Here is a 71,492-nt window from a genome sequence, read left to right as displayed (position 1 = left end):
AGCTAGCTTTGTTGTCCAGGCTTTTTCATTTGGGTTAAGTCACTAGGGATAGAGCACCCACATGACTGGCCTTAACTACTCCATCTCCAGGTCCCCAAATATTAAACTAACGCATCATGGTCCATGGCCCAAGAGCTCAGAGGTCATCTTCCAAGAGCTGGTCAAGGGCTAGTCCTGAATATCTTTGAAATGTGCAGAGTCTGGGCAACCCAGACCCGCTGAGTTAACCCATGACTGCACAAATGTACTTTTGCATAATTCTCACAACTTTTGATCAAGTTCATTCAGAGACTCAAAAAAAATGTCAACTAAGTAAGTCAGATTTTGAAGCCACTTACAATCTTTCAAAAAAAAGAATCGCAAAGTGAGACTGGTTCACAATTTTTGCATTTTATTTTTATTGTTTTTTAAGCCCACAAACTCCTGACAGAACTCTTCTTTAGGCGAGTCAGTGCATTTCTGTATGAAACAGCAGAGAGTCATTTTGTTGTCCTATTTCTTCACATGAAGCTGGAAACACACAGGGCTGACAGGTTTGGGGTCTTTTTTGGTATTTTTGGTTTTTGTTTTTTTAAGTAGGCTCAATGCCCAGCATGGAGCCCAATGCAGGGCTCAAACTCGCAACCATGAGTTCAAGACCTGAGCCGAGATCAGACGCTCAACTGACTAAGCCACCCAGGTGCCGCATGGCTTGGGTTTTAGTTTATCATTTTGATCACATCATGTATCGTGGAATTCGGATCTTTACATATAATAGCTTCTGTGAATGAAAGAATGTGCTTCTCAAGTCTCAGGATTTGGGGGACAAATTTGTGAAGTCGAGGTTCTACATCCTGTTACTGCGGCCACCCCAGGAGACCACAATCCGAGGCACTCGTTTACACCTACTGCTCGCTCCTCACTGGGTTCTGAGAATTCTGCTCACTGCCGCTTCTAGCTGACCACCGTTACTGATGATTGGAGCTTCAGCATTCTGCAATGAAAGGTTTTTTGGACTTCTGAATTAGCTCTGGTTCCACATCCCCTGAGATGGTTTCAATGAATCCAGAGGATTGTTTGGAAGAGGCAATTTTTCTATACACTTCTTCTTCTTCTTCTTTTTTTTTTTGGAAAGTAAAAGAATTTTAAAAAGTACAATTTGAAGGAACCAATGTGACATTGGAATAAACTTGAATTGACAGGAGAAAAAAAATCCAAATAATCCTTTACCTACATCTTGATAAAAGGGCAGGGAAATTTATGATTATTCATGAGAAAAGATGTACCATGCACATTGAGCAAACATATGCCTAATGTATATTCCCATATTCACTTTGGGGTGGAGACTTAACATCAGAATGAGGTGAAATGTAGTCCCTGATGTCAGGAGATTATCTTAGGACAAGGAGAAGGGCCTATGGGCATGCTCTAAGAGCTGGTATAACATGGACAGGGTTTTAGGCTTGTTGTCTCAGGTAAGGAATGCAGGCCCTTGTTTGTTCATCGGCTGGAACCATATCAGTTGATCTTGAGCTCAAGCTTTTGCAGAGACAGCTGATGAGTGTGTGAGTGGGGTCTGGTAAGGCTGTTGGGAACTCCGTAAGCAAGGTATCAGGCCGACATTTCCAAGGGCCTTCCTTGGCTCCATAAAGTCAACCTTATTTCCTTAAAGTTGTCTGGTCATATCTGATTCAATGTGTGTTTCTCTCAAATATGTCATTCTAGTCAAAGCCTTGGCAATATAAACAACATTTCCAATGGTGTCCTCTGTGAGCACTGGTTCCTCCCCCAAAGCTGGGGGCTTCAGTGACCGAACCAAAACCTCTATTTGCTTCTTCAGCCCCAAATTCATTACTGATAGTTTTCATGTGGACTGGTGAGATGAGCGATTCTGCACATGGGTGAGATATTTTGACTTTGGCTATTAAGTGCAGGACCTTGCAACCAGTTTCTTGAGCTCTGCCTGAAAGTGTTGTAACAGAGCTTATTAAAGGACTTTGTTTCTTGCTTTGGAATGACAGACATTTACCAAAATCAATTATTTTCCTATAGTAGCTGAAAGGTTTGCAGTCAGGTGTAGGCAGGCATGGCCTGGCCACCTTGCATCACATGATGACTTTTCCAGGACATTAGACTTCTGGGCCAACAGATAAAACTGGAGGGTCCCAGAGTCCAAATGGGAGATTATCTTGGTGTATTTATTGACTGTTGAATGACAAACGTTTTCTGTACTACAGTGTTGAGTGATTCTGATGGCATCCCAGTTTTTTTTCAAAGATTCATCTATTTATTTTAGAGAGAGACAGAGCGTGAGAGCGGGGGTGGGGGGTGAGGAGGAGCAGAGGGGGAGGGAGAGGGAGAGAGAGAGTCTCAAGCAGACTCTCAGTGGAGACCTACGCGGGGGCTTGATCCCACAACCATGAGATCATGACCTGAGCCAAAACCAAGAGTCAGATGCTCAACCGACTGAGCCACCCAGGCGCTCCGATGACATCCCAGTTTTAATTAAAAGTTTTTCATTATAATGGGAAAATAATTATCTGTAAAAATTACACAATGAGATACCACTTCACACCCATCAGAATGGCTAAAATTAACAACTCAGGAAACAACAGGTGTTGGTGAGGATGTGGAGAAAGGGGAATCCTCTTATACTATTGGTAGGAATGCAAACTGGTGCAGCCACTCTGGAAAACAGTGTGGATGTTCCTCAAAATGTTGAAAATAGAGCTACCCTATGACCCAGTAATTGCACTACTAGGTATTTATCTGAAAGATACAAACATAGTGATTCGAAGGGGCACCTGCACCACAATGTTCATAGTAGCAATGTCCACAATAGCCAAACTATGGAAAGAGCCCAGATGTCCATCAACATGAATGGATAAAGAAGATGTGGTATTTATATACACAATGGAATATTACTCAGCCATCACAAAGAATGAAATCTTGTCATTTGCAACAATGTGGATGGAGCTAGAGGGTATTATGCTAAATGAAATAAGTCGGTCAGAGAAAGACAATTATCATATGATCTCACTCATGTGTGGAATTTAAGAAACAAAACAGATGAACATAGGGGAAGGGAAGGAAAAATAAAATAAGATGAAAACAGAGAGGGAAGCAAACCATAAGAGACTCATAACTCTAGGAAACAAACAAGGTTGCTGGAGGGGAGGTGGGTGGGGGAATGGGGTAATTGGGTAACGGGCATTAAGGAGGGCACTTGAAGTAATGAGCACTGGGTATTGTATGCAACTGATGAATCACTAAATTCTACTTCTGAAACTAATAATACAGTATATGTTAATTAAACTGAATTTAAATAATTTTTGAATTATATCTATTTAAATAAAAGGTAGTTAAGGTTACTATAGGCCTCTATACCTATATGTCTCCTGCATCTCTAAGAATGTTTAATACACATTGCATTAAATTTTTAAAAAAGAATTCAGCAGGCAAAATGGGAAATACTTAAGTGTTAATTTTCATTTAACTTAGTAATTAAATTTCTGGAAATTCATAACATAAAGATATTACTCCTATTCAAGTATAATGAAAATATTTCAAAAATCAATTTTCTGCTGCCATAAAGTCTTGGTCTCTTAAATAATTGATTTGATTATTTTCAATTACTTTCATTTCTAGACATAAAATTTTTATTGTTTCTTTTACATTATTTTTATTGAGCTACAATGCATAGAGTGAGGTGTGTGAAGTGTATGCACCTACAGGGTACATTTGGTGTATCTTTCCATTTCTGTGTGCCAGATCCAGATAGAGATAATTTCCATCCTCCCAGGAAGCAGCTTCCTCCCTTCCCAGGTAACCCCTGATCTGATTTCTATCACCGTAGATTACATTTGCCTGTTCAAGAACTTTATGTAAATGGAATCATACGGTGGGTGCTCTTTTATCTGGCTTTTTCACTCGGCATCATGTTTGAGAAATTCATCCTTGTTGTGTGGATATATCACAATTTCTTCATTCATCTGTTGATGAACATTTGGGTTGTTTCCAGTTTGCGGCTATTCTGAACACAGCTGCTATGAACATGCTTGAGCAGGTGTTTTCCTGGACGTGTGCTCTCCCTGCCATTGGATCAATCAATCCCAAGGACCAGAAGCTCAGGGGCCGAGCAGGTATGTTTAACTTTAGAAGCATTTTCTCGTCTTCGAAAGCTAACAACAATTCATTCTGAAATTCCACCAAGAATCAGACTGTGTTAAACATTAGCATTAAAAATCAATAGTCATTCACTCAGTCAAGAAATGACAAGTGAGAAAATTAACATGATATATTATTTTTTATACGGAAACACCATTACTACTAATAATATCCATGCTTCCACAGTAGCAAAATATGAAAAATAAGAAAATTAAAGATACGTCAATATTTTCTAGGTCCTCGTAAAATAATGTTGCAGATGCTAAGCAAACCAGGACTAGGGTGATAATCAGCTGATCTGAGATGATTTCGCTGTGCACCTCAGGGTAGGGGGGGGTGTGGCATAACGTGGCCCCGACAGAGCCTTGCTGGTAGCAGGTACCTGGCATAAAATCTTGGCCACAAAAATAATGATTGCTAATCCCAGAGGGAGCCATCTGATAGTGTTCAGATACATTTTCAGCTGCAGTCACCTTCTGAGGGGTCGAACAGATCGACATGCCCACAGCCCATCTGTGGCACACCAGTGGGAATGCTCTGTCCTAGCTAATAGCAAAAGGGATTCCAAGACTAAACATGTTCTGTAGTCAAATAATTTTGGAGGATTCTATGCTAACATTAAGCTGCAGATTTTATACTATGGGAATTCGCAGAACCTTTAAGATGCCAATGCCCAGCGTGAGTTTTTTGGGGTCCCCAAACGAAAGCAGGCAAAGCACAAAGTCATGCAGTTCATGTAAACATAAATATTCGGTAAACATAAAAAAACACTCAGCCCCACTCATAACTAAATAAATGCACAATAAAACAGGATAGGATTAGTCACATAGAAGATCAGCAAGCCTGAAAAAGCTTTACAACATCCACCATACTTGGGTGGGAACAGGTGATCTCCCAGAAGGTAGGAGGTGTAAGACTCACAAACTGTTTAGAGACAGTGTCACTTAGGGATGATGCTCATTATCCTCCCCCCAGAAAAGTTTGGAGATGGGCATCCCAGGCTGTGTAGCCACACTGCCACATCCCCAATAATTCAGACCCTGTCTGTCTTTCTGCTCTACCAGCCTTAGCGTGAAACTTTTATTATCATGTTCGCCTCATTATGACCTCATGGTTACCAGATGGCTGCTTGACCTCCAGTCTCAGGTTCACATTCCAGGTAAGAAGAAGGGAGCAGCAAGGTGGAAGAAGTGGTGCTTCCATCAGGAAATCAGTGCTTTCTCAGAAGCCTCCTGTAGGCTTCTACTTAGATCTGTGTCTCGAACTGGCCACCCTTAGATGCAAGAAAGGCTGGGAAGTATAGATTTTAAGCTTAGCACTTTGCCTCTTTGAACAAAATCAGATATTGGTTTACCTAATCTGGCTTTAGCCAACTCTTGGATCTCATTTCATAATTCTTCCCCTTGGCTTCTGTTCTTCAACCTCATTGATTACAACAGACAGTGTTAGTGCTCCGCTAATAATGTTCAATTATGTTAGATTGTTTCAGATACCCCCTTTTCCTTCATTGCTTGTGTTTTCCGGCTTTGGTATGCTTTTGCTTTCAACACCCAGTACCCATGGCTCTTTTTGGAGGGCAGGGCTGCCCTCAAGCTACTGGAGTCCACCTGCCTGCATGAAGTGTCTGAGCATTTACATCTCCCTGGTTTAGGGGTGGCCCTAAACCAAGGATTGATGGGAGTATGAAAGTCTTGGCAACCTTGCCTTAGGTGGGGACAAACTCTAAGGCATAACTCATGCACCAGAGCTCCCTGTAGGATCAGGCTGAGCCCGCCCTCTGCAACATTCTGCCTGAAGTCACATCTTTGCTTGGAATCATCTTCCCTGCCTTGCCTCCCCCATGCCCTTGCTGCTCACCCCTAAGGGAGCACTTAATAAGTCACTTGCACCTGAATCCTCATCCAAGAGTCTGCTCCTGGATTTCCCGACTTAAGACACTGGCCTTCTTGCTGTTCGTAGAATATGCCAAGCCTGCTCCTACCACAGGACCTTTGCATGCCATCAGGAATGCCTTCTCCCAGATATATGCATGGTTCAAAGCTTCACTTTGGTCAGGTCTTTGCTCAAATATCATCTCATCAGTGATGACTTTCCTTAACCACACTACCTAAAATAGACCCCCCCTCCATCAATTTCTATCTCTTACCCTACTTTTCTTTATAATACTTATCACTACTTAACAATATATAATACATTTTGTTTATTATCTTTCTCCTCCAGTAGAATGTAAGTTCCAGGGCTATGAACTTTGTCTTTATTCTCCTCTATATACCCTGCACTAGGATTAATGCCTGCCAGAAGGCATGCCTCCAATATATTTGCTGATTGAATTAATGAATGAATTATAAGGAAGGATCTATGCAGCCTTAGGAATTAGAAAGTGATTTTCAGCTTTGAAAGGGGGATTTGAGAGAGCATTGGAGCTGTGTGTGGGGGGGGGTAGAAAAACAGCCTTTCAGATTCCATAAACATTTATTGAGACTCTAAAGCTAAGTCAGGAGCCCCAAAGAAGCTCCTGGTCTCAAAGAGGGCCAAGGACCCCCCACAAACTGGTATTTATATGCACCATAGTGGCCTATGCACAGGGCTATATGAACAATCTCTTCTGTCTGGGGGCGTCCAGGACAGCTTCCTTCATGGAAGAGGCCACATTTGACATTAAAGAAAGAGTCCGTTTCTAGGAGGAGAAGGTGGGTTGCAGTCCCATTAGGAGGAATAGCATATGGGAAGGCATAAGACCCACGCCTGTCTGTGTGGATAAAACAGAGGGTTCCTGGGGAGAGCCATAGGGTACTGAGGGGCACGAGGTTGGAGAAGAGGGGCCAGGCAGCAAAGGACCTTGAACGTTTAGCTTTGTCCAGAAGGCAGTAGACAGCTGTGGGTAAGGTTTAACCTGGAGGAAGAACAAAAGGGAGAACAGTCAGAGCCAGGTTTCAGCAAGTTACCTCTGGTGGTGGCATGGACGGGGTGGAGAGGTAAACCCCATCCCTTCTGTCACCCGACCCCTCACAGCTCGAGGCGCAGAGCTGAGCTGTTGCCACCAGAGGGCGCTATGACCTAGGACACAGGCCTCCTGCGTTCCCTGATCCCTTGAGCCTTCAGACCCGTGACCCTTCCAGCCGGGTCACCATGGCTGTGTGGCTGTCTGCACACAAAATCTTGGGAAATCTTCTGTATTACATCTTGTTATCTGACGCGGAGGAGCTGCTGCAGGTGCCATGGTATAAACAGGTGAGATCCTTGAATCTCTGTTTTAAACAGCCTTTCATTCGGTTCTGATGCATGATCAAGGTTGAGAATCACTGGTCTGAGAAAGCACTGCACACTGTGGTGGGTGACCTCAGAGGAGTGAGCCCAGCGTGCTGCAGAAGGGCCACGAGAGGCTTCCTGGAGGAGGTGTCCTAGGAGGAGTCAGGCAGGCAGAGAAGGGGAGAGAAAGGCATTCCAAGCAGAGAGAACAATTGTACCAAGGCTCCTACAAGGGAAGGCCTAGGCTCTTATTAGACTCTGGCAGGAAGGGGATTTACACAAAGGGGTTCAATCTTTGTCCCCCCATGTATGCTCCTGATTTCTCTCCAGGGGTCTCATGTTTTGAAAGATGTTCTCTTCCAAAAAGCTGCTCTAAATAATTAATCATTCATTCATTTCCTACTATTTATTAATCAATATATATAGCTCCAATCAGAGTTTCTGATTAGCATGAGATGTCCAGACTTCCTACCCTGAATTAATAATGATAGTAACTACCATTTGCCGAGGGCTCACTCCGGGCCAGCCTCAGTGCCAAGTGCTTTACCTGTGCTAACTCATTCCACGGCCACCATTATCCTCTGAGTGGGGGACTGTTATCACTCCCATTTCAGTGAAGAGGAAACTAACATGTGAGAGAGGCTAACTTGGCCAAAGGCCCACCAGGATATGATCTAACCTGGGTCAGCCCTCCTGCAGAGCGGGCTGGATCCAAATGCTTTCCTGTTCCTTGGGAGGAATGCAGTTCCAGCCTCAAAGAAAGATACCTGGCCCATCAGCGCATACAGTCTTCTCCCGAGCAAAGGCACAATTCCTGTTATGCATTTAGAAGTGCTAAAATAGCTCATGGTACCCATTTCTATCTTGAGAGCTCCCTAAGGTTCTGGGAGTCCAGGTCAGAATCACTGAGCTAGTCCAACGTTCTTGTTCTCTCCCAACACCCGAGGTAGAGATAAGAATATGGAACCCAAGGAGGGGCAGTGAAGTGGAGGCAGCCTTCCAGGACCTCCTCAAAGCATTCTCTGGTAACATGACACTAGAAAAGAGCTCACTGGTTCATGGGCCATTGTCCCCCATCTCTGCTGCCTGTCAGCCCCCCAGCTCTGCCGCCCTCCCTTGCTTCCTTCCTCCTCCAGCATCCTCTTAGTCCCTGCTCCGTGCCAGGCCCTGGGCACGGGGGATGCCAACACAAATAGGTACTTCATGCCAGCCTCTCAATCTCACGTGGTCTATGGCATGTTGGTGTTACCTGCTTTTCCCGAGCTGTGTCCATCACAAAGAGGGTTTGGGGGCAGATGTCTTGAGCAGCAACACCAGCTCTCTCCTCGTCCACTGGCTTTGCAGGACAGAATACAGTATAGCCTGTCCCACCTCCCAACTCCATCCCCACTCACCGCTCTGCCCTCTGTTCCTACGATGGGCAAGCTCCATGCCCCATGAGTTCTGCCTAAGATGTTTGGGGGCTGCTGGCTGCCTCCTCCCTTTTCCCCTTTGATAAATTGACTTTCTGTATCTGCCCTTTCTCCCTCTGGCCCTCCTGCCATTGATGGCTCACTGCTAATGTCTTTTCTCTCTTCTTTAGGTCCATTTGATAGCCAGACATCACCACCTGCCTTGTGGGCAAGTCCCCTTTGTCTATGTTTGTATTGATAAATTAGGTCCACTTACCTTTTCTGTGCTGGCCCTGGGAATACAGACAACAGTGGGTTGTGGGGTCTGCCCTGGGGGAGCTCACAGTCTGGGGTGGATGTCATGACCACGCTGTGAAAGGCCAACCCAACAAAGTCACTTACTTTTTCAGGGTTTACCTTAATGCTAAGGGTATGCACTTGGGCCACAATTATTATGCCCCAGCGAGTCCTGGGCAAACACAGGTGGCTTCTCTGGCTCTCTCAGGAAAAAGGGCAGTCCTTGCATATTCTAGCTCCAAAAGGAAGCCAGGGTTCTGGGGAGGAGTCTCTAAAGCCAGGAGAGGGAAACATGATCCAGCAGAAAGCCCTACCTGTTAGCAGGTTGGGAGTCTATTCTCAGAGGCAGACTTTTAGTAATCAATTCACAAACACTGATATATTAAGCCAAAATGTCCGTCAAAATATTTTTAATAAAATTGTTTTCTAACATTGCTATAAAAGTATTATGTGCTCACTGAAAACATTTTAAGTGATACAGAAAATGTGTATTTCAATCTTTGCCTTCAATCTAAATCACTGTTAACACTTTAGTGTGTAAATTTTCAGATATATAAAGTCACATATAATTATATATATGTGTGTGTGTGTTATACAAATATATATGGAGAGAGATCAATTTAAAAATATAAATCAAAAAATTAATGGAACTTGAATATATATGTTACAATATATATTAGTGATATAATAATATTACATATGTAGATAATATATACGCTATTCAGCTGTTTTTTTTAAGATTTTATTTTTAAGTGATCTCTACACCCAACATGGAGCTCGAACCCACAACCCCAAGATCAAGAGTCGCACGCTCCACTGACCAAGCCAGCCAGGCACCCATCAACTTGCTTTTCTCTCAAAATAGAAAACTAAATTGTGGGCATCTTTCCATATTGGCATGTATAGATAGATTGTTCTCATTCTTTATCAGCTGTATAATATGGACATACCATAAATTCCTCAATCCTCTGCTGATACACATGCATTTCCAGTCTTTTGTTATTACAAACAATGCTGCAAAGAACTTCCTGTATATTTCTCTTTGGTCCCTCGTGCCAATATTTCTATAAAATAAACTCTCAAAGCCAGAGTTAACTAGATGAAAGTCCTAATATAAAGTCTTGAGAGAAACTGATGAATTTCTCTCCAAAACTAATGTGCCAATTTACATTTGCCCAGCGATCATGAGAGGGCCCACGGACACTCTGCCCCAACACTGGATGCCTTTTAATTTTTGCCAATCTGATGTATGAAAAATATCATCACCTTGTTGTTTTCTCTCAGATCAGTTTTTTGTGGAGTCAAGCCTCTCTTCATGTGCGTTTTGGCCGTTTGAATATAATTTTCTATAAAATGTATTTTCCTATGTTATTTGCTTATTTTTCTTACTCATCTTTTTCTTTCTTACTTTTCTTCCTTTGTACTTTTTTAAAATGCTGCGTTGTGAGAGTTTGTTGCAAATCAGCTTCTCAGTCCACCTCTGTCATGTGGAAAGGAAATAAATATTTTCTTCAGTTTAGTGTGTCATTTGCTTTGTGTATGCCTTTTTCCCCTTATAGAAGTTTAAAAATATTTATGTAGTCAGAGCTGCCCATCTTTTTCTTGATAATTCCCGGGATTTGTGTCACGTTTTAGAAAGATGTTCTCTACTCCATGATTACAAAAGCAAATATTCTCTGATAGTTTCTTCTATTATTTCTATGGTTTGGGTTGTCATTTTACATTTTGGATTCATCTGGAATTTATTATAGTGTATGCAATGAGTTAGGGGCACAGCTAGATTTTTTCCAAATGACCCATCCATTGCCCTTAAATGTAATATCCTGCCACATGTGTGAAATGCCACCTTTATCGTATACCAAATTTCCTTATATGTTTAGGTCTGGCTGTGGCTTCTATCCCCCTCCATTTATCTCTCCATCAGTTTCTGAGCCAGTTACACACTTTAATTCTTGCAACTTTTAATACACTCATACTCTTTTCTGAGCCCTTTCTCTAAGACTTTACCAAATCGCTGGTAAGCTTGCACATGTTTTCCCTGGCTGTATTAGCGTCTTTAGGATGAGGTCAAACTGTCCCTTCCAGGTGACTCTGCATCTCTCTGACGATGTTCATTCATTCATTCATGAGCACCGGCCTGCCAGGGGCCGCGGTGGGATTAAGAGAGACAGAGGGAAGAACACAGGCGTGGGCCCTGCCTCATGGACTCATTTTAGCCGTTAACCCTCAAGGCCACCATGACTTCAATGATTTCTGATTCCTGAGTTCCAGGGGGTGCTTCATGGTCAGCCCAGGGATCCTCCCAGAAGCCAGGCCCAGACCTGGTTGCTTTTGGATGCCCCGGACCCATGGCTCAGCCAAGGCCTGTGGTAACAGGGCCATAAAAGTTGGATTTTAAATAAACCTGGCTTCCTCTCTAGCATTGTTAGAGGGATCCTTATCCAGTTCACTTTGTTCCCATCAGATAAGAAAGGGACAAAGCAGATGGTGTTGTGGGGAACTATGGTGTGGCCATGAGCTTTCCGAAATGGATTTTTGGGTGGTGGGGGTTGTTGGGAAACAGAAGAAAGAAACTGAAAAGACTGACTTAGCTAGAAATTATCTTTGAATCCTGGCAGTGAGAAGGCAGCTTGGGGTCAATCTAGCCGTGTGACCTTGAACATGTCATTTAGCATCTCCGGGCTCCATCTCACAAACTCTCAAGGTCAACAGACAGGTGCTGGGCCGAGATATTTGCTCAGATGGTTTTTCTGACCCTCAGAACATCTTTGTTGGGTAGCATCCTTACACTCAGTTTATGCCCAGAAACCCAAGGCTCAAAAGGGAAACTGAGGTGCCTGAAGCCACTCATTTAGAAGGAGCAGAATTGGGACGCAAAGGGATTCGATTCTGAAGCCCTCACCCTTTCTGTTTGAGGAGATTGTCCAACTCCCCTCCCACCCTGGCTCAGGGTGCCCTGCGGTGCCACGGGCACTTCTAAGGAGGGCAGGGAGGAGGGACTGGCCCCACCGGAAGTCAGGACTTACTATGAAGCTGGACTCTGAAAGCCATCGGGACAGATGGGCCGGTAAGAAGGAACAGAGAGAAGCAGAACCAGACCTGCACAAGTACGGGACTTCGGTGTGTGGACTTCGGTCTGGTCCACGGTGAACAAAAGGAAGAGGGCACAATAAACAGAGCTGGGAAAAAATGACTTCACGCATAGAAAAAGGTCAGCTCTCCATGGATTAGGGGCTTGCATTTCACAAAGAAGACTTTAAAACTCCTAGTAGGAAATAGACGTAAATATCTTCTAGAGTTTGGGGTAGAGAAAGATTTCTTAAATAAGGCCCCAAACACATTTACCACAAAATAAGAGAGTGATAAACTTGACTGTATTAAAATGAAGAATTTGTGTTCAACAAAAGCCACCTTACAGGAAGTGGAAAAACAAATGATGAGGCAGGAGGAGAAAATCTCAATACACAGAAGCAACAAGGGAATAATATGAAGAATATATAAAGAACTACAAATCAGTAAGAACAAAAACAACAACAAAGCAGAAAAACAGAAAAAGACTCTGAGCACAATATTTCAGAGAGGAAGAAACACAGAGAGACTGTCAGTATGAAGGGACAAATGTTGTTAGTGATCAGGAAAATGCAAATCGAAGCCTCAGCAAAACACCATTCTACATCCATTCAGTTTGCAATAGTTAAGAGTCCAATAATACCAAGGGCACCTGGGTGGCTCAGTTGATTAAGCGTCTGTCTTCGGCTCAGGTCATGATCCCCGGGGTCCTGGGATCGAGTCCCGCATCGGGCTCCTTGCTCAGCAGGGAGTCAGCTTGTCCCTCTCCCCCTCCCCCTACTCATGCTCTCTCGCTCTCTCTCTCTCAAATAAATAAAAATAAATCTTTAAAAAAAAATAGTCTGACAGGGCGCCTGCGTGGCTCAGATGGTTAAGCGTCTGCCTTCAGCTCAGGTCATGATCGCAGGGTCCTGGGATCAAGTCCCACATCAGGCTCCCTGCTCAGTGCAGAGCCTGCTTCTCCCTCTCCCTCTGCCATTCCCTCTGCTTGTGCTTTTCTGTCTATCTCTCTGTCAAATAAATAAATAAATTCTTAAAAAAAAAAAAAAGAGTCTGATAATACCAAGTGTCAGAAAGGGTGTGGATCCCTAGGATCTTTGGTACATCATTGGCAGGCATGTATATGGGCGAAACCACTCCGGGGAAAGTCTGGCATTATCTTCTGAAGCCGAGCATCCACGTAGCTTCTGACCCGGCAGCTGCGCCGTTACCCCTGTAATAGCAGGGCTGCCCATGTAGTAAAAGCTGGAAACCAGCTGGGATCCATTGCATTCCTTATTCATAATTGTTCATTCCTTTTCACCCTTGCCAAGTCTCCCTGTTGGCAGATTCTTTCCCAGCAGAGCTGCAGCCGACCCTCAGCCTCCCAGAATGAGGACTAGAAATAACTGGGTGCTAGAAGCCATTGAAATATTGGAGTTATTTGTTCCTGCAGGAAATGATGAAAAATGTCCATTTCAAATGCCCATCAACGGGAGAGTGATGAATAGACTGTGATATGCTCACACGTGGTCTACAATAGGCAGCAGGCAAAGTGAATCAGCTCCAGGGACATGCCTCAAATATCAATTAATTTTACCAATCTAACACTAAGCAGGAAAAGTAAATCTCCAAGGATTACATAGAAGATGATATCCTTTCATAAAGTTAAAAATGACTAACATTAAAAGGATTCTTTAAAGGAATACATACAGGTGCAATCAATTATATAAAAAAAGGAAAATGGGATTGATGAGCACAGGATCCAGGGAGATTGGTCCCTCACTGTGGGGGGTAGAGCTAGCTTATCCCAGCAGAGCAGACTCAGTGCCTTAGGTCCATAGTATTTGTAGGGCCCATCAGAATGTTTTAATTTCTTTTAAATCAGAAGCAGAGGTCAAAGGAAATGTTTTAAAGTATAATATTAATATGTTCTTTATATCAATGCAATATATTATAAACATAAGTATTTGCGTGTGTGTGTGTGTGTGTGTGTGTGTGTAAGAAGATGTGCACAAAGGCAGAAACATCCAGATCCATGAAAGTCAAAATGTGATACTGGGTCAGACAAAGGATGGGATGGGGAAATTTAAGTTACTTGTAGATGATAGCCAATGTGCTAGCTTTGGTTTTGGGTAACATGTTACGTTATTATAAATAACTAAACCACATGTAATATACATGGACCAATATTAAGAGTGTACCACAGAGGCGCCTGGGTGGCTCACTCGGTTAGGCGTCTGCCTTCGGCTCAGGTTATGATCTCAGGGTCCTGGGATCGAGCCCCGCATCGGGCTCCCTGCTCAGTGGGGGGTCTGCTTCCCCCTCCACCGCTCCCCCCTGCTTGTTCCCTCTCTCTCTTTCTCAAATAAATAAATAAAATCTTTAAAAATAAATAAATACATAAATAAATAAAATTTTAAAAATTTTTGAAAACAGTGTACCATAAACCAAAGATTATGATCATTTATTTCTGTACTCCTAGGATCCCTTCGAAAAACAGTTAGCAAAGACACTAAATGTTGAATTTGTAAACACTTTCACACACAATTTTTTTCAAAATTTTTACTTAGAGATTTGAGCTTGCTTCTGTGAACATGAATTTTTAGATCAGATTTTGTATTTGCAACAACTACACAAAATTCCCGATCAAAACTTTCAAATAATTACCTCTACAAATTACTAGCACTACTTTTTTGCAACCACAACTGAAATTTTATTTAAAGGATTTAACAGCCCTTCCTTTTCTGTCATTGATGAACAAAATGGTTTGAAATGGTGTAAATGGGCTTTGAATTCAACAGGACTTTGCAGTATCAAGTATTTCAAACTACTAATGAGGCTCTCATCTGCAGAATGTTCCTTGTTAGAGCCCCCGCCCTGAAGCTACCCTGGACACCATCCAGAGAACTCAGCCACTGGGGATAGATCCAGATAGTGGGGAAGCCTGAGCTCTACACAATTTGGGGAGAGGAGCTCTTTAAGGTAAAGATTATGAAATTAGAGGTGTAAAATTAGGTCTGAACAGGGGATTGCGTGATTGGGCCCAATTCTTCACCCCTCCTTGTGTATACATTTCTGCCATGAGACCTTGCAGGTCTGGTCACTAAAGAGCAGAGTGTATTTCCAGGGTTCTTGATGTTGGGCTTGGTCACATGACTTGTTTTAACCAATGGAGTGGAAATGACAGTATGCCATTTCTGAGGCTGGGGCTTGCTGCCTTGCTTGCCATCACAAGGACATTCCCTGGGGCACCTGGGTGGCTCAGCTGGTTAAGCATCTACCTTTGGCTCAGGTCATGATCCCTGGGTCCAGGGTTCGGGCTCCCCGCTCAGCAGGGAGTCTGCTTCTCCCTCTACCCCTTCCCCAGCTCATGCTCTTTCTCTCACTCTCTTTTTCTCTCTCTCTGAAATAAATAAAATCTCTAAAAAAAAAAAAAAAAGGATATTCCCTGATTAGCACACTAGTCCCAGGTGGAATAGGAGACCCTTGGAGCAGAGCCATCCCCCTGAGCCTGTCTCAGATCATCTGACTCCCAGCTGCTCTAGCCTAAAGGTTGGGGGCCCCAACGGATCTGCAGAACTATGCAAATAAATAATTACTGTTGTAAGCCACTGAGTTTGGGGGTACTATTAACAGTATCACAACCATAGCTAATGACTTTAGGTGCAAGAAGATTTATTTGTGATGAGAGAATAAACCACAACAGATTATAAGATTTTAGCAACTGACAAATAGCTCAAAAGTCACAGAATCCAGAAAAGTACATAACATTTTTTTTAATTGCCCATCTGACATCCCTTTCTGGTTTTCTACTTCTGGGGCCACATTTTCTTTGGTTGCCTCTTCAGGCTCAGGACAACAATTTTGTAAGTTTGTGTTTCTATACAGAGAAGAAAGGGACAATTCAGCTTTCCCTCCAGCATGGTTTCTTTTCCAGCATGGAAAAAAATCTATTGATAATTCAGAAAACTTTCTTCCCATTTCACAACTTGCTATTAGTCACATTGTGTACATTTTCAGGATTGTTCTCAAACTCAGGAAAACCTCTGTCAGGTTTCTTTCAGAACCCCTTACGTCTTCTTGTGCAATGACTAATCCTAAATCTTCCATTAATTGATGAAACTCATCAGTCAGTTTGTCATCCACGTCCTCTTATCGGGGTGCATTATACCTTTTACGTTCTCCTAGTCAGTTTAGTAATTTGTGTCGAGTCCACAAAAAAATGTCAGTATTTTTTCTAATGCGTCCACGTGATCCACTCCTTTGTATGAAGTGGATCATGAAAGACTCCATGAGCCTCTGCGCACCTGCTTTTCACATTTACCCACCCTTCCTAGGGAGGTACTGCTTTTGGAATGACTGGAAAATTTTTTTAAATTTTTTTTAAAGATTTTATTTATTCATTTGGGGGGGGAGGGGCAGAGAGGGAGGGAGAAGCAGACTCCCCCCTGAGCTGGGCTCAATCTCAGGACCCCAGGATCATGACCTGAGCCCAAGGCAGACGCTTAACCAACTGAGCCACCCAGGCACCCAAGGACATTTTTTGGTTACAGTTTTCTTCATTGATTTCGTGGTTCATCTTTATGGCTTTAATTTCATACATTTTAAATATTTATGTCAGTTACTTAATAATATACATTTAAAGATGACAAAAAATATGAAGGTAGCCTTCCATATATTTTCAAATCAGAAATCTGTGATTTCTCAATGGTTTTATTGACACTCAACTGCCTCTCCCTCAGACAGACTCAAATGCATCTCCACTCAACTCAGAGAGCTTTCCTTGTCTCTTTCCAATCTGCGATCCTCCCTTGTCTTTATAGCTGTTGACCTGAGATTACTTATATGCTGATGTTTGTTTTCTGTTTCCCCCCCACCCCCCGACAGAAGCTAAGGGATTTTTAGATTCATTATACCCCTAATCTCTAGAACATCGGTAAATAAATAAACAAGTAAATATTTGTTGAATGATTGAGTGAGTGAGTGAATCTCCTAAGTGACGCCAGAGCGTGTCTGCCCTGTGGCTTCTGTCTAGATACTTCACTCACTTCCAGGGTTGGTCAAAGCCCCCACCCGCTGGGAGCCTGCTTTCGTCTAAACCCCTCCCCATGCACATCTCTGTACTCAAACATCTCCATCTGCAGCCTCTTTTCCATAAAAAAAAAAAAAAAAAAGTTCCCCTCAACCCAAAGTCTCTGTTCAACCAATAATTACCTGCATTTATATTCTTTGATTTGGCATAATGTATTAATTTTACTCCCCTTAAACTGCTAACCCCTTTGCACCATCAAACTCAGTCTGGGCTCATCACGTCCATCTGCGTGTGAGCAGGTTGGTCTTCTGTTCCCCGGTTGGTCAGACCGCGAAGCTAGAGGCATCTCTGCCCCTTGTCTCCTCCCCTTGCTCCCACTTAGGCGCCCCTTCCTGTCCACTCTTTGATCTCTGAGCCGCTCCCTGACGCATGCACCTCTCCTTCCCCACAGCCTGCACCCCAGTCTAAGTGCCAGAGACAAGTGTCCCGCTGGGGTCCTCCACCACACTCTGGAATGGTCTGTTGAGATGCCAGTGCATCACCGCCCTAATCAAAGCCTCCAAAGATTTCCCAAAGCTCCTGGGATGGAGCCCCAGGGCCAGACGTGACCCACCCCCCAACTGCGCAAACTCATCTCTATCTCTGCCCCCTGCTCTCCGCGCTTCCATTTCCCTGGTCTTCTCGGAGTCCCACCAGAATGCTAAGCTTCCTCCTGACTCTGCGTCTCTGCACATGCTGTTCCCTCTGCATGGAACGCCCACCAGTTCCCACTTGGCCCGACATCTCCTGCCCATCCCCAGTCTTGGCTTAAATGTGATGTCCTCTGGAAGCCTTCCCTGACCCTCTGGGCAAGTCCGGGCTGTCTGTTTTATACCCCCATTGTGCACTGTTCTTTTCTTTCTCAATAAATCTCAAAAACAGTTATTTGTACAATTCGTTTTTCAATGTCTGTCTTCCCTATATTCAGCAAGCTCTGTGAGGCAAAAAACATGTATTACGATAACAATAGCTAACATATATACAGGCCTTACTCTATGCTGGGTGATATTCTAACTATTTTGCATTTATCATCTCATTTAATCCTCACAGCAACCCCTTAACATAGATCTATATCTTTCCCGGGTTTAGGAATGAAACCGGCTCAGAGATGCACCATTAGTAAATGGTGGAATCAGGATTTAAACCCAAGCTGTCTGCTTTTTCCCACTTCCCTTGCTGCCTTCCACGTCTGCTTTGTTGCCCATTATATCCCCAGCACTCAGCATGGGACACGTAATAGAAGTTTCGTAAATATTGGCCAAATTTATGAATAAACATGCATTCGCCGAGCACCTACTAAGTGCAAAACACTGTGGAGAAATTAAAAATATGGATCCCACCCTCGCTGAGCTTTAGCTCTAAAAGCATAAGGAAAAGAGAGATTTTTCTCGACAGGAGCATGTAGAAGAAGTTCTTAGAGGAGATGTTTTTGAGTTCCTCAGAGAATAGAGGACAGATAACAGGATGCAAGCAGGCTGGTGGGCAGGGGAAGGGGGAGCAGGCAGGCAGACACTGGGGAGTTGGGGGTGGGAGCGAGCAGCCTGGTAGGGGCACCCACGTGCTGGGGTGGGAGGGCAAGGGATGGGGCCTGTGCACAGAGCTACGGGCGCCCCAAGAAGGGGCTTACCCTACCAGACCAAGGAGAGGTCTCCAATCTGGGCCTCCAAGGATTAGTAACTGTGTGCTGGGGAGGAAGCCTTTGTGGGAAGAGAGACCCACCTACGCAGAGCATGCAGGCAGGAAATCGCAAAGGGTGTTCAGGAAATACAAGCATGTTCTGTGAGATATTAATAGGGTTTCACAGTCAAACTCACTTGGAAAATTCTGGATTGAACAAGGTTAAACAGATTTTTTTCCTGAAAGCTTTCTCAGAACCCTTAATATATTAAAGTGAATCGGGTCTGCAAGACAGGGATGCACGTGCAACAGCTCTGAAAATGGCTGTAGACTCGCTTATGAACTTGACACGACATTAGTTATAAAGAGATGGCAGAGGTGGGTGGGGGGATGGGGTAACTGGGGGATGGGCATTAAAGAGGGCACGTGATGGGATGGGCACTGGGTGTTCTATGCAACCGATGAATCACTGACCTCTACCTCTGAAACTAATAATACACTGTATGTTAATTAATTGAATTAAAATAAAATTAAAAAAAAATAAAATAAAGAGATGGCAGAAAAGGGGACAGGTAGAATAGCCTGGGGTATCCCAGATGCCAAGCTGGGGAGTTTTGACCCTAAATGAGAGGCCATGAGAAGAGTGGAAGATTGTGTATCAGGGCTGTCCTCCAACCATGGCTGAGGGGTGGGAGGCTGTCTCTGATGCTCGCGTGGGGAATGGATCTAAGGAAAGAGGGAAACGAACATTCCTTGTCCACTCACCACATTCCAGCCACTGTGCTCACGCTTGCCACATACATGTGCATCTAATCTTTCCAACTCTGCGAAGCTACGTGCTATTTGCCCTACTTTGAAATTGAGGGAACTGAGTCTCAGAGAGGTCATCGAACCCTCTGCCCACACCTAGTGAGCCAGGGAGCACAAGGGGGAGCCTGAGCTGGGGCGGGAATCCCTGGGGTGTGGCTGAGGCCTCCAGCACTACGGCCTCTCCCAGGACCCACACGGGAGCTATGTGCCACCAACCTGCGGGTGGCCAGGCCAGCTCACAGCCCTTCTCTGGGCCTCCCTTACCTCAGGCGTCAGCACAATGATTGCTGCCCTTCCCCTCAGCCCTGAATGCCCTCCCAGGGTGCTGCCTTGCAGGACCCCGGCTCTGGCCCTCTGTCACGGAATTTGGGAACCGGCTATCATATACCCGATGAACCAGCCTCACAACAACTCCACACTGTTACCAAGCGCTGTCCTTAGAGTTGCCACGTGTTCTCTGCGAGGCAGAATCTACCGTGGGCCCATGTTTCCAGGATGGAGCCTTGCCCCAGGTCCCGCCCTGGCTGGGATGTGAAGGTCCATCTCCACCCACAGCCCAGCACCTGCCCACTCTGGTTTTGCTGCCACCCATATAAGCCCACAGGCTCGGGGCTGGGCCCGGGGCCTCCAGAGCCGGGACAGTGGGGGGTGGGGGATGGTGGCATTCCTGGTTCTGCCACCTGCCGGCCGTGTTACACCACCCTGAACCTCGGCCCTGTCACCTGCCCTAATAGCATTCATCCCGTGGAGCTGCTGGGAGCATGAACATTCCCCTCAAAACCTGCCCCTTCTCATGCTCACTTATGCTCACTCCCAATCCAGAAACAAGGAATGGAGTGATTTCCTACAGTCCCTGAACTCTGGTGTTAGCAGTGTGATGTTTCGTGTGTCTTTATATGGGCTTCGTGATAATGGCAATGACTAGCATTTGTTAAGTATATCATATGCTCTAGGAACGTTTCTGAGTGGTTTATAGACCACAGCTATTATGGACCAGAGCCAGGACTTGAACCCAGACTATCTGACTCCGAGGCCAGGCCAGCCACTCCATATTTTGTTCGGTATAAATCTTTGTGGATTAGACTGTGAGCCTCCAGGGGTCACAAACCTGGCTTCTGCAGGATCCAGGAGCCAGCTCAGGCCCAGCCCTGCGTGAGTTTCAATAAATTCATTCATTGACTCACATATTCATTCATTCAACAAGTATCTATTGAGCACCTTTGATAGGCCAGGCGCTGTTCTAGGAGCTGGGAATAAAGCAATGAAGAAGGTAGAAAAGCCCCCTGTTCCCATGGCAACGACATCCTAGTGGGGATCCAGGCACTAAAGAAAGAAACAAATGCACACGCAGGAAGAATATCAGCCAGTGACTCGGGTTACATGGCGCCCAGTGACAGGGTGACTGCTTTGCTGGGTGATCAGGCAAGACCTCTGTAAGGAGTTGACCTATGAACTAAGACCGGAATCCTAAGAGGAAACCAGCCACCTGAACATCAGGGGAAGAGCATCCAGACAGAGGCCCTGGTGTGGGAACAAGCTGGGCGTGTTTGGGGGACAGATGGGACCCGCTGTAGCTGGAGTCGGTGAAGGGAGACCGGACCACATCATGGAAGCTTCCTCAGCTGGAGGGAGAGGGTTTATTATTTTTATAATTTATTGTTTTTTCAAAATGGGATAAAAGCAGCTGGGGAGTTTTAAACAGGAAAATGACACGATCTGACTTTTTTAAATTAATAGGCTTTATTTTTTTTAAGATTTTATTTATTTATTTATATGACAGAGAGAGAGAGAGCACAAGCACAAGCAGGGGGAGGGGCAGACAGAGGGAGAGGGAGAAGCAGGCTTCCCGTGGAGCAGGGAGCCCGATGTGGGGCTCGATCCCAGGACCCTGGGATCATGACCTGAGCCGAAGGCAGATGCTTAACCACTGAGCCACCTAGGCACCCCAATAGGCTTTATTTTTTAAAGTAGTTCTAGGTTTTAGGTTTAGAGTAGTTTTAGAAAAATTAAGGGGAAAGTACAGAGAATTCCCATATACCCTCTCGCCCCCAACACACACACACACACACAATTTCCCCTATTATTAACATCATGCGTTGGTGTGATACATTTGATGCAATTAGTGAGCCAATATTAAGCCGTAAATCCACAGTTTACATTAAGGCTCGCTCTGTGTGGCACAAATATGTGATGAACGACATGTATCCACCATTACAGTATTCTATAGAATAATTTCACTGCCCGAAAAATCACCTGCGCTCTCCACATTCCTCCTTCCCTCCCCGTGAAATCCCTGGAAACCACTGAGCTTCTTATTGTCTCCATAGTTCTGCCTTTTCCAGAACATCATGTAGTTGGAATCATACAGTATGCAGTCTCTGGTTTCTTTTGCTTGATCTGACTTTTTACTTTTTTCCTTTTTTGAGAGAGAGAGAGAGAAAGCACGTGCGCACCCAAGTGGGTCAGGGGAGGGGGCAGAGGGAGAGAGAGAATCTTAAGCAGACTCCTGCCCAGCGCAGAGCCCCACGCAGGGCTCAATCTCACAACCCTGAGATACTCCCTCAGCCGAAATCAAGAGCCAGAGGCTTAACCAACTGAGCCACCCAGGCGCCCGTTGGTCTGACTTTTATTTAAAAGATCCCATTGGCTGGTTTGTAGAGAACAGATTGGAAGGGGACAAAAGAACAGCAAGCCGGCTGGTCAGGAGACAAAGCAGTTGTCGGGGCTCAGAAGAGCGGGTGCCCAGGCTGGTGGGGCGAAGTGGACAGCCTCAGACACCTGTCCTGTGCTGTCGGATCTGCAGACAGACTGGCTGCAGAGGGAGGTCGGGGGAGAACAGGCGGATGGCTCCACCGCAGGGTTAGACAGGGTCCGAGAGACAGCGGTGGTAAAAAAGTTTTCGTAGATACAGCTGTGGGGTTTTTATTTACATAAGTAAATAAGGATTTTTCTCTTAGAATTGAAGAAGCAGGTCCAGAGAGATCTCCGGGTGTGCTTAGGATCACACGAAAGCAGGTCTCCCGTGGATGGCAGCCCTCCAGCCTCTTCCTCCAGAGCTCCGCCATCGGCTGCCGGCTGCCAGCTCCCGGTCCCTCTAGTGCCTTCGTTAAGTATTTGCTCTTCTCTGGTGGTCGTTTTGTTACATAATCGATAAACCGCTAACAGAAGTAAAAGGCTTCCAGATTTATACACTGCTGAGTCCCTGCCTGGAAAACCTTCCCCTTGGCCCTCCTTAAAACCCTCTTGGCTTCTCATTGCACCTGGGGGAAAAATACCCACTTGGAATTGAATCTCAGCAAAACTGCTTGTTAACTTATCCTGACCCCTGAATTACTTCAGCTTATTTTAGTTTCAAGTAGCTACCTTAAGTCCAAAAAAATTTTTTAAAAAGTGGAGGAAGGGGGGTTGATGGATTTCTTGGGAGGTGCTGATGCCCTGCCGGGTAGTATTGGCCATCTGTCCCCAGTAATCCCATAACTCAATCACAGCACTTCTCTGTCTTTCCACAATTTCTTGACATGCGTCTCCCTTTCACTGGACAGTGGGCTCTTCAAGGACGTGGCCTCAACTTAGCTTGGCATGCTGCAACAGAGTTCCCTCCTTTGCCATCCTCCCTGCTTCTACATTATCTTGAATTTTTAGCTAGGCTCATGGTCTCCCAAAGTAATGCCATGTCCCAGTCTGCTTTGCAGCTTGGGGTGACCACGTGACAAAGTTTTGACCAATGCATAAGGATGGAGGTTGTATGAGCAACTGCCAGTCATCCCTTTCCTGCTCTCCCCTGCCCATCCTCATCCTGCGGGCGGCAGGTGAACGGGGTGGTGTGTCCTATGGGACCACCTGGAAAGGGACAACTTCCTAGGAATGACAGCGTTATCAGACAGAGAGATCCGGGGAGATCGGGGACCATATCAGCTTTAAACTGCTTGCCCCAAGAATATCCTGAAAGGCAATAACCTCTTTTCTCTGTAGGCCTTCCTGCTGACATAATCCTAATATCATCCACATAGCCATGCTTAACACGGTGACTGACATTTAGCAAGTGCTCAATAAACTATGGTTGATTCATTAAATCCATTGCAAAAGATAAGAAACCCTTGATTCCAGTATTTAACACATCAACTGTTTGCATGTTCTCTTTCAACTCTTCTCCACACACAGGTGATAGTTTTAATAGAGGTATACTTAGAGCAGAAATAGAATTTTATACCCAGCCTTTTCCCCTCAACAGTAACTGTCAGATTATTGTCGTTTTAAAGAGATCAACCATAATTAACTAAATCACTCCCTTATTGCTTGATACATACATTTTTTCGCTTCTTTTTTTTGTAATAGCTGATAATGCTGCAAGGAAGTTGCTTATGACTCTCGTTTTTGCCCATTATTTTTGACAGATTTCTTGTTACCTTTTCTAATATCTTAGGACACCCTCGACCTTCACCAGCCACTCTCGAGCTTTATAATTTCCAGTTCACTTCTGAATGATGGTCACCATGAGGCTAATAACTGTAATAGCAACAGGTGCATTGCTGACGCCCGGATTACGTAACTGCGCCATGCCGGCCCCCGGTCCTGTGTCTGTATCCGCATGTCCGTATAGACTTTATCTCGTACTTGCCACCTGCCAGGCAAGGTGGCAAAAAGCACAAATCCCAGAGTTAGACTGGATTCAAATCTCGACAACACTGCTTCCTGTGAGACCTCAGGGAAACCACCTAACCTCTCTGTGCCTCCATCTCCTCATCTATAAAATAGACATAGCAACCGGGGGTTGCTGCGACCATCAGGTGAGCGAACAGTAACAGCCAGCGTTTCTTGAGTGCTTCCTAGGTGACAGCACGGTGCTAAAGGCTTTGCGGGGATGACCCCATCAGTTCCTTGCCAGAGTGCAGGAGGGACATGTCTCCACCCCCATTTTGCAGACGAGGCACCTGAAGCTCAGAGCGCAGACACACCGCACGGAGCTGAGCGACTCACATGGTCAGTCTTTGGCCTCAAAGCCCCGAGTTCCTTCTGAAAGGATTCTTCTCTTTCCTGTGCCCATGGAGCCAGAGCCAAAGCCCCCCAAAGCCCGACTTCTGCAGCACAGTCCTCCACCTTTCCCCACCGCATCCCACAACACACAGCCTTCTTCTCAGACCTGCTGAGCCATCCATTGTCCTTCCCACAGTTGCCTTTGAAGCACGGGATGCCCCAGAGGCTCAGTTAGGAGCTGTAACTGCTTATCAAGCCCTCCCTCTGGCCAGCCCCTGTGCTTGGTGCTTTATGCCATTATCTCATTTAATCCTCAAAACAATCCTAGGACATAGGCGCTGTCATCCCTACTTTATCACCCAGACCCAGGCTGGTAAAGCAAATTGCCTGGTGTCCCAGGGCTATTGCATTTAAGAGCTGAGTGTCGCAGCCAGGCAGGGAAATGTGAACCTGGCATCTTGCTGTCCTTTACGCACCAGCCTCGCCTGGGACAGTGGTTTCCATGGGACGGGGAAGGTGCGATGATCCCGTGTTGTCACTGCCTACCCCAGAGCAGCCATGCAGAGGGCAGCAGCACAGTGCCCACCGGGCGCCCCTGGCCTCTCAAGGCCTGAGGCACAAAGCAGGGACGGGATCCAAGACAGAGTTGTTGGATGAGCTTTGGGCGCCAGCCCTGAAATAGCCCAGCTCTGCAGCTCCTGGTCTGGGAGGCGGCAGGCAGCTCCCGGAATAGCTCTTTCCTACTGCAAGGTGACCTAGTTAGCAGGCGCCTCTTGTCACGTGAGGCAGGCTGAGCGAGACATTCACCTGCCTCTCTCGACACACGGAGAAGGCCCAACCCAGCACTTTCCTCTCCCCCTCCCCCCAGGGCTGCTCCGCGCCTCCCCCCCCCCCATCCTGGAAGTCTGGGAGTGCATAATAATACACAGGGCACGGGGCTGCGAGGCCTCAAAACATGTTCACAAACATCATCATGCTTCCTTCCCATAGCAGACAGAGAGGGGGGACTTATTATCATCCCATGTCGCAGGGGAGGAAATGAAGGCACAGAGAAGGTAACATGAGCAAGGACACACAGCTGGGAGGAGGCAAAGCCAGGATCTGCCTGACACCAAGACCAGTGTGCTTGCAGTATCCTGAGCGTCCCTGGTTGCAGTCTCCTCTCTGAGGAGCCCCGGTAACTGCACCTGCCCCCCACCCCAGCTGCCTCCTGTGATGGGTCTCCGAACACCTGTGGCAGAGTGGGCCGCAGCGGTTGAGACCAAAGACTCGGAGGTCCACCAGACCAGGGGTGGGGCCGGGGGTGGCATTTCAGAATTTAGCAGCACTGTAACCTCAGGCAAGTTGCTTTACCTCTCTGAGACTCAGCTTATCAATCTGTAAGATGGGAACAAATATCACGCCTGCATGCTGGGATTGTTACAAGGATTCAGTGAGATAGTCTGTGTAAAGTGCCCAGTAGGCTCCTTGTATTCTGCATGGTCTTGATAAAGAAGCTATTCTTGTTACTTTCTATTACCCCTGACATCTTGAATTTAACCGAAAAAGGAAAAGTTGAAGATTGGTTAGTGCCAGTGAAGAGTTACTATAGTGAAGGACTTTATGGCTTTTCCCAAGCCATCATGCCACATGCCTGGGAGAAACATTTGTATTTCCAATAATACGACCCTAGGATATGGCAACTTTTCCAAAGCCTTGGGCCCTGGCTCTCCGGATGACTTGAGTGGCCCTTGGGCAAGGGTGTTGGTTAGAGTGAGGTCTCTCCCTGACTCTCATGGTAGAAACCCACCGAAGGAGGGGAGAGAGAAGTGGTGGGGGGGGCCCCTCCTTGGATGCCCCCATCCCAGGCAGTCACCTGTGTGTGTACTCGCTACTCTGCCCCTCACCCCAGCAAGGCACACAAAGAAGGGCAGGGTGCGTGCCCCAGTGGTCCCGGGAACACAGGGTCCCTGGGGCAGAGAAGCTGGGGAAGGAGATCAGGGGCAGGCCTGAAGGGCCCTGAATACCTAACCAAGTTACCTCAGAGGAGACGCGGCTATAGGACTGGAGCTGGATTGTGGGGTCAGATGCTGTCCCTTCAAATCCTCCCCCCGCTCCTTAAATGGGAGGCCACAGATGAGTTGCTGAACCTCTCTGAGCCTCATTTTACCCATCTATAAAAATTGGGCATTCTATGAACCTCACAGGGATGGGGAGGCGGCAAGGATTGGATGAGTCACCCACAAGTTCGAGAATCTGAACTTACAAGTCTAGGTAATTAAGTCCCAAGACCAGAGGTACCATCCTAGGATTTTGGAAGGAGAGATGGTTGCACTCTGGAGGAAACGAGGAAGGCTTCCGGATGATGGCTAGTCTCACGTTGGGTCCTGGAATCCAAGCAGGATAGAGGCAGATGGAGAGGCTTGGAGAGGGCATGTCAGGCCGAAGACCAGTGGGACAGAGCCCGGAGGTAGGCATGGACAGGACCCGATGACAGAGCAACAGCTCCCCATGGCACTCGGAGGAAGATTTAAACTCTTCCCTGTGGCCACCCTCCCTCGGTCCCCACCCTGCCCCACCTCAGCAGCTGCCTGCTGGCTGCACACAGTCTGTCCTCGCTCCCCATCCCCTTAGCCTGCATGCTCTTCCTCAGAGCACGGACCCCACTCTCCCATGCGGTATAATTTGCCTGCATATTTACTGTCTGTAGTCCCCAAAGAGACTGTAGGAGTTTTGAGGGAGATGACTCAGTCTGCCTGTTCCCTGGAGCACCCCCAGCCCCTAGAGCCACTGCTCAGTCAGGACAGGCTCAGAAAAACAGAGCTGAGGTCAGGGGATGAATAAGCAGAGGAGAGTCCAGGCCAGCAGAAGGAAAGGGACCACGACGCAGGTGGGTAGGTTGATGCCAACCTGGGGAGGGTTGGGAATCCCAGGCTAAGAAGTCGGGGTAACTCTTCAAGGAGAATCAGCAGAGCTTGTGACAAACCAGGTATGGGGTTGGTCAGGTTTCCAGCCTGGGTGGCTGGGAGGCGGCCAGTGCCACCGACAGGAATCAGTTCCCGTGTTCCTTGAGACTCTGATGTGTCTCGTCTGGACCCAGCTCTGGGGTGGGCACAGGGGTACGGATAGGAACAAGCCATGCTTCCTCCTCTCAGCAAGCTTCCTATTCTAGGAGGGATTCATGACCAGCAGGCATCTGAGCAGGACCTTGAAAAGTAGGGAGGATTTGAACACTGAGAGATCTGGGACTGGACCCCGCCCACCCCCACCCCCAGCAGCACCGAGCCACGACAGGGTGACAGGGTGACAGGGAAGGGTGGAGAGAGACCAGGAAATGACAGAGAGGAGAGAGAAGAGACGGCAGGACATGGAGGCTTCCTCTGGGAGCTGGGGTGGTATTCTGTCCCTTACTTCCCTTTGGGGTCCCTGCAGGAGGAGCCATGGTGGGGCTGCTTCCTACCTGAATGCCTCTCCTGTGGGCAAGGACACAGAGGAGGAGGGGAAAGTGCTCAACAAAGGGGCATTCTTCTAGCCACGACCCAGAATCAATGGAGGCTTGTTTGCCCTGCTGCCTGGGGAGTAGCCCGGCATGCTGGCTAGGGGACCTGGACAGCAGGGTGGGAACACCGAGTTCTGGGCTGCGCCTGGAGCATTGTTCTGGCCCCAGAGTAGCCACACCCTTGTCTTCCAGCAGCTTCCAAAAAAAGAAAAAAAAAAAAACACGGGTGTGGGGGAGTGGGGGAGGGTGCTTCCAGAGAACACCCAGGCCCATCTTCACCTGCAGGGGGAGGCCTTGGGCTCCGAGATTGCGACTTTCCCACGGTCGTGGGTCCAATTTGCCCAAGGGTCTCGTTTACCCAGAGCGGCAGCCACTGGGCTTCATGAAGCGGAAGGCCGGAGCCTAAGTCCCAGCTCTGTGATCTCTCCCAGCCTCAGTTTCCTTATCTGAAAGATGGGACTAATGATACCCGCATCACAGGTAGGAATTACTGGGTGGATCCAAAGAGACAGCGTGTTCAGAGTGCTTTGAAACTGCATGGTGTCTGCGCGCGTGAGGATGCTGGGAGGGTGGTGGCCGGTGGAGGACTCGGCAGAGAGGGCGTGAGCTGCAGCGGAGTCGCAGAGAGGGGTCGACGCGGACCTGTCCGGCCGATGCTCGCTGCTTCGGGGAAAGGCAGCCGCAGACAACCCACCTCTCTGGCCCTGTCTTCTCTCCTTGTGCCCCCAGCACACGTCCCATCTCTCCTAAGTATTCCTTCTCTTTTACACCGGCCGTTTATATCAGCCTGAAATTTCACGGGATCGGAAAGAAAAGCAGCAGCTACCGCCACGGAGAGCAGACTCTTGCAAGGGCCAAGAGGCAGAGCTCACAGAATCCCCATGGCAGCCTCATGAGCTGGATCCAGTGACCGTCCCCATTATACAGAGGAGGAAATTGAGGCTCAGAGTCGTGAACAGACTTGGCTGACGTCCAGCTAGAGAGCGTGCAAACCTGGAGCAAAACACACATCTTCAGAGTCCAAGGCCAACTAATGCAGCTCCCTCCCCCTCATCCAAAATTTGTCCGCCTCCCAGCTGCCACTTCCAGGGAGGGGGGGGCAGGCTACCTCCCTGCAGCAATCTGTTTCACTGTTGGGGCACCCAAATCCACCCCTGGAGAGTAGACTTGGCTCAGACTTGGGGTGTGACACGGGATGGATGAGGTGACAGGAAGAGGGGGGAGGTCTTTGGCACAAGCCAGCAAGGCCCAGGGAAGGTGCTGGGAGGGTAAGCTGAAGGTGGCCCAGGGTGACCTTTACCCAGACCCCCTACTTGCTACAATGCACCTGCCCAGGTGGTTTCCAGTTCTGCCTCGCCGGAGGATGGCGCCCTCCTGAGGAAGCCAAAAAGGGGACAGAAGGACGACGAGAGGCTGGAGTCACCCAGGCCAACACGCCCCACTTTAATTCCTGTCTGCTCCTCGCTACCTTGAGAAGTAGATAGGAAAGGGATTAGTGCTCTCCGTTCACAAATGACGAAGCTGAGGCCCAGAAGTGAGGTGGCCTGCCCCCGAGCACTTGTCCGTCAAACATTTGTTGACACCGGACCAGGTGCCAGTCCTGGGGCACAGCTGAATGAGACCCAGGCCGAGGCTGAAGCCAGGCCACCAGAACAAAGCCGGGAGCCCACCCCACAGAAGCAGATTGTTGCTTAATTCTCCAGCCTGGCCTCTCTCACCGTTGTCTTCTGCCTTGGCATTCTAGAGACTGAGTTCATTTTCGAGGATTTGGGGAAGGGGAAAACGGCATTTGTGTTTACTGATGGCAAGGGAATAGAAAACAATCTCCATGAAGAGGGGAAAATTATTTCTCTACATCTCCCACAACCAAAACCAGGGAGAGTAGATGCTCAAGCTCTGAAAGAGGAGCTTCTGTTTGCTGGGAGGGGTGAGGTTGGCACAGTGGGAGGGGCCAGGCTGTCTCCACATGGCTCTGCTCAGGAGAGGGGGGCGCTGGGAAGACAAGGACCAGGGAGTTGGGTGCAGGCAGGGACGAGGGGGCAACTGGAAATGGGAAGCCAGGGGCCAAGAAGGAAATTTCTGGGGTAGAAAGAAAGAATGGAGGCGTCTAATCAGCATTTGTATAAATTGTGCTCTAGGGTATGCAACATCATCCTGTCTTCTGTCTTCTGATGAAATCTTCAGTAAAATTGGCTTTACCCGCTCCACCTTTATGAGGCACTTGGATTGGCTTTGGGGGTCTTGGCTAAAGAGCCAGGCCCTCATTACGGGTGGGCGCAAGCTGCCAACAGAGATTGTTTCTAGGGCTCTCAAAACTAATTTCCATCTCCAGGTAATTTAAAAATGGTTCAGTACAAAGCAGAACAGAATGATCTTTTGTCTTGAAACACAATGAATAATGAAAGTCACATTGTGTTGCATGAGTGATCGTCAAATGTGATACTCCTCTTCCATAAGACTGGAGCTTTTTGGTGGCAGGTTATTTTTCCTCCTAGACCTGTTTTTCCTGGCTTCAGCCTCATCAGTAGAGGTACTTCTTTCTGCTAACTCCGAGGACAGCGCCAGCCCAGGCCCTTCCAACTGCCCAGGCTCCGGCTGGCCACACACAAAGGGGCTTTGTGGGTTCCCGTGAATTAAGCACGGATGGGTGATGGGGACGAAACAAAGTTGGTGACCAGGAGTGCTGAGTCTTGCCAAGTCCCCCTTCCAGCAGTCATCCTCCCCTGGAGGGGGGGATGTGGCAAGAGGCCATTTTTATACTTCTGTAACTGGGAAAAACCTCGCAGGGTGTTACCATTTTCTATCCAAATTGAATTAAAATGGTCTTGAGCACCTGCTGCCGGATTAGCAGAGAGTCCAGGATCACCTTTTCTGGTCAGTGCCTTCCTTCCCCTGCCACTCTGACCACTTTGGGTCATTCAGGAATAGCCAAGGATTCTAAAATCCAAGAGAAGTGAAACTAGTTGACTTTCACTCCCAAGATGGGGACAAGAGTCTCGAAGTCCAGAGGCAGTCACGTGAGGGCTCTGTCCCCGCGGGAGGGATGTTGCACTCCAGCTGAGCTCCCTCCCCGAGGGGGCTCTCCTGCCCCTGCTCCAGGCAGTGAGAGTCTGTGGGCACAACGCCCCCTGCACCAGGCAGGGCCCGGTCGCCTGTTGGGCTTGCCTGTTAGTGTCCCAGGTCATCCGCGTCGGAGCCGACACTTCGTTCTCAGTCCCAGGCTCCAAATATTCGGGGAACTAATTTTAAAAGAGATTTTGAATTGCCCCTAACCGAACTTAGAAACTCAGAACAGTTCACCTGTGGAGGTAGACAAGGGGTGGATCCTGGAGGAAACCCCTTCCATCCCTCCTTACCCTTTGGAGTAGAGAGAAGAAGGAAACTTTGGCATCTTTTATGCTAAAGCAGAAAAAAAGTTTTCAGCAGATCACTCCCACTTTTATTTTTATTAAAGAGAAGCCCTGTGTTTGTTGTTGTTGTTGTTGGTGGTGGTGGTGGTTTTTTTTGGGGGGGGGCGGTTTGCACATGGTTTGTTACCTTCAGACTTTTAGGAAGGTTTGTAAGATCTAAGAAATGGATGAGTGGACAGTTATTCTCCAATGGACACCCGGAGACCGCGTTTCTAGACAGTTACACTCTGCCAGCTAAGTATCTTATTTCATGTTTGTTTCTGGGTAACTGCGTGAATTTCTGTGCCTTTTTAATCTGTCTTGCTCTTGCTATAAAGTTATAAAAATAAGTACCAAAGCCCGCTGATGTCAGAAATATTTCATAAGAAGCCAAAGGTCTCTGTGTAGCCTATAGCAGGAGCTCCCAACCTGAGGGCTATAGAATTCTGGAAGGCTTTCAGGTTATTGCCAGGGATTAGTGAGCACCCATGCGTGCTGTGTGTTTATCACAGAGGCATTGATGTCAGGCTGCCTGGGCTTGAATCAGCTCTATCAACGTCCTGTGTGAACTTAAGATGTGTTACTTGAATTCTCTGAGGCAGGATTTCCTCATCTGTGAAGTGGGAGTGATACTAAAAGCACATAACTCATAGAGTTATTATGGGGATTAAAATAAATAATACATGTAAAGTGTTGAGCCCTGTGCCTGACATAGTAACTGACTGGTCAATAAATGTTTATCGTTGTTAAGAATAGCCTTCCCATTTATCAAACTATTTCCCAGGCACGGCGCTAAAAACTTCCCGTCCATTATCTCAAATCCTCAAAACACCCCTCATTTATAAAAAGTGATAAGCTGCCCCATGCTAGACTGTTCCAAGACTTTTATTTTACACCGGTTTCCAAAACTAGCTCTTTTTGGCTCAAAAGCCTGCTTTCTCTGAGTTGGATCAAACTGTACATGAAGCGAACTGCAGGCTGATTATTTAACATGTCTTGTGTATATATGCAAAACTGGCATTCTCTTCAAAGTATTTCATAGCCCGCCCAGCACAGAGTGGAAGGTCCCGAGCCCCGAGCTGGGCATGAAGGATGAGGAGGGCTCCAGTCCTGTGGCAAAAATGAATGCTTTATTTGCTGAATGATGTCAAATCTGCAAAATCCTCCCCAAACACATTGGCAAATCCCATGCTCCTGCTTTACTGACAATCAGACAATATTCTCTTTTTCTTGCTAATCTAACAAAAATTATTCTAGTCCTTCTCTTTTCCCATAAAATGTCTCTCCCAAGGGTGAATCTTTGAATCGCCCTGCTGGAGACTTTTCCCGTTGCAGAGTGAGATTATAACAGACTTCGATATGTTCTCATCATAACTGAAATGCCTAGAGTTTGGTGTTTTTTGTTTTTTTTTTTCCTTTTAACTGCGGAGACATGAGGAGAAATTTCCAAAGACTTGGGGAGGGTGGGACTTGGAGTGGGGTGGAGGCAGTCACTAGTTACCAATGAGGGCAGAAGTATTTCAATAATCCCAAGCCTATGTGCCCTCAGTGGTGGGTCCCAGCTCTGAGTCAGCCCTGAATGCAATATGTTTTAAATCCAGCTAGACCGTGTAGATTTTCTTGTGGTTTATACAATATAAAAACTGATTTCACAATAGCTTATTGACATTATAAATTTTCACAAACAATGGATACCATGGTATTTTTTTTTTTATGTTAAAAGTATTCTTCCAGAGCACGTTACTAACTGCTGCAGGCAAGATTACTGATGCATGCGAAACAGGAAGGGAAATTTTAAGGAGAAAAAAACATCTGCTTAGCCTCAAAGTATCTTCTTCAAAATATTAATTTCCATCATGGCTTTAAAAGATGTCCACAGGTTCTTTGATACTTCTCCCTCTGGGAAGCAGAGCTTAATTCCCTCCCCCCAGGACCGGACTTAGTGACTCACTTCTAAAGTATGGAAAAGAAAAAAAAAATAGAAAGTTTTACAGGGGAGAAACCTGGCAGACATTACATTAGCCAAGTGATTAAGGTTAACATCACCAATAACAAGACACATTGCTATGACAGAGCCTCAGAGAGCATGCAAGGAGAAGGCCACCTCTCCTCCGTGATATTCTCCCCACCCCAGTCCACAACCCCGGTCTAATCATGAGAAACCTGGAACAAAGCGTCAGGGCCATCCCACAGCAGACCTGACCAGTGCTCTTCAAAAGCCAACATCATAAAAAAACAAGGAAAGACTGAGAAACAGTCACAGACTGAAAGAGCCTAAGGAGACATGATGACCAAATGTAGTGTGGGACCCTCAATGGGGTCCTGGAACCCAGAAGGGACATGAGTGGAAAAACTGGTGAAATCCGAATAAAAGCTGTAGTTAATAGTGTTGTCCAAGTCAATTTCTTAGTTTTGATGAATGTGCCATGGTTATGAAACATGATGTCACATTAAGGGAAGCTGGTGAACTCTCTGTACCATTTTTGTAACTCTTGGGTAAATCTAAAATAATAGTATAAAGAATAACAAAAATCACAATTACACACAAAAGTGTTCATCCTCACAAAGATTGGGAACTGCAGTTATGCGACACTCAGAGTGCTGAATGAAAGAAAAACCACTAACAAAACACCATGGGCTGCATCGATGTTTCCAGTCATCCCGATGGATGCACAGTCCAGGGCAATGGACGATGTCCTCCTTGTGGCTGGTCTCATTCCCTGCTCCGAGCGGTGACCTCAGCGTGCAGCCTAGCACGAACAGCACGGAACCTGGGAGGTTTCCCAATAGGGCTGGGTGGGAGGTGGGAGAGTCTCCCAGCATGAATGGAGGGAGATCGTGGGCATTGAAATAATTAACACATGTAAAGTGCTCAGCCCTGTGTCAGTCAACTCTGTTTATTATTGTTTTTATTAGTAGCAGTCGTAATGGTATTACCATTCATCAAATACCTGTTGTTTTGTAAACCCTGTGCCCAAAACTTGCTGTGCATTATCTTAAATCCTGACAACATCCCCACTTTATATAAAGAGACGTTCTGTGACTTGCCCAAGGCTAGGCTGCTCCAGAACTTGTGTTCTTTCCTGGTCTGCTCAGCCCCCTCTGAGTCTCCGAGTCTCCATTTTCCATAAGGTGAGAGGATAGAACTGGCCCCAAAGGGCAGTGTAGCACAGTGGGGGAGCGGGGAAGCTCAGGCTGTGAAGTCACAGAAACCTTTGTACTTTGCTCCCAGGGCTGTTGAGAGGACAAGCAGGATGCCGTCTGCCATGGCGCCAAGTGCAGAGTTAGTACTCAATCCGCGTTATTTGAGTAGGATAATATTGGGAATTTTTAAATTGAGTTTTTTTTCTTCGCCCAAATGTTCTTGCTGTTTAATGGTCCTTCACTCATTGTCTGAGGGGGCGGCAGAGAACAGCCTTGGAGAAAGAAGTCATTGTTCGCTGCTGAATGTCAAATTGGACTTTTGAAAGAGGCCGAAGCAAAACTGCTTTGAAAGCCAGGCATTCAATTGTAAGAGTCAACATATATAGGAGAGGAAAAAAAAAATTTTTTTTCCAGAATTCTAGAATCTTCTCTTTAAATAAACGTTCATAGAAAACTTTCAATCAAACTCGGACGACCCAGAGAATACAAGTTTTGCTGAAGTCAGAGAGCAGGCAGTTTCTCGAGTCAGACAGGGAGCTCTTCCTATCTGGGTGGAGAAACTGAGACGAAGGAGAGCAAGAGCATGGGATTCGAGCCTGGAGCCTGCCTCTCGAATCTGCTGCAGATAGAAGAGCCCAGAGCCCAGAGGCTTCCCCTGGTGCTGGAGAGCACATGGCCTCACAGAGGGCCCTGGGCCCCCATGGAAGTCATGCTTGTGCAATGGCAGTAAATCTTATATAGGGAGAGGACCTCACATTCACTCTGCCGAGCTCCACCCCACGTCCCACCCCTTCCCAGTCAATGCTGATTATTAAGCTGTGAGCTCTTTTTTTCTTAAGATTTTATTTATTTATTTGAAAGCACAACCTGCAGAGAGCCTGATGCGGGGCTCGATTCGAAGACCCTGGGATCATGACCTGAGCCGAAGGCAGACGCTTAACCCACTGAGCCACCCAGGCGTCCCATAAGCTGTGAGCTCTTAACCCCAAACCCACGTCTCTCTTCTGTCCCGAGACATTTGTTGCCATGGCAGACTGTGTCCATAGGGGGCACTAGAGAGCTCAAGACTGGATGCAGGGCAGAGGATTGGAGGCTTTCTGCTCGCTCTTCCTTGTGGCAGCGTCACCTCCCAGCAGCCCTTCACCCTGGCAGTGGCAACTGGTTCCAGTAACAACTGGTTTACACATTCCCAGAACCAGCCTCACTGAGGCCTGTTGGAGGTATCAGCACCGTCCAGAGGCGCGCCCTCGTCAGGGGTCGGGGCTCCAGTTTCTAGGTTCTAATAATCTCAGCTTCTTCTTCTGTCTTCCCATCCTGAGGGGCGGTATCTGTTTCCTGCAGTTATACCTCTGATATCTCACTGTTTGGTTTTCCACTTGTCCAATACCGTTTAGCCAATTCCTTATATTAAGAAAACAGCCAATGTGATTTCCGTTTTCCTGATGGGACTGACTCACAGGGGGCCTGACTCCCCTAAGGCCTCTGTGGGTCATGGTAAGCATCAGAAGTTTCCAGTGGGGCGTATCCGAACACTGATAAGACATGGATTGTGAGAGCCTTGGGGTCAGGATGAGAAGGGCTCAGAGGGCACAGCCTTGACACCAAGAGGTCATGACTGCAAAGTCACGCTCAGGGCCCAGAGCCAGGCTGGACCAGCTATGCCAGCAGAGAAGTGATGGGGAGTGAGGCTGACCCCAGAGACCCAAAAGGGCAAGGCAGCCAGCAGGGCCAGCAAGCCCAGAAGCCCAGGCCCCCAATGTCACAGAAGGCTCTGCTACCAGATGTCATCCTGAGGGGTGGGGAGTGGGCACCACCAAGAGATGGAGCAATTCTAATACACAGTTTGGATCCTAATTCAACTCCCCCTCCCCGGCCCCCGCACTGAACAAGAGTACATTTTTTTATTTAAATTTTTTGCTCTTGACACCATTTCAGGTTTATAGAAAAGTTACAAAAATAGTGCAAAGAATTCCAAGATACCCTTCTTCACCCCAATTCCCCAAATGATAACATGTTACCACATTTGTTTTACCCTTCTGCGTATTTTTCTGCGGTGCATACATAGTTTTTTTCTGAAATATTTAAAAGTTACAGACACGATACCTCTTTACTCCTAACTACTTCAACGTGTATTTCTTAAAAACAAGGACAGCCTCTTACATGCCCACAGAACAATTACTAAAATTGGGGAATCACTATTCTACAGTACTATTATCTAAGCTACAGACTGACTTCGGATTTTACTGGTTGCCCGCAAACGTCCTTTATAACAAAAGAAAATGCAGGATCATGCATTGCATTGTTGTGCAGAGAATCCACTTTCACCCAGAAAGAAAACTGGGGGGAAGGTTGCTGTGATCAAGTCGGGCTCAGTTGTAGAAGCAATCAAGTCTTATTTCGGCATGTCTGAGCCATACAATGTCCATGCCGGCCATCCTACGTTCGCGATGAAGAAGAGCGTCAACAGTGGCAGTAATAAAATTCATGTCCCTTTCGGTCCTGGGTCTGTATGTCTTTGAGTCATATTTGTGGTCATTTGGTATCAGTCAGTTACTCACGACAAAAGTTATTGAGACGATGTAGTTTCACGGGAAAGGCAAGAGTTCTGGAGTTAGGCCCGGGTGGAAAGCAAGCGTTGCCACTTGACCCTGGCCCAGCTTGAACCTTTCTGAGTCTCTGCTTCCTTGCCTTTACCACGGAGGGGAGGGGGGCACAGCAGGACCTGGAGCCCGGCAAATCCACGCTCACATCTTGGCTCAGGGCTTACTAGTCCTGGAACGCCAGGCATGTGCCTTCACCGGTTTGGGTTTTGGTCGGCTCCCCTGTAAAATGGGGAAAACATGAACAAGGCGTCTTGCTGGGCTGTGGAAAGGAGGTTCTTGTATGGAAGGGGCCTGGCTCGTAGCAGGTTCTTGGGGAAACATTAATTCCCTTCCATCAGCCCATCTGAGTTTGGACATGTGATTCTTCCTCTGGGGACCTCAATATCCGCATCTGTAAAACAGAGCCAGGGATGCCCATCTCTCGTGCTGTGAAGAAAATTGCTGTTGGAAGGGCTTAGTGCTCTGAAAAGCCTGATGCACTGTGGTCTTGGCCGAGTAAGTGACTGGCAGATGGTGACAAAAACAGAAAGTGCTTTGCAATCCTGAGGCCTGCCAAGAATGTGGGCAAACCTGTCCTTCCACTGCTGCCCTGGGGCTCTAGGACGCCCCATGCTCCCCCCACCAGCAGGTTCCTCCTGACTCCCCTGGGTGCATCTGACGCGTCCTGGAGCCTGCTTCTAGGAAGCCAGCCAGCCCTGCCTCCGAGAAGGGAGGAAGGATGTCACCCTGTCCTCGGCAAATTGTTGGGCAACAGAAGGCAGCTCCAGAGGCATCCCCCACTGCTGGGGAGAGAGGAAGGAATCTGCAGCCTGCTAGGCTTCCCCCAGAGGAGTCCCACCCATGGCTCCAGCCCTGCCGGTCTCCTCCCTGGCTCAGGCACATATCAAGTTCACAGTCAGATCAGGAAAGCAGAGAGGTATTGTGGAAAGGACTCTAGCCTGGGAGGAGGAAAGCCTACCCTAGCATTTATGGGTTCCAGAAAGAGCTGGGCAAGTCCTCTTGTGGTTGGAGGCCTTTAGCAAGAAACCTTGCCCCTGGGGAAGCCAGCTAAGGGTGTCCTGTCCCAGAGAAGGGGCAGGGGTCCAGCTCCCCCACCAACTGCCTCGATGGTGAAACCACAGGCCACATACCAGCCTTATGTGCCACACTTCTTGACCTTATACTTCTATCATCTTATGGAGCCTCCTAAGTCCTAAGGAGCTTGGGGGCATCTTCCTCCTTTGATAACAGGAGAGACTTGAGGCCTAGAGAATGAAACTACTGGCTCTGCTCGGGATTGAAACCTGGATCTGGTTGATTCCAAAGCCCATGTTCCCCAGGTTTGCAATCTGGAGCTGGGCCAGGGCTGCCCTTACCTCCAAGGGCCAACACCTTTCTGGGTGCAGCCCTGTAATCTTGCCAAGTCAATCACATAGTCCTTTTCCCTGGACTGACACATTCTGGGAATCCCAGATCTGGTGGGGACTGTCCATGTCACCGAGCACTGGCCGAAAGTATCTGTAATTACATGTCATATGTGCCTTCTCCCCCACCCCACCTGACTGGGTTATTCCAGGCACTGAGTCTAATTCCTCTATTTATCTGCCCATGTGCCAAGCAAATGCCAGGAATGAAGTAGGAGTTCAGTAAATGTTTATTGGGTGCACAGAGGTGGAGTTTAAACTCTCTGTTTATCAGAGGAAGCATCTGAGACCAGTGCAGGCTGGCAGGGACTTGCCCAAGGTCACTAAGGCCTGTCCCCCTTCTATCCAGGGTGGTTTCCCCTCTATTACTCAGTCCTGGCTCAGGCTCAGGGTTTTGCCAAGAAAGAGAGCTGGCATTTAGGGATCCCCAAGGGAAGCGAAAGACCCCATCTGGTTCCTCAAGACCCTCCCTGCTATAAGATTAGGGACAAGTCCCAAAGGGAGCTGGGCAACCAGACCCTAAGACACCCACCTTGGAAGGGAGACCAGTTACCCCTGAAGTTCAAATTTGCTGACCTGAAAAAGAAGAACAGCATGGTAAACAGTTTCTGTTTCACAGAGTAAGAGGCAGAGTGCCTGTGAGGTTAGGCTGGTGTCTTGTGGGCCATGGTGATCCTCTGACTTGAAAGGCAAGAACTGGGAAGTAATTCTGAGTCTATAAGGAAATGAAACCCAAAGATTCCACTGTTGCCCATTATCTATGCATTCATTCATTCATTTGTTCATTCACTCACTTTTCATCAGTGTCGTGTTTCCTAAACTTCACCCATGCCATATTCCTGTCATCACTTTGCCTTCTCCAGTATAAAGTATTTTTACTTGATGTTTGTCTTTGATTATTTTGCTTCAGTGAATTTAGCCACAGTCTGGGCAATAGTGTAGTTTATTTAAGCACAACTGTGAGAACAACATCCTGTTTGTCCACATACGCCCCAAAATCCCCTCCCGGACCACCTTTGGGTGTCTCTGCATTCATCCATCTCTCCTCTCTGTGTCTCAGTTTCCCCATTTGAGAGGTGGATGGCATTTGGATGCAGTGATCTTCCAGTTCTGAACTTCTAGAAGTCTATGGTTCAAAGAGTCACACCCAGTAAAGAAAAACACGGACACCAGATGGAATCTGTGGGAGAAGTAACTGGTCAAAAGCCACAGGTTTATCTGTCATGTTTCTGAACATGACTCAGGAGGCCAGACAGGAAATCCCTCAGGATTGGTCTGTAAACCATCCTTCAGGGACTAAGAAAAACAAGTAGGCAGGTCCCCAGGAGCCTTAAACAGCCCCAAAAGCACAAGCTACACACACTTCACTAGACTCTCCCAGAATCTTCTGGAGTTTCTGGAGGCACTGGGATCCCTGATAGAGAAACCTTACCCCTGAAGATGCTTGGCGCTGAGAAATGACTAGGCAGAAAAATGAACCAGCTCTGGCCTCCTCCTAGTCCCCAGAATAGGCCAAAGGGAAGTAAATGTCTTTTTGGGTACCTGCTTAGTCCATTAGTGTCGATTTGACCCCAACGTGGGCAGTGAAGGAGAACGAGGCCCATCTTTGTTGTATACATCCAGCCCCTCCTCGTCCAGCTGACTGGCCAGAGGTGGGCACCTGCCTTGGAGGGAACCACTGCAGAGGCCAGGCTGGGCCAATCAGATTCCCAAGCTTCAGAATTAGGACGAGGAGAGCCCAGACAGTTAGGTGCAGAGGAGACCTGCTTAGAATGTTCACTGAGAGAAAGGAAGGAAACCAGTGTTCTGAGAGAAGCATGGGGTGGGAGGGGGAAGCTGGGCACTCCCAGAGAGCCTTCCGTCCTGATGGCTTGCCAGTCCGGGAGCGAGGTCCTTGTGTGACTCGCCTGCCCTTGAGATCTGTGATATAGCCCTGACTCCTCAGATTGAATTACACTGTGTGCTTAAGAGAGCTGGAGTGGGCTTCTGTTTCATGTAACCAAATCAATCACGGATACAGTGAAGCCAGTCTTTCAGCCTCCCAAATTAGACTCAGCAAGACAGGCACTAGCAATCATGATCTTGATGATGCCCGCCCTTACATTTGATTGGTACACTATAACTTTAAAAGTCTCTAACATAGGGTTCATCCCTTCCAGCCTGGGAGGACTGGCCCCAGACTACTCATGCACAAGACTTTTCTCCCAAGAGCACAGGGTTCAGAATAGCCCAGCTTTGGAGCCAGGCAGACCTAGGTCCCAGTCCTCACTTATCCATCCACTTACTACCTATATGACCTATTGAACCTCTCTGAGCCTCACTTCCTCATTTCTACAAACTGGAAAGCAGAAGAGTGTGGACCCCGGAGTCACCTCCTCCTGGCTCTGCATCTATTGGCTGATGACCTTGAGAAAGTGATGTCATTTCTTTTTTTTTTTTTTAGATTTTATTTATTTATTTGAGAGAGAGAGGGAGAAGATAAAGAGAGACAGAGAGCAGCAGGGAGGAGCAGAGGGAGAGAGATAAGCAGACTCCATGCTGAGTACAGAGCTTGACGTGTGGCTTGATCTCACAACCCTGGGATCATGACCTGAGCTGAAATCAAGAGTCGGATGCTCAACCAACTGAGCCACCCAGGCACCCCAGTGATGTCATTTCTCAAAGCCTCAGTGTCTTCAACAAAAAAGTAATAAAGTGGTGTTGTAAGGCTTGAACGAAGTATGCAAATGCTTAGCGCATGAAGCCTGATCACACTGTGTCTGAAGCCTTACAATCCCTAGACCCTTGAGTTACATCGGCCAATAAATTCCCATAGCATTAAAAACAAATGTCTGGCACAATATCTGGCACATACTAAAAATGTTCAGTATGTGGTAGCCATAATAATAATTTACTATGTAAAATACCTAGCATGAGGCTTGACATATAATTATTAATCAAAAATCATGTATTATCAAGTGCACATTGCTCAGTACAGAGGGTTTGACTTGACCTGGCTTAGCAGGATCACTTTTAACAGAAAAAGAAGTCTTAGTTGATAGTAAGCTCTAAGTGAATCAACAGTAATCTCACTACAAAGCTAAATGTGATCTTGAGTCATATTTTAAAAAGTATATATGTCCCTAGGAGGTGGGAAGTATTAGTTCTATCTCCCTTGCCCTGATCAGACAGCACCTAGAGATGGGAAGGGGGTGGAGCCTGGGAAAGCGTCTTAGAAGCTCTCACTTTCCAAGGAAAATAAAAGTTTTTTCTTGGCAAGTGTGCCTATTTGAAAAAATGAGTTAAATATATATATACGCACACACATGCGCGCACACGCACACACAAATTTCCCCTTTTTTCCCCTTATCAATTATGTCTTTGTTTTGGAGTAAGCCACAGTAATCAAGATAGTGTGGTATTGGTGTAAAGCCAGACAAATACACTATTAGAGCAGAACTTAGAGTCCAAAAATACACATAGATATACAACTGATTTTTGAGAAAGGTTCACAAGCACACCCATGGAGAAAAGATAGTCATCTCCACAAATGGTGCAGCTAGAACAAGCGCTCTTCCATATGTTAAAACACACACACACACACTCACACACACACACACATCCTCCAATCTACTATTTGCATCATAAGTAAGAAGTAACTCAGAGTAGATTCATACACCTAAATTATATAAATGTATATAAGTATATAAATGTATAAATGTATATAAAACATATAGAAGAAACATAGGAGAAGATTTCTGTGGTCCTGGCTTCGGCAAAGATTTCATAGCTACAACACAAAAAGCATAATCCATGAAAGAAAAAAATCAATAAATTGGACTTCATAAACAATAAAAGTGTCTGCTCTTTGAAATACACTGTTAGGAGAATGAAAAAGACAGTCTACAGCCTGGGAGAAAAATATTTGCTAATGATAACAGTCAATAAGGAACTCATATTCAAAATATATAAAGGATTCAAAACTTAATAATTAGAAAGCACGTAACTCAATTTAAAAATGGGCAAGCTGGGGACGCCTGGGTGGCTCAGTCAGTCAAGCATCCGACTCCTGATCTCAGTTCAGGTGTTGATCTCAGGGTCGTGAGTTCAAGCCCTGTGTTGGGCTTCACACTGGGCATAGAGCCTACTTAAAAAAAAAAATGGGCAAACTATTTGAGCAGACACTTCACCAAATAAGATATATGGATCACAAACAAGCACATAAAAGATACCCAACATTACTAGTCATTAGGGAAATGCAAATTAAAGCCACAATGAGATGCCAGGACATGTTAATCAGAGAGCGTAAAGCTAAAGAGACTGACCTATAGCAAGTGTTAGTAAGGATGAGGAGGGCCTGGAACTCTCCTACACTGCTGGTGGGGATATAAAATGGTATAACCACTCTGGAAAACAGTTCGGCAGTTTCTTAAAAACATAAATATATACCTACCCTATGACCTGGTCATTCCAGTTCTAAGGAATATGTCCATATGAGACTTATACATGAATGTTCACAAGCGGCCTTATATGCAATAGCCAAAAGCTGGAAACCCAACTGTCCATCGATAGATGAGCGGGTAAAGAAACGGTGGTATATCCATACAAAGGATACTACGCAGCAAAAAAAAAAAGAATGAACTAGTGATAGGTGCCACAAGATGGAGAAATCTACACATAATTATGCTGAGTGAAAAAAGCCAGACATAAAGAAAGAGGACTCTTTCTTTACTGTGTGATCCCGTTTTTATGAAAGTCTCAAAATTGGAAAATGGATTGGTGCTTGCCTGGGGACAGGGGAAAAGGCTGGAGGGACGGATTACAGAAGGGCACGAGGGATCTTTGGGGGGTAATGAATTTGTTCATTACCTTGATTATGGTGATGGCTTCACAGTATATACATGAGCCAAAACTTAACTAATTCCACACATTAAATACACGCAGTTTCGTCCATGTGGATATAATACCTCGATAACACTGTTCAAAACAACAACACAACAAACAAGGGCCTTCCCTGTGATTCTTCCATCCAGGGCTTGCCATAGGGTCCATACAACATCCTGACACGCTCATCCTCATTGAGCACCATTGTGTGTGCTGAGTCAGTTGGCCCATCTGCCTCAGCTGCCTGCACCGCAGCCTACACCACCTGGAAACTTCTCTTCCTCTGGGCTCTCTTCCAAGGGGGAGGCTTGTGGATAACTTGGCAAATGGGTAGGAATAATTTACCCATGTATTGAACACCATGCCCCCACATTCTACAGGCCCACCAAATGCAATGCTGCTTTTTTGGCAGGGGAGGTGGGGTGGTCACAATGCAGCAAACTTGCCTTTCACTTTGGAGGAGCAAACATGACATGCCCAGACCTCTAGACCTCCAGAGGCATCACAAGGTACCAGTCCCTGAATTCCTATGGTCTGGATCTCCTACATAGGCATGCATGTATCTTACCAGGGGACTTAGGGTGCCAGCTACTTCCTGTTCATCAAGTCTCATCAGCATGATGTCATCAAGGTAGTGGACCAGCAAGGTGGTGGGGTGGTGAGAAGACCAGGCTCCCCCCCAACGGAGTCATAGACCTCAGTGGCATTGTGTCTCCAGGGACTATATTAAACTCAGGGTTCAGATATCCCAAAGATCTGGATTTTTCCCTCTCCCCCAGGTACGTTCACCCTGGTAAATTGTCACAGTTTCCTTGGGGGAAAAAGACATGTAGTAGGTGTTTGTGATGTGCTTGGAGGGTCCAATCTTGGCATCAGGCCTCCTTTGAATCCAAGGAATTCTCCATCTGTGATTGATTCAATTCCCGAAATGGAGTGAGGAGCTTTGATGCTTATTCAGGTGACTCAGAATTACATACAGCTTGATAAACAGAACATGGCGGAATCTGCTTCACAGCCTTCACGTACACGGCACCTGCTTGGTTCTAAGCCCTTCACGTGCATTAGTTCATTTGGGCCTCACACGCCTCGATGTAGGAGTGCTTATATCCTGATGTTTTCCTAGGGATGAGGAAACGGAATGGATTGGCACCGAGAGGCATGGGCTGGGCCGCAGCAGAAGCAATTTGCAGAGTAGAATTGGCTGGCACCCATTAGAAATAGCTCAAGTCTATACGCTTCAAAGTCAGCCCAGGTACAGGCCTTGGCCAAGCCACTGTTAAGTGGAGTGAAGGTAACCTTGACCGGGAGTGGCATGGGCAGGGCATGGGCATCAAGCCAGTGGTAGCGAAGCCTCATCTCACTGCACCCAGCTCCAGGAACATTCAGTCCCAAAACCTCCTGGTGGCAGGGTGGGGCCCCTAGGAGGACAAAGGTATGTCCCTGAAGGCCACCAAACTGGAGAAAATGGAGGGCAGAGAGAGAGAGGCAATAGAATGAGGGAAGGAGAGACAGAAGATGAGGGCTGGGGGCGGGGGTTGGTAGGGGGGAGCAGGACAGATAATGGAGGACGGGGAGAGAGGGAGGTTCAAGGGCCAGTGTTTGAGCCCCCTCATTGGCTCTGATTAAGAAACCTCTGGGCTCCCTCCCCTCCAGCCCAGGGATTGGGGGCCACTGTCCTCAGCACTTTGTGGACATTCTCATCCCCCACAGCTGCCCCTGAGGAGCAGGGATGGCTCTCCCATTTTACCATTGAGGAATCTGAGGCTCGCAGAAGGAAGGAGACCTGCCTAGGTCCCACGGCTGGGGAGAGTGGGGGTTTCCTCTGTGACAGCCCCCAGTGCTTCCAGCTGCTCCCTGATTCCGCCCTCCCACCCCATCCGGAATCTAGAACCAGGATCCTGGCTTCAGAAAGGCTACAGCTCCCAGAGGGGAGCTGTCCCGGGAATGCCAAGGCTGGGTGCCACTGGAAACCTCCCACCAGAGAAGTTCCTCAACCACAAGGGCACTCCCCTATAGAATATGCCCCTATGTTAAGTTTGCCAAACTACCAAGCTCTTGAAAAGCTTTGTAAATGAAATCTGGGGACTTGAACTTGTGGGAAACTTGGGTTTCACATCCAGAGGAGCCAGCACTCCAAGAGAGGAGGAGGCAGAAGCCGCAAGGCTTCTTCTGACCCTGCCCCTGAGGTCCTGCTGTGGGGAGCAGGGAATTGGGCTAAAGGCACATTTCCCTTTTCTGAACTGAAATGTACCGAGCGCTCATTGTGCTCCGGAGCTCCATCTGGGGCTCTCCAGGCCTCCTCTCATTAACTCTTCCCAATGGTCCTGTGATGCCCAGAAAGCAGGAAAATCCACAGGACCCTTCTGTAAAACTCAGAAGCCAACTCATCAGGGTGAGCACCTGTTTTCTTCTCTCCCTAACCTGGGGCCCTTTGTTTCCTGGATGGAGGGACTGGGGAAGGGAAATCTGAGAGTCCTGTGAGGATAACGGATCACGGGATCACAGCGATGGGAAGGGTCATCGCGAGGGAGATACGCCCCACTCTTCCTCATGAGGCAGGTGCGACAGGGCCACAACCCGGCAGCCCCAGGGGCTCCTTCCCTCCTGAGCCATCTGTATACTCCCTGCCCCCACGGGCCCCTCCCTAGAAAGCTTCTTAGTTGAGATTTTGCCCTGTTAAGTATTGGGTCAGTACAGAAAAATTTTTTAGAATACACATGTAGGTTATAAAGGTGAGGGAGCAGAAGTGACCCCTTTGTGCCACCCACGTGTCCTTCCTGCCCTGGGGCCTTCCCTCCTTCAGGACAGAGGAAACCACTCTTCTGAATTGTGTGTCCACCATTCCCTTATTCTAAAAATTATTTTCCCATATGTGTTTCTATCGCTAAAAAAATACCACTTAGTTTTGCATATTTGTGAACCGTGTATAGAAATCATAGAGAATGTGCTCTGCCGTGACTTGCTTTATGTGTTCAACATTATCACCCTGAGGTTCCTGGACATCAGGAACTGCCAGGCTTTTGTTTTCATTGCTGTGTACCATTCCATTGGAGAACATACCACAATCGCTTATACATTCTGCTCTTGGTGGATATTTGGGATGCTCCAGTTTTTTGCTATGACGAACACGCTGCTATGAACATTTCCGTACATACCTCCCACTGTGAGGGTTTCTCTAAACATCGAGGAAGGGAGCACCTGTGTTAAAAGGCAGGCGGTCTTCAGCTCTACTTAGGATGCCAAACTGTTTTCCAAAGTGGATGCACCCAACAGCTGGAATCAGACCTTGTCCCCCAGCAGCACCCAGGCTGGTGGGGAAGACAGATGATCGTCAGTCCACCAAGATCCAGAGTGCCAGGTGACAGCCTTGCTTTGGGTGCAGGGCAAAGAGGAAACAGCCCCGATCCAACTTCCTGCCCGGAAACTTGGAGTTAATGAGCAAATAAATACATCCCAGGTGCCTTGCTTAGACCGCTTCCCGTAACTCTGACAACAGACCCATACATCCAGTAGGTATCTTTAGTCTCATTTTACAGATAAGGAAAACTGAGGATCAGAGAGGTTAAGTAACTAGCCCAAGGTCACACACTTTGTTAAACCTCAGAATCTGGATTCCGAGTCATTTCTGTCTGATTCCAAAGGTGACTGTGCTCTCCTGCCTCCCATTATAAACTGTTGTACATTAGAATGATGGTTCTGAACCCTGACCAAGGGAGGAATTTTACCATTTTTACTCTTCCTTCCCAAGTATTATTATTCTTTAAAATACCTTCTTTTGATTTGTCACCAGCTTCTACAAAGCCAGCTAAATAAGCAACCCATCCCACCCTCCAGGAAGCCCTCTCTGATGCCCACCCCCCCATCCCCTGGGAGTACTCCCACACAGCACCAGCCCACTGTTAGTGACTGCCTGAGCTGTCCAGTTCCTCCCTGGAGGGCAAAATCTAGCCACCTCAGAGCAGAGTAGCTGCCAGTAAGCGTTTGAGGAAGGAGGAAGAAAGAAGGAAAAACTGGAGGGAAAGAATTGCTTAAACCCGTAATAAAAATAAGTACCATTTATTGCATGTTTCCTCAATGCCAGGCACTGGCTCTGCATGTTCTAACCGCAATCACGATTTCTCTGAAACCTCTCAATCCCATGAAGTAGGGGAAAGATTCGTCTTCAATTTGCATTTGGAGAGGGTCTTCCGCCCAGGGTTGCGTCGCCAGTAAATGACTCCACAATCTGTGTTCTTAATCTCCACGCTGCCACTGTGGGGCCACGTCCCTGTGCTCTCATAGGAGCAGAAAGATTAATCAATAGAGTTTTGGCAAGAAATTCTAACTGTGCTATTCTGGGTTCACTTGGGTTCTTTAGGGTAAAATGCTCCATTTTTCAGGATTTTTCATCCCCTTTTTTCCTTCCCTTGGGTAACATCAGAGAAGGGATATGGAGGGGAGGGCCTGGGGAACCTCAGGGTGGGGAAGGGTCTGTGGGTCTGTGGTCCCAGTGTTGCCTCCAGTCTCATCTCTTCCCTTGGGTGTCCCCCCTCTACAGCCGTGCTGAGGTATACAACCCACCTGTCTTCTGGGCAGGTCCCCAGGCACCCATTGCCCCATAACTGCTCCTGGCCACAGCTCCCACACCCTCCCCTTTGACCCCAGCTCTCTCTGGCCCACAGTTCTCCTGAGCATTTCTACACCCTTATCTCCTGGGGTCCTAGAGACCCTATGTTGTCCTCCCCTCTCCATACCTCCATCCTGGAGGGGATGGGCTCCACAAGGCTGCTGTGTGAGGTGACTAAGAGTAGCCCTGACGTCAGGGCTATTCAAAGTGTGGTTGGGGCGCCTGGGTGGCTCAGTCGGTTAAGCGTCTGCCTTCGGCTCAGGTCATGATCTCAGGGTCCTGAGATCAAGTCCTACATTGGGCTCCCTGCTCAGCGGGGAGTCTGCTTCTCCCTCTCCCCCTGTCCCTCCCCACTGCTCATTCTCTCTCTCTCTCAAATAAAGAAAATCTTTTTTTAAAAAAGTGTGGTCAACGTCACCTGGAACTTGTTAGAAATGCAGATTCTCAGGGCGCCTGGGGGGCTCAGTTGGTTAAGTATCTGCCTTCTGCTCAGCTCATGATCCCAGGATCCCGGGATCGAGTCCCGCATCGGGCTCCCTGCTCTGCGGGGAGCCTGCTTTTCCCTCTGCCTCTCTCTCTCTCTTTCTCTCTGTCTCTCATGAATAAATAAAAAATCTTTTTTTTTTTTTAAGATTTTATTTATTTATTTGACAGAGAGAGACAGTGAGAGAGGGAACACAAGCAGGGGGAGTGGGAGAGGGAGAAGCAGGCTTCCCGCTGAGCAGGGAGCCCGATGTGGGACCCGATCCCAGCACCCTGGGATCATGACCTGAGCCGAAGGCAGACGCTTAACGACTGAGCCACACAGGCGCCCCGAATAAATAAAAAATCTTAAAAAAAAAAAAAGAAGAAATGCAGATTCTCAGGCCTGACCAATGTGGGAGTTACTGAATCAGAAACTCTGGGGTTGGGACCATCCGTCCACGTTGGACTAAGCCCACAGGTGATTCTGATGCACACTCAAATTTGAGAATCACAGCCACATCTCATACCGTCCCTTCTTCCAGGGCTCGGAGTGAAAAGTCCCCGCTCCATGTGGCCAGACTCCAGGTCTTAACATAAAAAAGGAAGTTGGGGTGGGGGAGCATTCAGAAAAACGCTTTATCCCTCCCAAGGGTGTAGGTCTTTAAATTCTGAAATTCTGGATTCTGAAACTCTATGTCTGTTCTACTCTTTCAAAATATCCACTTAGAAAGTCAAGGCAGAGGATGAGGTTCTTGGCTGCTGAACCCGCCTCCGCTAGAAGTAGTAGATGTCTCAGTGTCAAGGGCGAAGAAGGACAGGAAAATTGCTGGGAATTAAAAATTCATGGGACAGCTTTGCAAAAAAATCTTTTTTCACTACATATACAATGTGTTTTCAATTCCAGACCTACTTAACCTTCACGTCCACCCTGAGAGGTCCTACAATATCAGGTTTCCCTGCTGGTGCAGCAGTCAGTTCACAGGCTTGGGAACCAGTCACCTGAGCCCATCTGGAGAGCCCCTGTTGTCATCCACCCCTCCTGTCCCCTCTCGCTGCTGTCACTGCCCAGATTCCGGGCTCATCATCCCACCCCAACCACTTTCTAGTGTGCGATCTCAGGCAAACTACTTAACCCCGTTGTGCCTCAGTTTCCTCATCCTTAAAGTGGAGATTCTGCATTTGCTGTTCAAAACAATTTATTTGGGCACCTATAATATTCTAGGCACCGGGGATATGGCAGTGAAGCAAATAAAATTCCCTGTCCTCGTGGAGCTTATATTCTAGTGTGGTGGGGGGCAGAGGGAGAGGAAGGCAATAAACAAAAAAACTAAAAAATAAAATATTTCAGACAGTGATATGTGCTATGAACACATAGGGAAGGGGATAGAGAGCGCCTGGGTCGGGGGGGGTGGGGAAGAGGGCTGTTACTTTAAATAGGGTGGCTAATGTCCCAATAATACGCCCCACTAAGAAGGTCACGTTTGGGCAGAAATCTGAAGGAGCAAACTACATGGATAATGGGGGAAATGGCATTCCATCTGGAGGGAACAGCAAAGTGCAGAATTCTGAGGCTAACAGGAACTTGGAGCGTTGGAGGACTGGCCAAGAAGTCAGTGTGGCTGGAATAGAGTGACAGGGGGAGAGTACGGAAGAAGTCTGGTAAGAAGCTGGGAGAGAGGGACTAGATCATGGAGGGACACCTGCTATTGTCATGACCTCGACTTTGACGCCAGGGAGATGGGGGCAGATCTGAGTAGAGCAGGAACCTGATCAGACTTTATATTTGAAGGTCACACTGTCTGCTTTGTGAAGAATCCACTGGAAGGGCCAGGGCAAGGGTGAAGACAGGGAGACTAGTCAGAAATGGGGCCGCAACAGTAATCCAGGCAAGAAACAGGGCCCGGCCCGGCTGGCCACACTAGGGAAGTGGTCAGAATGAGGACATGTGCTAAAGTCAAAATGGACAAATCCGCAGACGGATTGGCTATAAGGACTGGGGGGAAAGGTGGGGAGAGGATAGACAAGGATGACTCCCAAGTTTTTAGCCTGAGCAACTTCAAGGACGAAATTGCCATTTACTGAGATGGGGAAGGTTCTCAGCAGCTTTGGGAAGACTGTTTTCAGATATGGGAAGGTAAGGATTCCATAGAGGTCCAGCAGAGAAGCCTGTGGGCTGATAGGCTTATAGGTCCAACAGTGGGGAGGTGCAGGGTGGAGATGTAAACGTGGGAGACTTTAGTCTCCAGGTGGTATTTCCAGAAGATTCCGAAAGCACCTACTGTGTACGGGTGCTGGAGGGATTAAATGAGTTAAAACAGACAAGCATTTAGAGCACTGCCTGGCACACAGTAGGCACTCAATGCCTCCCTGCTTCCCACCACGGTCAACTCCACGCTGTCCTCCACACTGCTGGGCAGGGTGATCTTGCTAAAGCCCAGATCTGACCATCCCTCCCTGCTCACATCTGCAAAGGCTTCCTGTTGCCTACAAGATCAACAGCCAAAGGCCCCTCAAGGCTTTTCCTGATCCAGACACCACCACCCTCCCTAGCCCCAATTTCTGCCACCACCCCCCACCTCCCACTTTGACCTCCAGCAATAATAGAGCAAACCTTTGTTCCCAGCTTGGTGTCTTTGAACAAGCTACTGTCCCTGCCAGGACTTGCCCAGCAGCAAACTGACTGATTCTCACATCTCCTCTGAAGCCTCCCTCCCCACCCAGGGGGCTGTCTCCCTTCCTTGCAGCCCTGTCTTCTACCCTCACTGGTGTTCCTTGCCCTCAAGAAAGACTGTGTTCTTAACACTGACCCTACCACTGGCAAAGGGCTGGGGGGGCGGGGGAGCAGGGGCAACTGATTACCCATTAAGGGATGTATTATTGTTACTACATTTTAGATCAGCAAATGGAGTCTCAGAGAGGTGAAGTCACTTGCCCAGGTCACTCAGCTGGTAAACGTTATGGCCAGGAGTGGACCCCTGGCTTATCTGATTCAAAGTCCCAGGCTCAAATGTATATGCACACATGTGCACACGTACACAGAATTAACCATCTCAAGGCACTTGGGGGATGAGGGGGACTCCCTTAGTCTTTCAGTCATTCCCTACTCAGAAAGGGATCCAGGACTAGGGAGAGAGTTAAGGATTTAGGCTCAGAATCCCTCTTCACTTGTTGATTCAATAATTCATTCACTCATTCATTCCTCATTTATTTACTTCCTCATTCTCGTGCATTCACTTATTCCATCACGATTAATTGTTTCTACTCCTAATTTCCACTTCCAGCAGACTTGAACCCTATCTTCTAAGAGCTCAGAGTCTATGGAGAGCCTGGCCAAGGGACAAGGTGGCAGAGGTGGGGAGTGGAACCCAAAGGGCTTACCATGAGATTTTGAAAGGTGAGAGATTACCAAGGGGCCTCAGGAAAAGGATGTCTCAACGGGAGGCCACAGCATGTACAAACGTCCAGCGGCTTTGAAACAAGCCTCAAGAGACCTCAGCAGACGGTCAGGAAGGAAGGTACCTGGAGATGGGGGGTGGGAACAGTGGCAGGGGATCGTTGGGAGAGAAGGCTGGTGACTTGGGCAGGGGGCCAAAGTCAAGATTAATTTGGGAGTTAGGTGTGGAGCTAGGTTAAGGTTTGACTTGGGTTTAGGATTAGAGATTAGACTTTGAAATCCGATTATTTCTCTTTAACCTGCCTTTTCCAGAAGGAAATCGTGTGGTTTCTATCAGTGGTAAGGATCTGGGGTTATGAGTAGGGCTGCCAAGAACCGAAGGATCAGGGATGGGCTTTAGGGTTGGAAGGCAAGGTGCAGTAAAATAGAAATATTCGAGGAAGCAAAACCAGCCTTTGCGACGCATGGAGTCGTCATGTTCCTTCTCTCTGAAGCGTGGGCACACTGGCTGTGTCATCTTGCGCACAGTCGCTTCACCCCTCTGGGCCTCCGAATGCCCACCTGTTAAACTGCTGGGCAGATCAGGATACCGGGCCGTGTTCTGAGCCCCTTCTCTGGGCGGGCACCAGAAGTTCCCATCCGCTCGGCGGAGCAGGAACGCCAACAGCCTGGCGGACCAGCCGGCACGCAGAAGGGCTCCATCGAGGCTAGCCGTCTCCCCGCCGAGCCCCCGCCGAAGCCCCTTCTCGGCTGGGGGCGCAGGAGCCGGCCGCGCCGCGGGTTAGAGGGGAGCCCCCGGCCCCCGCCCGCCCCCGGGACAGCGCGGCACAGCGGGATCCCGAGCCGCCGCCCGCGGGGAGCCGCGCAATTACCCTAATTACAGCCCGGCCTCCGCGGCGGAGGCCCGCGCGGCCACGCCGGCCCGAGAACGCCCCCAGCCCAGGCCGAGCGTGGGAACTGCCGGGCCCTCGGCCCGGGGCGGGGGCGGCGGCGGCGGCGGCGTTGGGAGCCCGCCCGCCCGGCAGGCCGAGGTGGCCGATAAGCCCGCCCCGCCGCTCGCCCCGCGGCGAATTTCTGGGCGGCGCCCGGGGCCCCTTTCATCTGCCACCTGCCCGCGCGCCTCGCCCCTCGGCCCCACACCCCACCCGCGGGCGGGGAGAGCGCGGGGCCCGCACGGGAGGGGGGAGGCGAGCTCCCGGGGAGGGGCCCACGCGCCCACCCTTGGTGCGGTCGCACGCATCCGTGCGTTCGTGCACGAGACCGACGTTTGCAGAGCACCTGCTACCACTGTCTCCTTCTCGGTAAAATGGCAGTAATAGCAGCGTGTGCTCCGCAGGACCCTTCTCAGGGTGACGGTGGGCGTGCGGGAGGCGAGGGACGGCGCGTTCTGTGCTAGCCCCATCCCAAATACTCGCTCACTAAAACCCCACTCGACAGACGTGGAGACGGGGCCACAGAGAAGCGATGGGGTTTGCGGAGGTCACACAGTGTCAGGAGCCTCGGTCGGACTTTTGTCCTCCCCGGCCGCTGTCGCCGCGCCACCACGCAGGGAATACGCCGCTCGTGCCTGTGACACCGAATAAGAAAAATAGTTAACAGCTGACGTTTCTGGAGCGCTTACTCTCCGCCAGGCACTGTGCGAAGTGCTTTCTCTGCATTATCTCATTTCACCCTTGCACCAGGCACCTCCGGAGCGGAGCGTTTGTGCTGCAGTCCCACTTCGCAGATGAGGAAACTGAAGAGCAAGACCTCGGAGCTGAGGAGGCGGCAGTGGGGTTTGAGGCCGCCGGCCCGGCAGGGGCACCGAGGCTCCGTCCTGCTGCGGGGTTGCCACAGAGCAGCCTCCCCTTCTCCCCCGGTCCCCCCTCCCACCGTCCTTTCCGGCCTCAAGCTGAGGAGGGGCAAAATTCACCGAATGCCTTTTCTTTGCCCAGCTGCCTCCCACCCCCGTGCCCAGCTCAAAACACTCAGGGGACAGTTCAGAGGAAATTTGGTGCCAGTGAACAGATATGGAAGATGAGCCACCTGAAAGCTCACACTCTCTGGGCCTCAGTTTCTCATCTATAAAGTGAGGAGAGCAGTCACCATTCTGCCTCCAACACTTGCTTGCCAGCACTGTTGCTCATTTGCTCTTTACGTCATTGATTCTATTCCCTCAGAACATTTTTGAGTGCTGTGAACTTGAACTTGGTGTCAGGGCTAGGGTGACCCACTGTCCCAGTTTGCCCAGGACCAAGAGGTTCCCAGGATGCAGGTGTGGACTGCTAGAATGGAGATAGTCCTGGGCAAACAGAGCAGTTGGTCACCCTGCCTGTGCGGATTCTGGGGGATCTGAGCCACCAGGGAGGCTGGCCTGGTCCCTCGGAGAACTGGGGAGGCTGCTGGCCACAGGGAGGGATGTCCCATGTGAACTGTTGGCACTGGAACAGGGCGAGGCGTCTTGGAGATGCGCTGTGCTCAGCTTTTTCCCAGTCCCCTGGCTCCAGGCCCCGGGCAGATATGCCAGAGCGATCCTACCCATTGCCTGAGTGGGAAAGCCAAGGCTGAAAGACTCGCAGTGGTTTTCCCACAGCCGCTGCCATGAGTCAGTGCCCAGGGGCAGGGGTGGTCGATCCCACCTGTCCCACCCCCTCACTATATGACCTGGAGCAAGCCACGTTACCTTCCATCCTTACCTGGGGGCAGTGGAAGTGGGGGGGGAGTGGGTGATCCCCAAGTCTAGTGGGGTAGTGACTGCCTGTTCCAGGAGGCCTTTCCAGGAACCCTCTATTTCACCAGGAATTCCCAGTGAAGCAGTCCTCTCCAAAGGAGGGGGGGGTTGCCTGCCAAGAACTTGGTCACTGCTGGGTTCTTGGCAGTAGCCAGGTGAGGCCATGCCAGGAAGAACCTAGAAAGACTGGCCCTTGAAATCAGACAGAATGGGCCTTAACCCCTTATTGGACCTCTCTGAGACTCATCTTCCTCACCTAGAGAATGCGGGCAATACCACCTCCAACTCCTGGAGTAGCGAGTGAGAGTCTGGAGAGGAGGGGACAAGGTGTGTGCTCGGGACACACCTTCTTGCCCCTCTACTGGTCCCCATGTCCCCCTGCCCAGCTGGCTTGACCTCACCCTAATGTCCTCTTCATCTGCTTCCCTCTTTCCCCTCCATTCACTGATTACCTATCATGTGCTGGTCTTCTTGGGACTTCAGGTGGGGCAGACATAGAAAAAAAATAGAATCTTTCTTCTTTTATGGGAAACCATGGTGGCTACCGAGACCCCAGGGTTGGAGGAGGAGAAAACCATCACCCCTGGGAAAATAGGAGCCCTACTCCTTCACACCTCCCCTCTCTCTCTGTCACCTGCCTGGAGGTCCTCTTCCTTCATTTTCTACCCCCTACCATCCCCCGCCAACCCCCAACACACACACACACACACACACACACACACACACACACACCCAGTTCCACTGCTCCTTTCAGTCCAGCAGGGAAACCGGCCCTGGTTGCCCCAGGCAGAGCTAATTGCTTCTTCCCCCAGGAAGTCTGGCCTGTCTTTTATCTGCAACCAAGCACAGGGTCTAGCTCCTTGTAGACAGCAATAAATAAGGAAGGAAGAGAGGAGGATCAGAAGGGAGGGGGTTGGGCCTGAGGTTTAGGGATTCATCAAAGGAACTCCTACCCACTCTGTGCCCAGACTGCAATGTTCCCTCCAGAAAGGGAGAACCTGGCAGAGAAGAGGATGCCTGCTGGGGAGGGCATATCCTCTCTCCTTCCAGTGTCTTCCTGCTTCACCTTCGGTCCCGTGTTACAACCTTAAGGGAGGCCGTCAGCAACCCAGCTCCCCTGGCAGGGGGCTGCTGGGATGGAGCAGTTATCTGAGACTGGGACACAGACACACCCTCAGCTTTGCTAAGGGAAGTGGGGCAGTGGGTCTCCTTGAGGAAAGTCTTTTCCTGCTGTGTGATGGACTGCACCAGACAACCTTGAAGTCCTTCCAAAGGCAGTCTTAGGATGCAGAAATTCTGAGACTTTCTGATCTTCCTAGACTCCATGGTGTAAAGCTTCCAGAATCCATGGTGTAATGCTGCTGTCCAGTATGGTAGCTACTAGCCTCATGTGGCTACTGAGCACTCGATCTGTGGCTACTCCAAATTATGCTGTAAATATAAAATACACACCAGATTTCAAAGATTTAATATGAAAACGGGAAATAGCTCATTAATTTTTATATTGATTATATGATGCAATGATATAATTTCAGATCTATTGAGTTAAATAAAATTTGTTGTTAAAATTAATTTCACTTGGTTCTTTTTGCTTTTTTTTAAATGCCTACGAGAACATATAAAATTCCATGTGACTCGCATTCCGTTTCTATTACACAGCACCAGCTAAAGAGCTGGTGGTCACCCAGCTAAACCGAGACCTCTTCCCTGGGCACCAATCAGCGCTGGGGGTGGTGAGGGCTCTTCCCAGGAGGGAAAAACCAGATCCTGAATGACAATCTTATAGGAAAGTGTTACTTCCTCCCCCAGAATAAAGGCACCCCACCCCAAATCGCCTCTTTCCCCTTGAGCAGCTGGTTTCTGTGGAATTGGAGAGCAGAGCCCATCCTCCAATGCTGTGCTCCCTCCGCAATACAGAATTAAGACATGTCTGGGAAATTCCTTTCCAGGCTGGCTTCCAGCCCAGCAGGAGCCAGGCCAGCCCATCCAGAGGAAAACCCTAGCTACCCCTTCCGGGCTGACCCAACCCTGCCCCCTAAGTCTGAGCCAGGCTCGGGGCACCCCCATCCCATAGTCCCCAGCCAGGACAGCACCAGGCTGGGCGTGGAAGGGGCACATGGCTGCCCCCGCCCCCCCAGGGAATTTATGCACCAAAGTCAAGGAGACAGGTTACAGCCGCAGTAACTAGAGATGATCACGCCGCAGATCCCATCTGCTAGGAAACAGCAGATCTTAAGGGAGATACGGATAGATATGGGCCCGGTTTCTCCATACCCCAACCCCACCACTCTTCCTCTCCACATATTGAGAAGGAAATAAAGAATAGGACACTATTGACAGTAGTCAATAGTGAAAACTTAGCACATCTTCAGACATAAGTTTAAACCCCAGTTTGGCCAGCTGCTTGCTGTGTGACCTCGGGCATTAACCTCCCTGGGTCCTCAGTCCCCTCCTCTGCAGGGTTATTGTAAGAATTCAGTGAGGTGATGCATGCACATTGCCTGGTGGAAGAAGGGCTCACCAAAGGTCACTACTATTATTATTAATAACAGAATCCATCTTCATTCACATACTTCTTTTTTTTTAAGGTTTTATTTATTTATTGGAGAGAGAGAGAGGGAGAGAGAGAGAGCACAAGCAGGGGAAACGGCAGAGGGAGAGGGAGAAGCAGACTCCCTGCTGAGCAGGGAGCTGGATGCGGGGCTCCATCCCAGGACCCTGGGATCATGACCTGAGCCCAAGGCCGGCGCTTAACTGACTGAGCCACCCAGGCATCCCTATATACTTCTTTTCGTGACTAAAATCAGCCAAGCCAAGGCTGTCACGGGGGCTTCTCTGGGACTCTGAGAACCAGTCACCGAAATGTAATTGGACTGGCAAGGAGTTTTACAGGATGTCTGGTCTAGCGGTTCATAAAGAGCAGCCACACCTCTCTGTGACAGTCTGCGCTGGTCCCCTCTGGTGAGGGTTGGCTGGTCAGGTCCTTGAACAGCATAGATGGGTAGGGGAGGGGGCTGGTGGAAGGCAGCAGGGGGCGAGGAGAACCCTTCAGGCGGCCCCTTCTTGTCCTCCCCTCCCACACACACCGGACAGCAGGGCTAGAAGGGGCATTGTGAAGTTCAAGAAAAAGTGGCTGGAAAACCCAGAAGCTGCTTTTTTTTCCTTAATCCCCCACAGTTTGCCTGTAAAATAAAAGGACTGGAAGAGTATTGCTTCCATTTCCTTGAATATTCCCACTGAAAACTGGATTTTTAACAATAAGTAGCGTTTTTTAAAGTCCCAGAAATTCCAGATCTTCAAATGGACAAACTTGTATGGAGAGAATGGTCACATTAGCATGTAATCCTGTAAGACAAAGAGTTGTGCCTTAATTTTTCTGCCTTCAAATTGGTTTTTAATATATCCTTTTTTTTTGCTATGTTTATGTACATTTGTCAGCTGCTCTTCCTTAAGGGGAATGGCTTAGTCTGAGATAATTGCCGTTTGGATATTTTGGTGTTGAATTGGCCTTCCTCTCATGCAGGAGTGAAACAGCGAGGAGTTGCTTTTGGTTTGTTTGGCCGGCTCATTAAGCTATTTTGCATGTCCTAATTTGGTGGGGGAAAAAATGGTCACCTTATATCAGTTCCTAGAATTTGGAAGGGGATGGTTTACTGATCCAAAGAAGGGACCGTAGCTGCTTCCCTTCTCTGAGCTAAGCGCTCCAGTTCCTTCCTTGGAGGGCCTCCACCCTGCCCACCCCTCTATACATGGGCTCCCCCCGGAGCTCAGTACGAGAAGCAGGGTGGTGTTGGTTGGCTGCTCCAGAGTCAGACAGCCTTGGTAAGATTCCTGGCCACACTTCTTTCTGGCTGTGTGACCTTGGACAAGTTACTTCAGCTCTCTGTGCCTCAGTTTTCAGTCTCCTCACTTCAAAGCAGAGATCATCACAGCTCCGGTGGGATTGTTGTGTGATGAGGATAAAGTCCGTAAACACAGAATAAGCCTCAGAACAGTGCTTGGCACATCTTGCGCTCAGCATGGGTCAGCCAGGGTGTGCTTTGTGATCCTGCCCTCTCCCCCATCCCCCATCACCCAGTGACTGGTCCCAGGGGGCACTTGACCCCAGCTGGTCTGATGAGTCTTTTCCCAGGAATTTTTAGACCCGGGATACAGAGAAAGGAGTCAGTTTTTCTCCACTAGCAGAAAGTGCAAGGTATAAAACTCAGCCACATTTTCTACACTATGAAGAAAATCAGTGTGCTGTGAAAGAGAAAAAAAGGTAATGTTCAGAAAAAAGCAAAGACAAGAGACACAGAGAGGAGGTTCTGGTTCCAGTGGCTCCTAAAGATCTGCTCCATCCCGACCCTTCCTATAACTTCACTGTTTGTCTCAGTCAGCTCTTGTTGTGTAACAACTACCTCAAAACAGGCCTTAACGCAACAATCGTTTATCAACTCCTGGTTCTATTTCTACACTTTGGCTGGGCCCAGCTGGTATCTGCTTCTGTGACTGGTATCTCCTGGGCCCTTTCATGTGCTTGCAGCACATTGGCAGGATGGTCCAGGGTGGCCTGAAGGTGACCTAGCCTTACCAAATATCTGCCACATGCCGGGCACTGTGGGAAATACCAGAGTGGAGAAAATTAATCTTACTGAACTCCTACTTTGTGTCAGGCTGGTGATGCATATTACCTCACTTAATCCTCCTGATCACATGGTCGGAAAGTCATTATCGCTCTCATTTTACAGATGGGGAAACTGAGGCTCAGAGAGAGAAGGAATAACTTGCATAGGATTTCAAGATCCAGAGAGACAGAGATGGAAAGAATTCAAGCCAGGGACTCCTGAGTGTCTGCAGGGCCCACACTTCCGCGCTGCACTCTCCTGGCCCTTCCCGCACCAAAGAATAAAACTTGGCCCTACCCTCATGCTGCTTTAAGTGTCGCCGAGGGGACTGAGTGGACACAACATCCCACAGTGCAAGATTCAATGCCATTCATTCAGCAAGTGTGCCCTCATCCCCATTTCGTGCTGGGCACTGTGTGAGGTGTAGGGATGCGGAAATGACTCACCCACAGGATGCAGGAGCAGCAGCGTGGAGAAGGAAATGATTACTCATGCCTGGTTTGGGCTCAGCGTTGACTCGTTTATCAGCCTCATTTTTAAGGGATGGGTGATGCTGGTGAGAAAATGCAGTTCGGGCAAACCCTCCCTCCCCCACAGATGTGCAGGGTCTCGGAGTCCCAGTTACACAGCAATCAGAAATCAAGGTCATCCTCAGGGGGCAGGGGGAGGGTCAAGGGCTCTCAGGCCATCCTTTGCGCCTGGCTCTAAAGCTAGGCATAAGCTACTTGTTCACGGGATACCTGTAGCTGCCAAGTCAGAAGTAGCAGCTTCCAAGGTGACGTGACACCCTGGTCATGTTGTCGGGCAGCTCAGGAATTCCTGAGCCCAAGGAAGCGATGTCTGCCAGTGCAGAGCTGGGCTGCTCAAGAGACACAGCGTTCACGGACCCAGAGAGAGCCCTGACGCCGGTGGGCAGACATGAGCAATGGGGAGGCAGGGCGAGCCGTGGAATGAGCCTGACCTGGGACTGAGCCAGACCCTGCTGTGAATCGTAGCCGCATCAGTTTCTGGCTCTGGTCCCATCAGCTGGTGATGCAAACTTCCTGACACTCTTCTCATCACCTGTAAAATGGGGATAAAAGTCCTCATCTTAGCCAACACTTTTTGTCTCTCTAGCTAGCTGAAGCAATATCAAGTCTGTGCCAGGAGGAGACCAGGGCTGTCCTGGAACTCCAGGGCAGAGGGCCACAGAAGCCTGGCACTATGCCTGCAAAGCCATCTGGAATTCAGGCAGGACTCCCTCTCCATCTCCCCTCTTGTCTCTTTTCTCTCCATGCTGGCTTCATCCTTCTCCTTCTGCAGACGGGCTCTCTCCATTGACCTGGTGCCTGTGGCAAAAGCTGGCTGCTCCCAGAGCTCACGCGCAGGTTCGTGTGCGACAGTCCCAGCATCGCTCAGTCGGGCTTCTGTCTTTCAGTCCCAATGCCAAACTCCTGGGAGGAAGAATCCAGCCCAGCTTGGGCTAAGGCCCTCTGTGGTCTGTGGTGCAGGGGGCAACATCCAGGAAATGTGGGTCACAGAGTATTAGTGGGGATTCCCACAGGTAAATGAGGAGAGGGCACTTCTCTTTTATGTGTTAAAGAGTAATATTAAATAATATCTTTGTTTTGTGCTTTTTATATAATGTGTGTTTTTTCCTATACTACATATTACTATATGTGGTCATACAAACATACCTATTACTATACAGATTGAACATGCAAAAATGTAAATGTAATAAGTTCTATGGGGGATTTTTAAGGACTACATATGACTGTTGCCTTACATGCTGATTTTAAAACTTAATGCCCCACCCTTATTAAATATGACTCCACTAGAAGTGGTTGAACACTTACCCCCATCCCTCCCTAATCTCCTTCTCCCACGGGATCACGGGGTTCTGGTCCTGATGCGGGCACCAAGGGGAGTCTCCTGGCTCCCGTGGCTTCCTTTCCCACTTGAAACACATCCAACCCCTTGACTCAGCTCCACGGCACCCACACAACCTGACCCTTGCCTACTTGTCTGATCGTTGACCCTCAGCTCACCACCCTCCAGCCTCAGGGACTTCGTTCCGTTCCTCAAAACCACCAGCTTTTTTCCACTTGAGCCTTTGCACATATTGCTTCTTTGCCCAGAACTTCTTCCCTCTGTTCTTTGCAGGGTTGGCTCCTCCTCTCTATCAAGTTCAATTTAATGTCACCTGTCCAAGAGGCCAGCCCTGAGCCTTCTTTCTAAAGTAAGTTCGAATCAGGGCGCCTGGGTGGCTCAGTCGTTGAGCGTCTGCCTTCGGCTCAGGTCGTGATCCCAGGCTCCTGGGATCGAGCCCCGCATTGGGCTCCCTGCCCAGCGGAAAGCCTGCTTCTCCCTCTCCCACTCCCCCTGCTTGTGTTCCCTCTCTCGCTGTGTCTCTCTCTGTCAAATAAATAAATAAAATCTTTTTTAAAAAATAAATAAATAAAGTAAGTTCAAATCACTCTGCCTGCTTCTTTCCTTCCTAGCCCTTGACAGTTTGTAATTATTTGGTTTTTTTCACTTGGTTCTTGTCTCTCTTGTCACTAAATTGTAAGCTCCATGATGTCAGGAAGTACCTGGCACACAGTAGAGGCTCAGTAAGTATTTGTTGAATGAATGAATGAATAAATGAATGAGTCTGTTGCTATACCCCAGCAGTTTGCCTCAAATTCATCCTGTCCTTCCCATTGGGAGGAGAGAAAGTTCCAGTAGGAAGATCAGCACCTTCTTGCTCAGAACCCTTCCATGGCCCTTCCCTATCCAAAGAGTGGCTGACCATCCCTTGCTTGAGCAGGCAAGTGTAGGATGTGAAATTAAAAGACCCAAGTTCAAGTCCTTCCCTTGCACTTGCTAGCTATCCAATATTAACCAAACTGATTCACCTCTCTCTTTCTCAATTCCTTTCTGCAAAATGGGTGAAATATCTCCTGCCTTTTCTCCTTCTTGGGTTGTTGAGAGAAGATGTAGAAAACCCTTCACAGATGATTTCCAGTGTTAGGAGCACTGAGTTTCAAGGACTTTCACTGTCCAAGCCTGATCGCCCTCTCCAGACACAAATGACCATGATTCTGACCCCACCCAGCTACCTGATACTTCCTGAACTTCTTCCTGTACATGAATGCCTTGGTGCTTTCATTCAAAAGCTATGCTCTTTCTCCAGAGGCTCATTTCCCTGCCATCTTCATCTGTCCAGATCCTGCCCATCTGGGAAAGCTCACTCCTCCATGACGTCTCTGCCACCCAGCCTCCACCCCCATGTCCCCAGGACTTGCTGCATCTTTGAGATCTATGTTGTGCTGGGAATGTCTCCTTCCCTGCACTCCAAGCTCCTTTCCTGGATCCAGATGGCTAATCCCAACCTCATACCATACTCTGGTACAGACTAGGCCCTGTGCCAGGCAATGGGGTTTTGGAGAGGAGAGAAACCCCATCTCTACCCTAAAGAACACCACCATCCAGTGGCATTTGAGGTACCAAAAAGTCCTTGATAATTGATTTGCAGACTAGGAGGGCACAGTGGTTAGGTGTACTTGCCCTAAAGTCAGACACACCTGGCTTTGAACCTCACGATGCATGGGACAGAAACCTAACTACAATGGCTTAACTAAATTTTATTTTTCAAATAGTAAGAAGGCCAAAGTAGGTCTTTCCAGGACTGGTTACAGAGGCTCCATGGTACATGAAGGGCCCAGGCCTCTCCTAGATTCCACTCTGTCATCTTAAGCACGGGCCATCATTCTTCTTCTCTGTACCAGTTTTTTCATCTATAAAATGGGAACAGTACCTTCCTTATAGGGTTGTTGTAATTATTCAGTGAATGAATATATATAAAGAGCTTAGAACAGTATCTGGCACATACTAAGCACTCTATAAGTGTTAGCTATTACTCCTCCTCCTACCTTCCCTCCTCCTCCTCCTCCATCCTCATGCTGAAAAAAAAAAAAATGTCTACTGCCCCTCTAGGCATCACATCCTCATCCCTGGAAGGAAGGGAGGGAAGGAAGGCAAAGCACATTAAGTGAGTGATGGCTGAATCCATCTTTTGTTTAATTGAGGTGAAATTCATATAACATAAAATTAACCATTTTATTTATTTTAATTTTTCTTTTAATTTTTATGAGAGAGAGAGAGAGAGTGCAGGGGGAGGAGCAGGGGGAGAGGGACAAGTAGACTCTATGCTGAACACAGAGCCCAAGGCTGGGCTCAATCTCATGACCCTGAGCTCATGATCTGAGCTGAAATCAAGAGTCTGACGCTTAACCTACTGAGCCACCCAGGTGCCCCTAAAATTAACTATTTTATTTTTTTAATTTTTAAAAAGATTTTATTTATTTATTTGAGAGAGAGATTGAGAGAATGAGCAGGAGGAGGGGCAGAGGGAAAAGCAGGCTCCCTGCTGAGCAGGGAGCCCGATGCGGGGCTCAATCCCAGGACCCTGAGATCATGACCTGAGGCGAAGGCAGACTCTTAACCGACTGAGCCACCCAGGCACCCTATTTTAAAGTGAACAATTCAGTGGCATTTAATATAGTCACCATGTTGTGTAATCATCAACTATCTAATTCTGAAGCATTTTTATTACCCCAAAAGGAATCATGAAGCTGTTGATCCCATTCTCCCTTCCTCCCAGCCCCTGGCAACCCCCATTCTTCATCTTGTCTCCATGGATTCACCTCTTCCGCCCAATTCCAGCTGAAAGAGCTTTCCAGGAAACCCCACCTAACCTCTTCTGCTCACATCTCATTGGCTAGGAATGTGTCTGAATTGGGGCGGGGCGTATTACTGCCCTCAACAAAACCAGCTTGCTGTCATTCTACTTTCTGATATTTATTGAGCACCTACATCCATTTTATTGAATCTCACACCCATGAATTCTTTTTCCATTTTAATGTTTTCCAAAATAAGAATTGTCTTATATTGATAATATCTCATTTTTAATGAAGTATAATATGTATCAGGCACTGCTCTAGGTGCTAGGGATAAATCAATAAATAAAACAGACAATATTTTCTGCCATGTAGCGCTGGACATTCTAGTGGTAGGGAGATAAACAATTAAACATGATAAGTAAATGAATTATTTAATGTGTTAAAAGATGATGAATGCGGGATGCCTGGGTGGCTCAGTCGGTTAGGCGTGTCTGTCTGCCTTCAGCTCAGATGGTGATCTCAGGGTCCTGGGATCGGTCCCGCATCAGACTCCCTGCTCAGCATGGAGCCTGCTTCTCCCTGCTCAGCATGGAGCCTGCTTCTCCCTCTGCCTGCCGCTCCCTCGCTGATAAATAAATAAATAAATAAAATCTTAAAAAAAAAAAAAGATGATGAATGCTTAGAAAAAATAAAAAGTAGAGTAAAGTAAGGCCCACTTGGGGGATGGACCAGGGACAGCTTGCTATATTCATGTATTATCTACTGCTGTGTAACAAAATTGCCCCCCAAACTTTAAACAACAAACATTTATTATCTCAGTTTCTCTGGTTCGAGAAGCCAAGAATGGCGTGGGTAGGTCATTCTGGCTCAAGGTCTCTGGTGAGGTTGCAAACAAGATGTCAGCTGGGGCTGTGGACATCTAGAACCTTGCCTTGCGCTGGAGGGTCTTCTTCAGAGAAAGCTCACACATATGGCTGTTGGCATAAGGCCTTAGTTCCTCACGGGGTGTTGGCAGGAAGCCTCAGTTTCCAGCCGTGTGGGCTTCTCCGTAGGGCTGCTTGATGTCCTCAGGACATGTCAACTAACTTCCCCAGAGCAAGTGATTCAAGCAAGAGAGCAAGGAGAAACCTGCAGTATCTTTTAGGATCTAATCTTGGAAATGACACTGTCAATTCTGCTATATTCTCTTTGTCAGAAGTGAGTCACTGGGTCCAGCCCACATTCAAGGAGAGGGAAATTTAAGGAGGTGTATCAAAAAATTGGGAACATTTGGGGAAACCACAACAATGAACTAGGTTTCTCGCTTCCAACTCTGGCTCCACCACATATACCTTGTGACCTCAGTCAACCTCCTGAGTTATTTCCTGGGCCTCAGTTTCCTTCTTGGTCAAAAAGGACAATAACTTCTATTCTGCCTAATTTATTCCCTTGACAACTACTTCAGTCCTTTCTATGGGCCAAGTACTGTTCTGATGCTTCAGAAATGCTGTGTACCAAGAAAATCAAGGGCTCTGCTCTCAGGGAGCCGACCTGCTAGTGGGGAGACCTTCTTTCCAATAAAGCCAAGTGGTGGTAAATGCTAAGAAGCAAAGCAGAATAGAGTGAGGGTAGATAGAGACAGGGACAGGGGGTGACCAGGGAAGGTCTCTGTGAGGGGCTGACTTTGAGATGAAGATCTAACACAGTGAAGGAGGGACTCAGGGAAAAGCATTCCAGGCAGAAGGAACAGCAAGAGCCCTGAGAAATGAATGTGCCAGGGCAATCCCAGGTGGAGCAAGGAAGCCATTCCTGGGCATGCTGGGAGCAAACGCAGTCCACCCAGAGCCATGCTTCCCTGGCCTAAGTTACATCATGCCACTCATCTGCCAAAATCCTTAGGAGGCCTAACAAGGTCCTTACAAGCCCCACGTGATCTTCCTCCCTCCTCCCTCCTCCCTCTCTGACCTCGTCCAACCCGGAGCTCGCTCTGCCGCAGCCACATACCCTCCTAGCCCGAGGCTTTACCCTAACTTAGGGGTGCAGAACCACCTGCAGTTTCTGATTCAGAAACTGATTCCTGGTCTGGGGCAGGTCCTTGGTGGTGGTACTGCCCCAGTCCCCAGACTACAGTTTTAGAAGCACACTCCATTTGTCCCCTCTCTTGGTATGGCACTTACCCTAGATCTCACATGGCTACTGCCCTCTCCTCCTTTGCCCAAATCCCAGTCTCAGTGAGGTCTGCCCTAACCGTCCTGTGCAATACTTAAGCTGCCCCCCACCCGTACTCCCAATCTCTTCCTGACTCTATTTTTCTTTTTTTTTCCATAGCACCTACCACTTTCTAACATGCAGATTATTTTACTTAGCTTATCTTTACTATATGTCCCTAAGGACTAACATGGGTTCTTAACCCACACTCCATGAACCCCTGGGGACCCCATGGATCCCCCAGATATCTGCTAGCCTGCTGCATTTATATACTATAGTTTGTGACCAGGATGTCTGCAGCTTTCATTAGATTCTCAAGGAATTACTTGATCCCCAAAGCTTCAAGACCACTAGTAGATCAATGTCTGGCACAGAGTGGGTGCCCAATAATTATTTGTTGACTAAATGAAAGAACTTTTTAAACATTATTCACACTCAAGCACTTTTTCATTTTTAAGAAAACTGTTTAGTGGCACAATGGCTCCCAAATGTTGGTGTCCTTAGACCAACTCCATCAGAATGACGACAGGATTGTTTTTTAAAAACACAAATTTTTATAATTCAAAAATACCCTCACAGAATCTGAGTCAGGAGATTTGCATGGGGCCAGGGATTTAGTATTTTTCAAAGGCCCTCCCACCTTCCCCACCTCGACACACGCCTCCAGATGAGTCTGAGGTGCAGCCCGGCTTAGGAATTTCCATGTGAAGCCTTAACTGGAGAGAGTTTCAGGAGAATCAATTCCACTGTGCAGCTTTTACACTTTGCATAAAATATGATCCCCTCCATGGTCACTTGTGACCTTGCCACAAGCTCTCAGGGTGACCAGGCAGGGATTACAATCTCCCTTTCACTGAGCAGGAAACTGAGGCCCTGGAGAATCAAGTGACAACACCCCCTCCCAACACCCAGTGGTCACAGTGCCTGCCAGTGGTGGGGATACGATTAGAACCTGGGCTTCTGAGGTTCTCCCCTCTGCACCAACTGAATAAACCCAAGTTCCAGGAAGTCCCAAGGACACTGCCAGGGGAGAGAAGCCAGAGAAGGGAGGGACAGAGTGGCAAAAAAGCGGAGGGCAAGGTTCGGGTGGCTGTCTCCTGGCCACCTGGAGAGACTCCAGATGCTTTAAGGACACACGCATTCATGCACTAGCTCTGGCTGAGCAGGACCCAGGAAGGCCACTTTTCCATTGTGTGCCTCAGTCTCCTTATCTGCAGAATGGGGCTGCTAATCCATGCCCTGCCCCCGTTACCGTGTTTGTGGAATGTGAAGCACTTTAAACATGCAAGTTGTTACTGTTATCAAGGGAAGGTGCAACATCCCAACTCAGAAGTCTCCAAGGACAGAACTAAATCCAGCCTTTCATTCATTTGAGGTACATTTTTGAGCACCTACTGTGTGCAGGCACGGTGATGTAGTTCTTTGAATGTTGGCTTGTTGGTGAGGTTGGTGCGGTCCGGAGCCAGCCGCCAAGAAAGAATATTTGAGACGTCTTTGGTGCAAAATGGTGGTTTTATTAAAGCCGGGGGACAGGACCCGTGGGCTTGGCTACTGCAGGTCCTCCTGCCCGCCACTCCCGGATTGTGAGGGGCAGTGATTTTATACCTTGGGGTTGGGAGAAGTAAAAATAAGGGAAGTTCCAAAGGATTTTCATACGCTAAAGGAGACTCACAGGATCCTGGAGGAATATTATAATCTGCCTATCTCAAGTATTTGTCAGTGGGCTGCAGGTTATAAGGAGATTTCATTTTATCTACATTTCCTTCTTCCTTTGTTTCCCACATCAACTGGACCTGTCTTGCTTCATTTAACCCTCACAAAAGTCCAGTAGGGTCAGTGCTGCTTTTGCCCGCATTTTATAGATGAAGAAACCGAAGCTCAGGTGAATGAGTTTCAGTTCATTTGATCATTTCTTCATTCACCAAACCTTTACTAAAAGCCAGTTCTGGGCCAGGCTCCGAGCCAAGTGCTGCGGACATGAAGATGAACAAGTCCTTCAGAAGACATGCCCATAAATTACTTTAATAACAACTCAGTACATGCTTCCACCGACAAGTAAGTGGGAGCCGGTGGAGGAGCAACTGGTTCCCCTGGGGTTATGGGGACAAGCAGCTGGCTTTCCGTGGGACCTTGCGCCGGGGGTTCCTGTGCCCTGTGTAGAGGTGGCAATCACAAAGCCTATGTTCCAGTCTCGCTTCTGTTAAAGCTTTGGTGTATATTTCCAGGAAACCCTTCCACCACTGAGCTTCGGTTTCCATCTGGAAAATTAAGAGGTTGGCTTGTGATCCTGCAGCTCTGGGGACCTAAACCTCTGGCCCCTCCCAACCCACCTTCCGGTCAGCTCGAGCTTGGCCCCAGCCAGTCCCAGACTGAGTATGCCTGGGACAGTCAGCCCAAACCCCTTGAAAAGCACCAAACACCCCAGGGCAGCTCTGTTAGCCCCCCCGCAGGGCCTGGGGTCCATAGGGCGGAGCTCCGGGAGGGGCGGGGCTGAAACCTGGAGGAGCGGCACGGCCCGCCCAGGAGCGTCCCATCCAGCCAATGAGCGCCTGGGGGCGGGGAAGCCCCGCCTCTGCTATAAGAAGGTGCTGAAGCCGGGGGCGCGGCGTGGAGGTCTCAGAGCCCGAAGCCGTGGTGTGTGGTGTCCTAGCTGCCCCGAGCTGCGACAGCCGGGAGCGCGGGAGCTCTGAGTTCGGTGCGCCCTGGGCTGGGCAGTAGCACGAGTCGGGTTCTGTTTTCCTTTGCCTGACTACGCTGTGGGGAGGGCACGGGACGCGGATCCCTCGCCGCGGAGGAAGAGCTGGCCGGGACCCCGGGACGCCCGCGCTGACCATCCGCCCGCCGCCCCCGCAGGCATCCGGCCCGCCGTCATGGCCGACCACCTGATGCTCGCCGAGGGCTACCGGCTGGTGCAGAGGCCGCCGCCCGCCGCGCCCTCCCACGGCCCCCACGCGCTCCGGACGCTGCAGCAGTACGCGGGCCCGGGCCTGGACAGCGGCTTGCGGCCTCGGGGGACGCCGCTGGGCCCGCCGCCACCGCCGCCGCCGCCGCCCCCACCCGGGGCCCTGGCTTACGGGGCCTTCGGGCCGCCGCCCGCCTTCCAGCCCTTTCCGGCCGTGCCACCGCCGGCCGCCGGCGGCGCGCACTTGCAGCCGGTGGCGACGCTGTACCCGGGCCGTGCGACCGCGCCCCCCGGCGTCCCGGGAGGGCCCCCGTGCCTGCAGCCGGCGCCTGGCGCCCCGGCCCCGCCACCGCCCGCGCACGCCCTGGGCTGCATGGACGCCGAACTCATCGACGAGGAGGCGCTGACGTCGCTGGAGCTCGAGCTCGGGCTGCACCGCGTGCGCGAGCTGCCGGAGCTCTTCCTGGGCCAGAGCGAGTTCGACTGCTTCGCGGACTTGGGGTCGGCGCCGCCCGCCGGCTCGGTGAGCTGCTGAACGCGGCCGGGCGCCTGCCTGGCGTGCCCGAGAGGAGAAGGGGGGGTCTGACCGCCCGCCGGAGTCCGCCCCAAGCGCCCGGGCCCCGCGCGCACCCTCCGTGAGGGTGGAGGCAGCGGGTTAGTGCTCCGAGCCCGACGCCCGGGCTGGGACGCCTGGCCTCACTCCAGGCCCTGCCTCCTGCAGGATGACAGTGTAGCTCCACCTCTCTGACCCGGAGCCTCAGCGGTAAAGTGAAGGGGACTGGACCCCCTTTCGGACTCCCGGTTCTTGGATTCTCTGCCCTCTCGGATTCTCCCCTACCCCGCCTCCCAATTTGAGCCATTGCAGGCTGCTGCCTGATACCCCTTCTCTCCGTGTGCAACCCGCTGTGGTCACTGGGTCCCTGGAGCCGCCCATCCACCAGGCCTCCACCCCGCTGCCTGGGCCCTGAGGTCGCTGGGCCCCCGCCTTGGGGAGGGAAAGATTGTACAGCCCTAATCCCTGTACAGTGGAGCAATGCCCCATCTGACCTCCAAAACCAAAATAAAACTGGGTCACTTTACAGTCTTCCGTTTTCATTTCTTTTTTTTTTTTTTTTAAGATTTTATTTATTTATTTATTTGACAGAGAGAGAGACACAGCGAGAGAGGGAACACAAGCAGGGGGAGTGGGAGAGGGAGAAGCAGGCCTCCCGCGGAGCACGGAGCCCGATGCGGGGCTCGATCCCAGGACCCTGGGATCATGACCCGAGCGGAAGGCAGACACTTAACGACGGAGCCACCCAGGCACCCCCGTTTTCATTTCTTTACCACTCCAACAACCCTGTGCTATATTTGGCTTTTAGAGTCCTCAGGCCGTTGGGGACCCTGGGTGGGATGGAAGCCACAGCCCCTGACAGTGCCCAGGAGAGGAAACTGACAGTTTCTTTCAAAAACTATGGTGAGTTGTGCAACTGTTACATCATAATCTGGAAGGCTGAGGCTGCCTGGCGGTGGAATGTAACCCAAAGGCACCTACGTTGGACTTCTCAGCTCCTGGGAGGGGTGGGAGAGCTTGGTGGTGCTACCCTCACTTGTTTGCTTGGGGCAGCATGGAGGCCAGAGGGGAGCTGGGAGGTACCTGAGGATTCAGACACTTCGGGCTTGGAATCCTGGATCTCCTCTTTGGCCAAGACACCATCCAGTTTCTGAGGCTACTTCCTCAAGAGATATGGCCCCCGTCTCAGGTGTTACGAGGACCACATGCCATGTGAGGCCTTTCGCACACAGGGTCAGACACCTAGGCAGCCTCAGCAAATGGTAGCGATGCTTATCCACAGACTGGTGCTGGCTTTATTCCAGGGCTTGTGCCAACCTGGTCAGTGCCCTCCTGGAGTCACACTCCAGGTGGAAGTAAGGGGGTGACTGGAAGTCAGCTCACCTTGGTACGAGTAAGAGTGATAAGGGCTAGAAAACAGGACGGCCAGGTATACAAACCCAGAGGAAGGAGGGGTTTCAGCTGCTTGGAGGTGTGTCCGTTCAGGCTTCCGGGAGGCAGTGACATTTGAACAGAGACTTGAAGGATGAGTCCATCCTTAGGACTTGGAGAAGGTGGCATGTAAGTGAAGAGCCCATTCAAAGGCAGGAAGCATACAACTACAGGGCATGCACAAGTGCATGGGGTCTCCAGAAGGAACAAAGGTCTAATGGCTTCGCAGCAACTTTGTGAAGTAGACACAGTCCCCATTCTGCAGAGGAGAGGCCTGGCAGGATTTGTCCTCAGTCCTGATCACCAGTGTGAGCTCCTGGCCCACCCTCTGCTGTTGACTCTCTGGAAAGATCCTTAGGTTGTTTGGGGCGGAGAGTGGGGGGTAGCCAGGAGAGAAGTTCTGAAGGCAGGGAGGCAGCCAGGTCAGAGATGCCGAGGACCAGCTAGGACAGGGCAGTGGGGCTGGAGAGGAGGGAATAAATTTCAGAGACTCTGGAGAGGAACACTG

General features: G+C 48.7%; 1 protein-coding gene and 1 long non-coding RNA gene across 2 annotated transcripts; one reads left to right on the top strand and one right to left on the bottom strand.

Moving 5' to 3' along the window:
- Nucleotides 1-35,481: 35,481 nt before the first annotated feature.
- LOC115936961 (uncharacterized) lies at nt 35,482-40,663 on the bottom strand. The gene is made up of 3 exons (XR_014144559.1): nt 40,166-40,663; nt 39,156-39,199; nt 35,482-37,611 (listed from the first exon to the last, which is right to left on the bottom strand). It is a non-coding gene; the product is annotated as an uncharacterized LOC115936961 (long non-coding RNA).
- Nucleotides 40,664-68,694: 28,031 nt separating this feature from the next.
- Nucleotides 68,695-70,084, top strand: CITED4 (Cbp/p300 interacting transactivator with Glu/Asp rich carboxy-terminal domain 4). Its single transcript, XM_081818204.1, has one exon. It carries the CDS (start codon nt 68,969-68,971, stop codon nt 69,533-69,535), a length of 567 nt encoding a protein of 188 aa, XP_081674330.1. The 5' UTR covers nt 68,695-68,968; the 3' UTR covers nt 69,536-70,084.
- Nucleotides 70,085-71,492: the final 1,408 nt, after the last annotated feature.

This window comes from Leptonychotes weddellii, chromosome 4 (genome assembly GCF_054177405.1).
Source record: "Leptonychotes weddellii isolate Sample4059 chromosome 4, ASM5417740v2, whole genome shotgun sequence".
Taxonomy (NCBI): Eukaryota; Metazoa; Chordata; class Mammalia; order Carnivora; family Phocidae; genus Leptonychotes; species Leptonychotes weddellii.
The sequence above is the reverse complement of the archived record's forward strand: the minus strand, read 5'-3'. Positions and strand labels throughout refer to the sequence as shown.

Coding starts and splice junctions, on each gene's coding strand:
- CITED4 (XM_081818204.1), top strand. CDS start 68,969: ATGGCCGACCACCTGATGCTCGCCGAGGGCTACCGGCTGGTGCAGAGG.